At 41.7% G+C, this 60,157-nt stretch overlaps 2 protein-coding genes and 1 long non-coding RNA gene across 4 annotated transcripts; 1 reads left to right on the top strand and 2 right to left on the bottom strand.

Annotated features, from left to right (window-relative positions):
* The first annotated feature begins 16,232 nt into the window (after positions 1-16,232).
* LOC125980222 (uncharacterized) lies at positions 16,233-17,963 on the top strand. Its single transcript, XR_007485553.1, has 2 exons — positions 16,233-16,377; positions 17,201-17,963. It is a non-coding gene; the product is annotated as an uncharacterized lncRNA (long non-coding RNA).
* Positions 17,964-30,352: 12,389 nt separating this feature from the next.
* On the bottom strand, positions 30,353-38,582 carry reep2 (receptor accessory protein 2). Its single transcript, XM_049747840.2, has 8 exons — positions 38,263-38,582; positions 36,647-36,719; positions 35,329-35,405; positions 34,996-35,116; positions 34,781-34,894; positions 34,379-34,559; positions 33,705-33,868; positions 30,353-31,997 (listed from the first exon to the last, which is right to left on the bottom strand). Exons 1-8 carry the CDS (start codon positions 38,292-38,294, stop codon positions 31,929-31,931), a joined length of 831 nt encoding a protein of 276 aa, XP_049603797.1. The 5' UTR covers positions 38,295-38,582; the 3' UTR covers positions 30,353-31,928.
* Positions 38,583-42,400: 3,818 nt separating this feature from the next.
* Positions 42,401-59,287, bottom strand: kdm3b (lysine (K)-specific demethylase 3B). 2 transcript variants are annotated; one of them, XM_049736024.2, is made up of 25 exons: positions 58,788-59,287; positions 57,053-57,208; positions 56,475-56,588; positions 56,184-56,289; positions 55,831-55,955; positions 55,704-55,763; positions 54,507-55,202; positions 52,734-53,940; positions 52,441-52,657; positions 52,123-52,337; positions 49,968-50,120; positions 49,750-49,857; positions 49,527-49,654; positions 49,156-49,453; positions 48,817-49,070; positions 48,351-48,623; positions 48,052-48,223; positions 47,873-47,963; positions 47,631-47,761; positions 47,396-47,515; positions 46,510-46,533; positions 44,477-44,616; positions 44,206-44,382; positions 43,995-44,129; positions 42,401-43,325 (listed from the first exon to the last, which is right to left on the bottom strand). In XM_049736024.2, the coding sequence occupies exons 1-25, from the start codon at positions 58,992-58,994 to the stop codon at positions 43,245-43,247; spliced, it is 5,388 nt and encodes a 1,795-aa protein (XP_049591981.1). In that variant the 5' UTR covers positions 58,995-59,287; the 3' UTR covers positions 42,401-43,244. The 2 variants fall into 2 exon arrangements, with proteins under 2 accessions (XP_049591981.1, XP_049591991.1); XM_049736034.2 differs by lacking the exon at positions 46,510-46,533.
* Positions 59,288-60,157: the final 870 nt, after the last annotated feature.

Raw genomic sequence — 60,157 nt, 5'->3', positions numbered from 1 at the left:
ACTGTCACTTTCATTCACAAAAGAAATATAATTTAAAGAATATTTAGTATTTATTTTTATTCAATTATTCGACTCTCCATACATATATAGGAATAGAACTTTACGTCTTTTGTTGTAATATAACTGATTTTAATATAGAAGCTGGTGTAACACTTAATAGATTTTTGTTGGTGGTGTGCCTTGAGATTTTTTCCAATGAAAAGGTGTGCCGTGAATGAAAAAAGGTTGGGAAACACTGCTCTAAATGAACAGCACTCTACCCACCTCTCTTGGTCTGCGACTGACTGACTTCTCACATCTGCGTTGACTGTGAAATAGATTGAGTGGATGGAAATATGAGTGAATTCTTGACTTTCCCGACTAGCGTGTTGGACTTTAACGATGATGTGAGGCCACGTGAACATGGAGGCTAATTTTCCACTACTTGTTCTATCTGGGTGCAAATGGGGGTAATGGTGACAGGAGCCCTAATGGCAAAGGAAAGTGTTCTGTTAGTGCACACAAAATGAAAAGTGACAGTTTGACAGCCTCAAGTCAAAAAACACATTTGTCCCACTTGACTTTCGACTACTTTTAAGCCTTCATGATTGAAGGGAAAACAATCCAGATACACCTGAGAAGCAGTCAAATAAACAAAAACGTAGAGATTGATAGGTGACAGAGTGTTTCTCTGTTTCTCTCTCTGGCGCTCTTTGTGTGATGCCCTCAAGCAATGCCCATGGAAACACTATATCCCCCCCCCCCCCACCCATTTTTTGTTATTTAAACAATAAAGCTAGTTGACTCAAGTGAACTCTGAGATCTCGTTTTAGACTTAAAAACAAACTTTTCTCACTTGCATTCAAAGAACCTAAGGGGGAAAAAAACCCAAAAATATGTATATCCTGATGAACCACTTTTTAAACTGGCGTACTGTTAAAGTGCAGTGGAGCCTGGTGCTCATATAAATGTTGAAATATTAATTTACAGTACACATTTCCCCTTCCTTTTTTGTCCACTTTCAAAAAGAAACATTTTTCTGCACTTTAGGTTCTGCTATATTTATGAGGAAGACGGGACATCTCCCCGCGGCAACACACTTACTCATCCCGATCGTCCTACTGCAGTGATGGACCTCGGGTTGCACACTCACACCCGATGCAATACATAAATACGAGGAGGAAATAATGCATGGAAAAAAATAGGGTCTTTGTTCTTGGAAAGTAAAGAGACAGCAAAGTAATAGACTGCACGGCTAATGAGTGGCTTTGAGACTGGGCAATGGAGTCCAGTCCTGAAACAAAGCAGAGAGAATAAAACAATTCCATTGATCTATTTTCTATCTCGTTATTGAAAGCTTTGTATTTCGACACATGCAGCTGCTGCGCTATTTACAGAGATGTCTTTTGGAGCCATTTGGTCAAGCAAACCTGTTGTTTTGCTCAGATTTTTGGCCTTTTATAGAGGTCATGTGTCAAGAAACTACTCCTAGAGATTTTATCTGATCATTTTCAAACTTTGAGTGTTTCATCTCAACATGTTTAGGATGAAAAGCTATTGAAGGCTTTTTATTTTGTCGCACGCGGTTGCCATGGCAATGTGCTGTGTGCAAAGAAAAGGACGGCGTTTTTAAGGATTTGAACCTGAGCTAAAACTCATGAAACTTTGCACGCATAACCAACAATCCAAATCAACATTTTAGAGATTTCTTGTGGGAATTTCAAAATATGGCTCCACCACTCCACTCACAAACATTATTATGAAGCATTGCCGGTTCTATGTTTCATCTACACCTTCTGTGAAAGGTGGGAGACACATCTACCAGCCCAAGACCTATCAAACACTCTTACAGAGCCATTTAACAAGGGTTCACTCTGCTTTTAAGAAGCCTCTGAAGGTAACTGCAACCAGAGTGGGAGCAGTTTTTGAAGCCAAGAGACAACCAAACTCAAAATCTGAACCACCACTTTTGCCCATATTGAATATATATAATCACTTATTGTTAATGTACCAGAGTGTCATGCAAACTGCGCTCACACACATCTGTCACCATTCTGAGCAGATTTATATAGCGTTTGGGCCATCACACACTAATCAGCCCCAGTTCAGGAGCTAAACACGCCACTATTGTGCCCACTGAGTATGTATGCAGATAAAGACAAGAGGCTGATTTGATTCCATATTTTTTATCCCCGTGGTTAATCCTCACTGCTCTTTGCATGCGAGCGCGGCGACACCTCCACTGTCTGCCCACTCGTGCAGTTTTCCCGCTCAACTGTTTAACACATAACGACCGTACGGTGCGCACAAATGACATCTAATGCTTTGAGCTCCGCTAGTATGCATCCTGGCATGCAGTATTTGCCTACGCCTGCTTTGTGCATCATGAGGAACCATTATGGTAATACAGCACCTGAGGGAAGAGAGGCAGAAAAGAGAGAGTGGCCAAAGAGATGCTGGAAAGAAGAAAGTTGGGAAGAAGAAAGCGGTAGACAAGGACATAGTTATGTTCGTGCTTATGTGCTTTAATTGCAGTACATTAAAAAAAATGCTTGCAAGGAGCAAGCTTAGCTGCATATTACTCTTCAGCTGATCTAAAAAAACTATCCCCATTTTTGACAGATCTCTCATTTTCGCAGTGACTCAACTTTTGTCTCTTTTACTCGTCATTTCTCAGTTTATGTAAGGTACCAAATTGCAAAGTGAACTCAAGTGTTTTGATCAGCAGCCTCTTACCTCCTCTAAATGATTTGTGTTCAAACACTTGAGCATGACTGAGGGACATGGGAGGGGTTGAGGAGACATGCTGAGACATGACATGAGAGGAAATCCAGATTGAATTATTCAGACCTACTGTACTGCAGCAAAGAAAATGAGTGAAGGAGAAATACATAGAGATTGAAATGGATTGACCCAAATGGGCCAGTGTGTTCCCATCAGAGAGGTGCGCCCTCAGGGGGTCACCATGTGCTGCTGAAAGACCTCAGACAAGAGCAAAGGTGGGTAGTAATGAGCTACATTTACTTAAATAACTTGGGATAAATCGTACTTGTCAGAGTAGTTTCATGCAACATTCATTTTGATATCTGCGACGTATATAGAAATACTACCGGTATGTGCGAAACAGCATCAGTTTGCCTTAGGAGCCCCAAAAATGCAATGCCTAAGAGACATGCTTATGGGACACAATTCAAGGCAAATACGGTAAGCTATTTTAAGACAAACTTTAACAAAAACATAGTTACTTGCCTTTGTTTCATCATCCCTGTTTACAGACAGTGACGAAGCGACCACCCCCAACGCAACTGTCTACTATCTGGCTCATACGTCTCGACTGGTTGACTCAACGGCACATTTAAATAACGTTCTGAATTTCTAATTTGAACGTTGTTCAAAAGTTCCAGAGTGCCGGCGCACGCTGTATGTGCTCCAAATGGGGACACGGTGTGCCCAAACACATTGCGCAGATAAATGGGTGTGTGGATAGGTGAAAGTAAGACTTTGTAAAGCAAATTGAACACTATGGTGTCGATAAAAGCACTGAATCAGTATCAGAATGAATCAGTACACTCCATTTGCCGTTCCTCATTCATTGCAAGGGAGACCTGTGTCACGACTAATTCAGCAATTCTGTGTAACTACTGGATCAGTGACGTTTGGCTTCATTTCACGAAAGAACCAGGCACATGACTGCATAGAGTCTCCACAGAGGCGCGATTCCATGCAGAAGTAAATATGTCAGAAATCTAAATTTACCTGACTGACAGGCTCCGACTCACCCCCGAGCCAAGTGAGGATGAGCGCGGGTGGATGGAGAGCATAAGAAACAGCTAAAGTGAATGCCATATGCTGTCATTTGTGTCTGCCTAAAAATGTGGCGTTTCAGCCTACAAAAACACCACTTGGAATTGGAGAGGCTGTTGCAGGCTGCGGTTGCCAAATGTAATGCTTTGTGGAATATATTGTCACCAGCAGGTCAACCACAGTACATGAATTTGCAGCTATACGATTTCAAAAGGAGCAAAGAGCAACCCACATTGCATGCATTGGATTGAAGATAAAGATTTAAGGTTCTTGTTGCATAAATCCACCCTTGAAATTTAACATTCAAATTACATTTAAATTCATTAATCAGTGGTTCTCAAACATAATCCAACAAGTATCAGCTAAAAACAGAGCCTATCTCTCCATGTATCACTATAATGCCAATATTAAAATACATACATACATAGTAGGTATAAGTTTTAATTAAAAATAACAATGAGAATTATGTTTAATATTACTGTAAACCACTGTAACCTTTTGCGCTGCTGGGATAGTAACATAGTACAGTATAGGAAAATAAACAACATGTACTTAAGCAATGATTCAATTGAAAATGTTTCCACAAAAAACGTAAATGAGAATAAAAACTAAATACAAGTTTAAAAACAAGCAGTTGTTGAATATTAAATAATAATAATTTATTAAAACGTTATATAAAGACAATTGAATTGTACCTAGACACTGATGCGTTTGGCTACTTACTTGCTATTGTGCTGCTTCATGACTGTAAACCAAATTTAATTTAAGACCATTCTTATTTCATACCTTTGTCTATTTGATGCTCATGCACGATTAGAAAATAATAAATCAAATGTTACTCAGTTACCAGTTATGTACTTGGGTACTATGTAGTTCTTACTGAATATTGACTCTTTCTCAAGTATTAGGAAGACTTGTTTTTGCTCACTTGAGCGCATTGTTCTAAAGTACTTTGAGTAAGATTTTGGCTTTTTTGGAGAGGAAGAAGGGAAGGACGCAGATATTCGATAATTTCAGAAAAAATACACGTTCGTTGCTAGCAAGGTCGTTAACTTATGCTGCACTTATTTGTGAATACCGACCGCCCTGAAGTGTACCTCCACCTGTGAAAATGCACAGTGCGGAGACAACATTCTCCAGACCTTGTGTGCACCCAATGCACTTTTAACGGTGGGTGAAAGGGAAGCGGAGAACTCGCCTGTACGTCCCAGAGATGGCGTGCCGCTGCGGGGATAAGTGCTGCAGGAGTATACGGCCTCCCCGTTCATCGATGCTGGCGCTCCTCTGAGACAGACTCCCTTTCATCTCCTTGTCTCCTCGGGGTGAGCAACAACAAACCACCCATGTAGGACGAGAGGGAAACATCGAGGAGGAAAAGTTTGGGCCAAGGGAGGGAGCAAAGCATCCCAGTGAGGGGTCAACGTATTTTATTTGTGAGCTCTTCTGGGGCCATTGTCTTCTATTATTCTCCCTAGAAGATGTAAAACCAAAGCTTTTAGGGGTTTTTTTCTTACACTGTGTATGAACAATTGGCTGCATCAAAGCATCCGCTCAGATGATTGGAAACAAAGTGTGTAATTCTGATGGTGTGAGCCACAATGAGACGAGGAGCGTAAAAGAGATGTTGGGCGCCGGCCAACAGGAGGTGGAAAAGAGATATTTCAACATTACACACAAAAACAAGCAGAATTCTTTCTAACATTCACCTCAACCAACTGTTTGTTTCACTCCCTCCCTTGTTCCTTCTGTTAATTGCATCTCCAACAATTCCTCCTTCCTTTTTCTCATCCCTCTTGAGTCCTCCTCCTGGGCATCCCGTGTCCCTCTCTTACTCTCATTCAAATCTTGTCTTCTTGCAATCTCCTTCCCTTCCACATCTCCTCTCTTCCCTGCCTTCCCTCTCATCTCTTCTCGCTTTCGCTTTGACTGCATACCGATGAAACGTTAAGAAAGCAGCTGGGCATCATAGTAGCAGTGACTAAAATGACGATAAAATCAATGTTTAATTCAGATGACTTGAGGCCATTGACAGAATAAAGGCAGGCCTTTCATCTATAAAAGGACAGAGAACAAGTGAGAAAAGAGGAGTCATGGAACTGTAATCTTTAGTAAGGAGCTGAAATCATCGCTCCTCTCTTGCCTCCCTTCCATAATCTTGAGCGTGCACGTGTGAGAGCCAGTATGAAAATGGAAATGTTTTCTCCTTTTACCTTTCTTGGGTCTTCCACTATCCACCCACCCCCCTCCCTCTCATTTAGTCTTTCTTCACATAAACAGATTATACAAGAATCCTCCAATCACGTAATCCAAGTAAATGTATGCAAGTAAAAGCTGGTCCATCTTAGATGTCCAATTTTTAGCAGAGCATAAATAAATTCACTGAAGATAAAAACCTTTGATGAAGTGAACTGCATCTTTTGGGTTTCTTCAGGCTACTTTAGAAACCTATTTTTCCAATCTTTTGGTTGAACTACAAATTGTATCAGCTCAAGGGTGTTCAACTTCAGAGGTTCCAGCTCAACAAAATGTTTGGCAACTGCCAATTAAAGAAAGAAGAGGACAACTTCTAAAGCATGAATCTTGTGGGCCTGTGGGCTATGGAGCAGATGTGATGACCACAAAAAAAATTCTTATCAATTTGTTCTATAATACTGCACTATATTCGAATGATGATGGGAATTGTATGAAAGCATACATTCACATGTATACTATATTTTTCCACAAATACATGCCTGTCATGCATGTTTGTGTATGTGTGTTCACACAGACATGTACATGATGAGCATCAACCCCGCTGTCTTTGTTGTGTTCAAATGTCAGACCTTTAACCTTTTGCATTTGGCCTGAGGTAGCATCCAGTCATGCAAGTGGCCGCCTGCCACATGCAGGAGATCCAATGTGGCAAATAAGACGTAAAATATATTAAGCAACGTTGAATGCTTTGAGCTGTTGTGGAACAGCTTGAAGCGTCACGCAGAGAGAGGGGAGGGACTTGCTTCACTGTACAGGTGGTGAGCAGAAGGTGAAGGCTGAGGAGTGAGGGGGTGTGAAGAGGGTGTGAGGAGAAGGAGAGGTGAGGGGAAGGAAAACTCTATCTCAGATTACATAATTAATTGAGAGGTCATTCGAGGTATTTGCTGTGTTTTCACTTTAAATCTGACTTCTCTTACGCTCAGCCGATACGTCGTTCACAAACAAACTAATTCAAGAGCATTAGAGCGAGTCTAATTCCAAAAATTTTGGTGTATTTGATGGATGCGCAGACAGATTAATTGGCGCTCTGCCGGTTGTGAATTGGACGACGTCATTCATAAATATAATACCAGTGTGGGACAATCCTTAATCATTAGTTGAACGGATTATACTCATCATTATCTTAAAATTCTATGTTTTAAAAGTCCCCCCGTCACTCTTGCTTTGTGTGCGGATTGGGATTTGCGCTTCGACCTGATTTTGATGCAAACGAGGGACACGGCTCGGATCGCCTGGAAAAAATCAACTTCATCCCATTACGGCGCACGACGTCGACGCAAACACTTCCGTACGCCCATTCCTACCAGGGGTTCGAGAAAATACCGAAACATAGTCTAGCCTGCCCGTGTGCAGATTTACACCATATCTCACACCAGACCCTCGTTAGTCACAAAAATAAAAGCCCTTTATGTTTTCCTGTTAAGTCTGACCAATGAAGACATTAAAAATTTTGCTCAAAAAATCTGTGCAGTTTGAAAATGCATATTTCCCATTACATTTCTTGGTCTTTATATGGGGTCATTTGGTCATTACATTTCTGAGTGAAAGTGTATAAAAATTGCATGTTTATGCATAACAGGTCAGAGATTAATGGATTACTTCTTTCTACGTATAGCTCTATGATTCAATATTTAACATACCATAAAGACATGCCCTGCATTTTGAACTAAAATGCTCAGTCCCATACAGAATTATGTATTTCTCCCATATACAGTGTCTTAGGTTACAAAGTGCGGATATGATAAAACAGCAGTCGCTTATGACTGATGGAATACCGACAGAGTCAGGTCTGATTGAAAAGAAGTCGTCTATCAGTGTTGATGCGTCTGTCAATTGTTAACAGTCATCAAATCACAGGGGTACTGATCATCTGTAACTGCTAAAGTAACTCATGTTTGCCGTGTGTGTTCGCCTGTATGGCGCTCAGTTAAGAGATATTTCTGTAAAGAAGCAATAGAAAGAAACCATCGCAGGTTAAGCCAGTTGCAAGCGACGGAAAGACAAAAATAAAGATTAAGACTGAAATTAGGAAATTTTGTTGTGTTTCAAGAGGGTTTTTGTGACAAAACTAAAATCCACAACCAAAATTTTCTGCCATATATTTGGCTGTGAAAAAAATTTACCATCCCTAGAAAGGAGGTTAGTTTGATTCCGTCTTACGCATACCGTCTGCGTTCTAATACAGTTATGCCAGTACGTGTGCTGATCGCATAGGCTGCTCAAAGGATGACAAGTGACCAAAGTACAAAGACAGAAATGTCAAGCTGGGTGATTGCAGGAAGAAGGGTGTGTGTGATGGGGGGGGGGGGGGGGGGGTTCACAGAGACGCAGGAAGCCTGCAGTGATGAGAACATCGCCGCAGCCCTTGTCACTTCCTATTAGTTCCCCATACACACTGGCTGTGGTTGTAATTAATTCAGTGGCTTACTCTAAGATATGAGTGTTAAAGTTTACGTGTGTGTACCCCCGTCACTCTTGCTTATGTGCGTGCATATGTGCATGTGAGCGAATGTGCGTATCTGCATGCACGTACGTACGGTGTCACACTGGGGGTTAATCCAATAGGTTGCCTCTCTACTCACCGTGACTCCATTACCCCTCCATACGCCCTGTCATGCCCACTTACGGACCACACCTCCCTGATTGGCCATCTTCTTGGCATCTGCTGAAAGGTATCATGGGGTAAATGTTAGGTAAGATAATATACATTGGTTTGTTGTGTTGTTGCTGCTTTTGCAATGGGAAGCTTACCTAGTATATCTCATCTTCGCAAGCATACAAGCAACTACAGTTGAAAATTCATTAGCAAGCTTGCTTGAACAAAGGAACAACAATGTTTGAAGAGTTGCGACTCAATAGAAAGTCATGAAAATGCATCCAAACATTGCTAGCTAGTGCATAATTATTGGAAAGACAACGTGTATATCTCAGACTTTGTAGTCGTCAAGTTCATGTGTAATAAGTTTCTCAAATATACTATAGTAGTTTTTATTTAATTGTACATCTATATCTGCAGCTGATGACAAATGAGTATGTGGCTAAAGTTAAAATATATTTACAAGCTGGAAGACAAAAAAATCCCTTCAAAACTTTAAAGATATCTTTTTGGACCTTCTTGAGAGTTTAGTTTGAAATATTACTTCTCGAATAATAAAACACGCACCTGCCATAAGGGTGAATGAAATAATAAGCAGTCTATGAATTAAAATTCAAGTAGGAAAGGCTTACAAAACTAGCCTTGTATGGTAAGCCTGTCTTGAAATAAACATACTTTGGTAGTCTGATCTTTTTTTAATGTGCAGCAAAATGTGTACAAGCACTGCACAAAACTAATAATAAAGTTCAAAATGTCTGTTGTGCATTGTTTTTCACAATTGAAGAAATGTCACGAGTCATATAAACGTGTCTGTGACATGTTTTCATTCAAATACCTCAAGGACAAGAAATACATTTTGAGGAAGAGGTCCTATCTCAGTCACACACAATTGGGTCAATGTCAAGTAGCACTTTTGTTAACATTGTGACTTGAGGCAAAATAAGACACTGTGTGCAAGGGGGTTACATGTAGCGCCCATCAATTTTCCATGAGTGTTTGCCTGTGTGGAACACTTCGACATGTTGGTATCCATAAAGAGAATTTGAACACAAAGCGAGACGGAAAACACTGAAGGCATCATCTCCTTAATCTAAAGCCTTTTACTAATCCGCATGGTATTAACACCATATTATGAATTGCAATTCATGTATTCATATATGCGTGGCATACTAAAACGACATCCCACTTTTCAAAAGCTCAACAAAGCGAGCGCATGGTAGAAGTGAGTCTAACAAAACAAAACAAAACCTCTGTGTCAGATCCAGGTCTGCCCAGAAAGCTATGGGTGGCGCTTCACGGTAGAAGCCCACTAATCTGAGAGTGGGCCGTGGCCCAGATCTCACTGAGTGGAAAGCACCCGACCATCTGTGGGTCTGCACACCCTCCTGGCACCGTGCACTACAAATACGCTTGCACAATATCGCCCTGGATGTTCTTTGAGTGCAGCAAAGTACAAGGAAATGCACTTTTGTGGAAGATGACCGAGCCAATTGAACGGGATGAATGTGACACTCCAAAGAACAAAAAAGGACTTTAAAAATGAAAGCAAGATTTATATCTGTCTGCTCTGTTGAACAGTCGTTATTATGGCTACACTTGTCTAACGAGCAAGACGGTTTTTGGTATTGTTTCCTCTCGAAAGCGGCGCGGTCGTGTCGACCTTCTGTGTTGGGCTGGGTGGGAAGCCAGGAGGACACCCTGTGCCCCTGCCCTCACCAGCCGCGAGGCCATCTGGACAGGGGAAACACACGCAGAGCACCTGGCCAGACCTGGCCCGGTGCACAGGAACGTGCACAGTGACACGTGCATATACGCACACCTACGGAGCAGCATGGCATGATGAGAAACACTGTGGGCATATCATTCGAACCACTCCTACACATATGAATCCAAAACATTTAGGTGGCATTCATGATTCTCCTATTACATAGCCAATTCTATTTAGGAAGGCGCTTTTTTTCATAGTTTGGGTGGGGGGGCGACTTATACTCAGGAGCGACTTATATATGTTTTATTTCACAAATTTTTACTTGAGCATTAAGTCCACTTACTTACAAGTATAGTTGACCACTTCCCATGTTATTTTTAGTATAGTTGATCACTTCACATGCTTTTATATCTTTATCTTGAACATATTCAAAACATAAAAAATAGAGAAAACATCAAATAAAGCAATTAACACTTTAAAGCACCATATCCAAGTCCACTGTCTGCTGTATGTACACTTGCTCTATTTTTGCTCCTTATATTTATTATTATTATTTATTATTATTTGGCCCATTCTCAGCTCTTTGTTTGTGTTTGTCACGTTAGCATACCTATCGTTTAGCCTGTTGTTGCTATTTAATGAATTGGAGTGACACCGATGGTTTTATAAACATGTTATTCATGTAATAGTTGTCCTTAATCACTCTATATGTTACGTCAGGCCCGTTCTCAGCTCTTTGTTTGTATTTGTCACGTTAGCATACCTATCGTTTAGCCTGTTGTTGCTATTGTTTAGCCTGTTGTTGCTCGTTCATGACTGTTTTTGGTGTGGGATTTTGTCGAATAAATTGCCCCCCAAAGTGCGACTTATACTCCGGAGCGACTTATATATGTTTTTTTCACTTTTTGGGGCATTTTATGGCTGGTGCGACTTATACTCCGGAGCGACTTATAGTCCGGAAAATACGGTACTATTTTCAATTTATACAAATATCAACAAAACATTTTCTTTAAAAAAATAATTAGAGATGCAAGTAAACGTTTAAAGATGACTTTTTTGGGCTGATTCCAAATCTGCCCCTATTTTATCTTTAGCACATCAGGTTTTATTAATAATATTAATAGTAGTAGTAGTAGTATTAATAATAGAATAGTAATAGAAAAATACCATATCTAATAATATTTATGAATTAAGGGTTGGGTTCAGCAACAGGTTGATTTTTTTTTCTGAAAAGTGAGCTATGAATTACAACGCATGGTAAAATTTGTATTACACAAGCTTTTATAGGTCAAACTTAAAAAGAAATAAAACCTCAAAACCTGATGCGCGAGAAAGAAAGATGATGAGATTTTTCAGCTCAGTATCAAAAATAGGTTTGGGGCACATAAGTCATCTCTGATTAAAAGTTGTTCTTGACAAGTGTAATGGTACTATTTTATTATTATTATTTTAATTTTAGACTATTGTGCAGTGCGAGAGGCTCAACAAGTAGTTTTCATGAATGACAAAAATTTAATCGCAGCTCGCAATGTTAAAAACTGACACGAGCTGTATTTCCGGGGTTTAAAGCCTAATGTAGATGAGTGTACCCAAAGGACAATTTGAGAAAAGGCTTGGGAGACAAAGGACATAGATGTACATGTGTAGTATTTATTTAGCAAGACATTGCCTACTAATGGCATGGTATTCATATTACACCCTTTTTGTTGCTTTTGTGGCTTGATTGGGATTGACAGAAATGTTATCTGGATGCAAACATTTGCAATGCAATGACACATGAGGTTTCATTCTTAATGCAGTCCACGTGCAAAGGTTTCTGTGGACTGTAGTTGGAGTGGACGGAAACTAAACGAAATTGAAATCTAAACAGGAAAATAAAATGGTACACATATACAGTACAATCTACTGTTTGTGTACAGTGTACCTCAGATTGCTCTGGCACAGTTTTACTTTAAAAATAGATGCAATGGGTAAGACTTAAAGTGCTTACATAAATGTTCAGAAAAATGCATTACATAACCCATTTTATTCAGCCTGTGCGGTTTGCATTTTTTAAATGTTGTTTCCAAACGCCTGCATCGTGGCACACAAAGCAACTCACTGTTGTGTACATTTTCGATCAGCTGTGAACGGAAACTACGGCGCCAGCAACAAAACGGAATAGTTTGCTGTAGTTATTTTAAGTTGATAATGCATTTGAAAGTGTCGGCCGCTCCAAAAGCCCATTTCAGATTGTGATGTGTAATCTTTTCAGCTGTTAAACAGGGATGGATATCGGTGCGTGGGTGTCCGCGTATATGACTTGCAAAATGATCTTTGTGCATTATATGTACAATCAAGACTACATCAGGAGACTATATCTGAGCTGGAGACTCCCACTCAAACCCACACATGCCTTTCACGCGGCACTTGTCTGTCTGTGGTGATGTTAATGTTAAGCCCCTCTGCCTCTGCCTGCAGATGAGTGTTTTACATTTGCTTCCAACAGATTCTGCCTGCGCTGCTTTGGAGAGTGCTACATTTGGTTAAAAGCCATTATTATGGTAATGTAAGGGTGCTTGAGATAATGGCAAGATGAGAGCGACTCGACTGCTTCTGACATAACAACCCTACTTTATCTATCTCTTCAGCTTCTTCCCGCTCGCACTCGCTGGACGGGTTTTTGGCCCACTTTCTCACCCTGACTCACCTTTCTCTTTTCCCGATCACAGAGCAATTTTGCAGGAGATGCCGAGCTTGCGGCACAGCTATTTTATCATTAGCGCTCGACATTATTGCGCAAATTTCTGGTGTTTGACCGTCGCCTGTCAACAATTTTGAGGTACTTAATGAAAACCTGTATCGCATCCAGCTATTGATGGGCTGCAGTTAAATCCAGGTGATACCCGTGACCCGAGGAGCCCGTCTCCGAAGAGAAAGCAGCATCACATTGGGTGCCGCTTGAGCTCAGACAAGAGGAAGAGACCGTGTAAGTCACTGGCAACAGATTTTTCAGGTCACTAGCACTGAAAAATTGAAAGATTGTGATGCTGGCAGATAGAAAGCGGAGCAGGAAGAAATAGAGTGAGAGAGTCAAAGAGAGGAAAAGGGAGCAAAGACGAGAAAAAGAAGCAAGGGGAGGGGTGGGGGGGATTGAGAGCAATGTAATGCCATGCACATCGAATTTTCCTTAATATGATTTTGTGTTCTGTGTCTATTCAAGTCAGCCCTGATTTGGTTGTGTCTTCTAATCGCATCAGAGCTGGGATTTGCTCAAGCTTTTTCACTGCTGTTGTGTTGTCCCCCCTCGCCACCCCAACCCTTATTGGAGTTGGCATCAGCTTTCATGACACAAATCCCCTCTGATAAATTAAAAATGATTGATTCAGAGTCAAAGATGGAAAGTGCACCGTAGGGAGTGTGCAAGTGTCTCCACTTGTATGTTTTTGCGTGTGCTGACTTGCATTCGCAACAATCTTTCCGCTGCACGCGGGCGTGTTGTGTGTCTTCTGCTACAGTGTGCGGGTCTCATCTGCATGTACGCTCGCTGCGAGACAGAATGCTGGGCTTATTACACAGGAATCCTGTCAGCTGAAAAGAATGTGAGAAGATGGCAAATATCCGACGTGTGAACCTCAAAGCTATCGGTGTCTATGTAATGCTCTAAGCGGTGCGTCTTGCCAACATCAACTAAACGCGTGAAATCCTGGACCAAAAAGTGTGAAAATCCGCCAAGAACACGGAGCGAGCTGTGAATCTCTACATAAGCACAATAACTTGCAGTCATACGCCAAGTTAAAGTGCTGCAGGTTTAATTACGGGAGCACATGCACATCTAGTTTGTCTTACATTCACTTATTGCTCCTAAAACAGATATAGGCCTTCTCACTTTTTTGACGCACACGCGCGCACGTACGCACACAACCCGGTTGTGGGCTCCGGCTCTCCCAATTAAGCGGAGGAGTGTTGTGGAGTATTGGTGTCGGGGGATTCTGCTTTCTTCTCCTCTGTCAGGTCCCATCACAAAGGCTCCTCATTAGTGTCAACCTCAGCTGTGCCACCACTTTCTCCTTCCTTCCCTCTTCCTCACTCCCGTCTCTCTTTGACTTTTCCTCCTTCCGTATCTCCATCTATCCCCCTCCCCCATCTTTGACTTACTCACACAGCATTTATTACCGAATGCTTGCACAAAAGCGGACGCTGATCACCCTGTCGTCTCTCCTGCCGCGCTTGGACATCGCTCTGCCCGCTGCGCCCAACCTCCCTATACAATATGTGCCGAGAGTAGTTGGTTTCACTGGGACAGAGACAAATTAGGGCCTCATTTAAATAAGAAAATAACAAAATCACTCGAATAAAGACGTCACGTTAGGGGAGTAAAGCTGTAATTTTAAAGTTTCAAAATTCATATACTGATTCAACACACACAGTTCACTCAGAATGCCCCTTCGAAAGTAGCTGTTTATTGTAGAATGGCCACAATTTGCCGCGCAATTGGGCCGCATTTTGCCACAGTGCCGGTAAATGACAGATGTCACATGTCGCCAGGTTCTGCTGCTCTCGCCATTGAAAGTCTGACAATAAACTAGAGCAGGCTAAAACATGCGTCAGTGTGGCGGCCATGTTTCCAAGGGTGACTATCCCATCAAAGATAAAGGACATCAGTTTAGCATCGTCATAGCGTGTTGAATCTATTATGCCTATTTATATATCTATAGCTTTTTTGTACTCAAGTGCGAGTGTCTTGCTTTTTGCTTGCGTGCGTGCATGCGTGCAATTTTCCTCCCCGCAACCACCAACAAGCACAGTTTATATCAACTTTAAAAAAATTTCTTTGCAGTCATCTTCTAGAATTCTAAAATAATTTATATGAGTCTTAATAGTTTAACTTATTAGCAATGCAAGGAATTCCTCATTTTCAGAGTGGCCCTGCGTCGTACAGCGGTTCTAATGACAGCAAACAGGTGTCTTTGTTCTTCAGCAATTCGGTGACAATGACTGGAGAGATCCCGCGACAAAAGCAAAGGTTGCAAAGTTAGTGTTGATCATTAAAACCCTCGGAAGGCTCGGTCGGAAGCAATGTTGATTTGTGCCTCGACAGTGCGGTATCATAGACACATAATGATGATAATGATCAATGCCCTGCCGACACAGCAGTGCCAGTAACATGTAAACAAGGCAACAGGGGAGTTGGCGTGGAAGCGTGCAGTTCAGAGATCACTGTGTACACGTCGACAATGAGATGTGTGGAAAGAAGGCAAACAAGATAAAACAAGGCGATTGTTGTTTATTTGTTGTTGCCACGATTCCCCAGAGCAACTATCCCCCCCACCACCACCGCACCATTTCACCTCTGCAGTTACACCAACCCTTTTGTTCTTCCCCTCCTCATAGTCCATCTCTCTCTTCCATTAGTCTGTCTCCTTTTATTCTCCAATTAAGAAATCCCACTTTGATTTCAAGAAGGGGTTATGGGTGCCATACTGGGGTGGAGTGTAATTTTCACTCCCAAAGTCCCAAGTCCCAATCTGAACCTCTCTATCGGATATACTCTCTCCCTGTCTGTGCATTAGCGCTCTCGCTTTCTCACTGTCTTTTTCTGCACAATTTGCTATCAAAGACATGATAATTAGGCTGAACACAAGTTCATCTGGCTTCTATTATTTCTCTTTAATTAATAGTGTATCATAATGACATAGTTACTCCACTGCACTTTGTGACTCATTTTGTGTGTGTGTGTGTGTGTGTGTGTGTGTGTGTGTGTGTGTGTGTGTGTGTGTGTGTGTGTGTGTGCGTGCGTGCGTGTGTGCGTGCGTGCGTGCGTGTGTGTGTGTGTGCGCGCGCGCACATATACTTGAAACCAAACCCTGAATAGATAAAAGACGCAGCGTGTCAAAACCTTGCAAACTTTTCTCCCTCTCTCCTCCTCCTCTCCTTTTCCCTCCCTTTTGCTCTCCTCCCTTCTCCTCTCTGCTCCTCACTGCAGACCTAATGAGGACATTTCTGTCACGCAATCTCACACGCACAGCTGCCAGCCTCAACCAGCTACAAGTCGCAGGTACCCCCCCCCCCTTCTAACCAATGCATTAGGAAAATAAACAAATAGAAACACATTTAGTATAGTGGGCGATTGAGAGAGAAAAAAGTGGGAGGGGGTGTGAAGGAAGACTTAAAAGGAGACTGAGTGAGAACAGAGCAGGGCTGAATTCACTAATCTCCGAGGAGGCATAAAGTGAACATGCCAACCACCTTCGGCTCCAAGCAAAAGAAAAAAAATTCCGTTGGTTTGGTGATAAATAGGATTTAAGTTGGGGTGACAGCTCTTCTGTGCGAGCGCGTGCACGTTGGCTTCAATGTATGCTCACGTCTGTGTTTGTGTGCGCTTTGTGCACATAAGCACATTCGACTGATACGCCACAATGGGCATCCTTCCAGCGAGCACCCACCCCCCCCCAATGCTTTGCCGTGCGCTGCTTGTGACTTATCTCTCAAAAACAAAGATGGATGTGTCAGCGTGCTTATTAAAACATGCTTTTAGCCCTGGCCGCCACTCTTCAGGAGGAAATCGCTTTCTGCCGGAGATTGACAAAACAGAAAAGAGAAAACAACATCCTCATTTAAGCCCAACATCTTGGACATGATTGCTCACTTTAAGCCGGGTGTTCCTATTGAGGTTTTTTAATTGTTTTTGCCTTTTTTTCCTACTCCAAATTTATAAGACATGGTTGGACTCTTTAATTACCTTCAATACTTGTCCCCTTATTTCAAACAATTGCACAGATAAAGTGGCGCAGAACAGTGCTAAAGCTCTGTTTTCTTTTCCGGCATCCTCAAAAACACCCAACAAACTTCTTGTTGGTTAGCTTGTTTTTTATTTCAAGGTGCAGAGCCCCGGATTCTCTGATGCGGCGAGGCCGCTATCGCGCCATCATGCCGACACGGTGTCATCTTACAGAGGAAATGAAAGGCCTGTCGGTGACAAATCAACGCTGACAAGAGTATCTGAAGAGATCCCTCCAAGCTTCGCTCGGGATTAGCCGTGTGCCATCGTAAAGACAAACATGGCCCGTGTGTTGCTATTTACATCACAGAGGAAAACAAAGGCTGGGGGTGCACGGGAAGGCTTGTCTTAATACTTGGCAAGATGATGGACTCTGTTCATTCTGTATTAGCAGATTAGGCATAATTTATGAGCCAATCACTTTCCATGAAGTGAATGCAGAAGGGGGAGTGGGTGGTTTTCAGTTTATAGATTTATAATTGAAGAAGCAAAAACAATATGGAATGGGAAACGTCATGTGCGATGATGCATCTTCACAGTTCCACTTTCAAGAGAGTGTCATTTCAACAGAAATTTGCTGTATACGTTTGATGTGAAACGGATTCTTTATTTATGAACCATGTGGTTAAACTCTATTATCCCATGTCACGCCACAGCATGCATATGCATCTCCCATGTTGGAGAGGGAGAACAAAAAGTACGTGAACCTCATGAGAATCTGCTTATATATATAGTTTAACATCTATCATATTTTTTGTATACTTTATCTTTTCTATATACTTTATAGTTTTATTTTGCACCGTAGGGCAGCTTTAATCTCATTATACTATGTATAATGACAATAAAAGGCATTCTGATTCACAGTTGTGAGGTTGCAGGCCCATTTTTTCGTGCACAGTGCAATCTGACTGTAGGCGTGAGTGGAGTTTTCTTTTGAGGGGTATTTTGCAAGACCTACGCAGATAGAAGAGAGCGTTTGCAGCATTGCGCATCATTGTGGGAGGGAACGCGGCCGATTCCCGGCCTATCCAAGTATCTCCAAGCTCATTCCATTTAAATTCAGCCCAAAGAGAGGTGCGCAGTCTACATGGCGAAAGGACTTGCAGGACAACAGAACACGCAGTGCATTTACAGTAAAAGGAACCAACTCCAAGATGATCTGCACTTGTGGATTCCTCATTCTTTTCTGATGCCTTGCCATAGAAAATGAGGTAATCTCAGGGAGAACACGAAATGGAAGAAGTGGAGATCAGCACTGTCGAAAAGTAGGGACAGAAGGCCTGCCAGCATGAGCGCTCCAAGCTTACATAAGTGAAACTCCCAGGGTTTACTTCTTGCATGGTCCATGCCACACTATGAAGTGGTTTTCTGTCTAATTACATGCAAAGTCGCTTCTGACGTGTACTCTATGGAGGCTGGCTCCAAAACACCGACACCTACTGTATAGGCAAATCGATTATGAAAACTATGAAGTTGCAATGTTCTTGCAGGTTTGAACAGGTACATTGTCACAAAATGAAGGTTCACAAAGTAATACTATATATTTATGTTTGTCTTGGACTTAAACTGTACTGATTAATCTCAATCAAAATTGAAGGCATTTCTCTATGTCAAAGGGAAATTTCTTTTGCAATGATTGCCAATGCCAACCAGTTAAAAAAAGTGGCTGTCTGAGTTCAATTGAAGAGCATCGTAACCAAACCCAACCTGACAGGCATTATGTACAGACCTGAGCTCGGCACAGGTAATACAAACTGAAGCAATCAGTTTGTCTGACCTGTCATGCACAGAGCTGAATCACTGAATAGAGCACCGATACGAATGTGGAGAAAGCCAAATGAACAATAGAAATTGAATGGAAAAACACCCAGGTTGTCATCTGTTTGGAAAGGTTTGTATATTTTTGAACTCCCAAAAGCCAAGATTTATTCACTGTCCTCTGTGACATGAGATAGCCTCTTCGGACCATATTAGGTTCAAACTATGACCGAGCATACAGAAAAGACTGAACTTCTAACCTTAAAATCTACACCAGTCACATTTCAAAAGATTTAATTCACGATCCACAATATCAGGCATGCATATCACATTATTACTTAGCCTGTTTAAATCAAATTCTGTTTGGCATCCCCCTCTATGTATGGCGCGGCAATTTTATATGTTTGTGTTTACCATGTCATTTAATAGCGTCAATGTTTTTACTCTGAAGAAGACAAATTAGCTCAAAATGTCTAATAGATCATCCTGACATTTTTAAAGTTATCACCAAGGCTTGTTTGCTGTGTTCATTATGACTGTTTTGGTCACTCAATTATGCTGCGTGTGGTTTGTTGTGATTTTTTTTCTCACAATTATACGGTAAACCCATCAACAGGTACACGCCGCTGACGGTCTACGTGCAAGCTACGTGTGTCAATGTGTCATCTTATGAACAAAAAAAACCACAAGACACGATGGTGTGGTCCCAGATGAAGCACAACTCTGTCATTTGCTAATGTGGCTTTAAGTTTAGGAGAGGCGGAAAGTGCGCGGTAGAAAATTCCTTATCTAATTCCTGCCATGTCCTGAGGTGACAGCCCTGGCTTGCCCCGTGCCCTCCCTCATGTGCCACCCTGCCCAGTCGTGTGGACATCTGCCATTCTGACTGGTGTCAGCGCCCGTTGTGTCTCTATGGCTAATGACTGCTGACACCCTCGTAACCCCGGGCATGGCATCGCGCTGAGTGGTGGGCATCTCGTTTGTGCGCCGCATCTGAAAATCACCACACACATTGACCTATTCTTTTGGCTTTAGCATCAACGTCAGACATCCGCCCGATGCTTGTTCACGCCAAACACCTCCACATAAACCATTCAGTAGGGCAACTTCAAAGAGACATGCTGGCGAACGCACCTATCAATGGAGCCTTGAGTTAACCCCTTCAGCGAAGCACCTCAGAGACAACTTCAAACACTTAACTATGCCAGGGGCAGGAGCAGTAAGTGATTACCGCAGCAACTGCCTCCAGTGGTTGCTATAGCGACGGCTCCAAAGCAAGTCGAAGCATTCAGTCGGAGGCCTCTTATTAACCGACGCAGTTTGGGTTTTCAAACTTTGGTAGAACTGTGATCAGCAGAAGCTCTTTGTAAACTTTGAGCTAGACGCATCATCTGCAGATCAGCACATCAAGCTCCGACAGGCCCGAATTAAATGACTCTGCTGTTGACCAGCCACGCTATGGATCCGCTGTGTGCTATATATCCTAGACATATTATAATAAAATTGCTAGCGTGGGGCCAGCTCCCACTCTTCAATGTCTGCCCGCACTGATTTCATTTTGCCCCAACGCGCACATTTTGTATTGAAAGACGCAGCGTGCTTCTATTTCTGCACATGCTGCAATGAAGACAAGGGTGTTCTTAAGTGACCCTTCAGAGGAAACGCATGAGGTTGAGCGCCTTTCTACTACCAAAAAAATGAAATAAAAAAAGGGACCCAGTTAAGAGAGTAAAAAGAGCATCGGGTCACTGAAGACTCCCAACGGTTACAAGACCATCAAGTGCTGGCATGCAGGCTTTATATTAGATCATTGTATAGACCTTATAAGAGAAAAGGGCCCAGGGCGCGTTTGTACGAGTCCCTGGTATTATAAGTTATGATTACCTATGGTGAGATAATTCTCAGCTTCATAAAGACAAACATTCAGAGGCATGCAAGTGTGTGTTCATGCAGTTTTTCTTGAACACATGTATGCATTACCACGCAGAATCCATCGGGCGCACCGCTGCACCTGAAGATCCATTTAGAGGGCCTTTGCGTGGTCTCCCTTTCTCAACAGTGAGAAAGGAGAGAGGATGGAACAGTATGAGAGTGTTGTGGACTTTTCAGCCTCTAGGCCTTTAAGAGATTACTGCCTTATTGCTTTGAGACTTTCCAACTGACATCAATTGTGTAACGTCAACAGCTGACCACGCACACACAAATGTGAGCACAAAAGGAAGCAGTAATAAAGTGAGCAGAACCAAACTCGGTGGCATACAGCAACGATGCAGAGAGGAACAAGAAAAAGAACGCTCGGAGAGAGAAAAGGTCAAAGTGACATGTTTCATCGTGAGGTGGTGCGAAGGTCGATACAAAAGCAGAACAAGTAAATATAGAAGAAAGATGTCTTGCAGCAGGCGAGTCAAGCGGGTGGGTGGTGAGGTTTTTATGTCCCGCGGAAAGGTCTTTCCTGTAACAGCATGGATCTCGCAGAGACCCGAGTGTGGGGGGTCCGTCCAGCTGAGGAAAACCCAAGAAGAAACAAAAACTTGGAGTGACCTGATGTAGAGAGTAGTGTGAAAGACGGAGATGTGGTAGACAGAAAAAGAAAAAATAGACGACAAGCACAGGAAGGGGCTAGGAAGGAGGGAGGGAGAAAAAGAAAGAGCGAGAGAGAGATGAGGTAGTCCCTCGCCCCCTCAGCCTGGTGACATTGGAAGAGCGAGGAGAGCCTGGCTGCTGCTAGCCGCCCACAGATCAACAGTAGCCAGGGGAGCCCTGATGCCACCCACTCTGCATCCAGAATCATGCGGCACCTTTCCACCCACCGCTATGCGAATTGCAGGCTCTCCCTATTACCTCATCTACCCCCATATTCAAACGCACGCATACACACATGCACACACACACAAACGACAGATTTTTCAATAATGACGGAAATGAAATCAAAAGGCGTGAACTGATGTCACATGGCATGGGGGTGTCATGGATCTTCAACTAGCATTTATTAGACGTGGGTGGAACTGTTAATTCAAGTCTCATGTGTGATGCAGGCCAGATGACGGTGGACTTGTGTTTGTTCCTGCAACGCACCAGGCCAACCACAAATGAGTAACAGCGCATCTTTTTAGTGATTCAGTTCTTACTTTAAAAAAAGCCGACTCTGTATCACTCCATCGTGGTGAAGAGGGAGCCGAGCCTTTTTATGCCTTTTTTACATGGCAAAGCAAGCTTTCCAGAGTAACTCTTTGCATCTTAAAGAAGATTATTTATCAGAGTGATGTTTACCCCATAATAACAGCATGGGTTTGGCTGAATAATTAATTTTGATAACATGGAGTAAGAATATTCATTTGGGTGTTCCGTTTGAAGTTATTGTACAAAAAACGTTTCAACATGATCCTGAATTATTATTATTATTATTATTATTATTATTATTATTATTATTATTATTATTATTATTGTCCTCAATACAGTGCTGCAGATGTGGCTAATCTTTTTGAAAGAGAGAGCTACTTCTTTGTTACTGATTGGTCCAAAAGGGCACCAGGTTAATTCAAACTTCTGAAATTACTCACCTGCTCAAATTATTTCTAATCATTATATGTAATGCTTGATAATGAATGATATTCATGTCTGTAGAGAAACTGATTGTGTTAACTTTGGAAACATAAAATATCAATATGGAACGATTTATTTCTTTTAATCCCTGCCAGAGTTTAAATTTTAAATTAATCCCGTATACAGCATTCCTACAAAATTGCAATATTCCAATATTCTCGTTGACCTACTTTTAGAACAGCTTTCTAAGCTTCTCATGTGGTCTTTTGGGGCTACCTGTGACCACGGACACAATGTTGGTGACCACTGCAATTCTGCATTCTAGGAAACATAGTGCTCTGTAATACTGTAGCTTCTGGAAACAAAGTAATTGCATTTTTCAGTGAAATTTGAGAATTAAACAGTTTTTGGCACATTCTTTGTTCCATTCAATGGTCATCGTACTACTCCTTGGCCACCTGTGGGCACTATAAGATAGACAAGCTGAAGTATTAGTAGTTTTAGTAATAGTCATTCTTTGCAGAGGATAAAGAACGTATGCCTCACTGTTGTATTATCTGTCTACAACCGTTTGCTTTTACATGTCCATTGCTAAAACTGATACTTTGTTAGCCTGTCTGGATGGGAAACAGAGGTGACTCTTTACCATTAAAAACACCCATACACACACCCTCTAGAAAGGGAGGCAGACACTGAAACAGTATAATCACATCCAGAAATGCTGAGTGGGTGGAGGTTAGCCCTTGGGCATTTCCCCCCAGTAACCACCAGCCTCATTACAAAAGCAAACATACGTACACACACATGCACAAAGGGCTTCCCTTCTGCTGTAACAGGCCTCATATCAAAGCAAACAACAACACCTAGGTAGAATCGCGGGTAAAGCATGCATTATTCACAAAGTTCCCCACTCTCAGTTCTCCGTGTTTTTCTGAATGACTCAGTACAGTACACACGGCGTATAAAGTTTAGACAGTAAAGAAATCGTCTAGCGGCAGATTTGTGACAGCCCTGCAGTATCCTGCAGGTTAACCTACATGAAACATCTCCTTCAACCATCTTTAAATTACAGAGTTGCAATTGAGACCATAGTAAATGCTTAGCCATATAATTTTTATAGGTAGCCCATAAATCCTCCAAAAGTGGAAAAGCTTTTCAGGATTCTTTTTTTTGTTTGCGTGGCTGCTTCAAACAGGAGACTGCAAAGATTACGTCGAAGAAAATCTATTAAAATTGGATCGACAATGCAATATTCATGAAGCCATATCAAGAAGGTCATGTTTCATTATTCAACACAGAAGTTGCAGTGTGAGCGTGTAACTGCATTTGTGTGTGTGTTTGTGTACGACCTAACCTACTGAAACGGTGGATGTGGGTGGGAAAGGGCTTTCCCGATGACATGGAACGGTCAAAAGCTTGAAACTCTTACATAAAAACATATTCAAAGGCTCTTCTTTAATACAGCACACACACATATACACACACAATCACCAATAAGGCACCAGTGTCAATCTCAAGGCCTGTGGGCCAGTTTATGTGCGGCATTTTTTTTAAACCCAGCTGTAAAAACACTGAACAATAGCATTTTGCATTTTGGTAATATCAGGAACAACCATAACCTTGATGTGGCCCCGATGAAAAGTAGGTCACGACGCAGTAGTTCCTGTCCGATTCTTACTCAATTTTTTTAGTATAATTTTTAAATTAACGATTTAAAACAAGCTAAATGAGAGAAGTGAAAATGACACACAGAGATAAGAACCACCTTTTCCATGCGACACGTACTAAATAGTGTTTTTCTTCCTGCATGTTTCACCAGTGGCTTTATTAATGTATTTATTTATGCATTCATTCATTTCACTTTGTATACGTATTTATCAATAGTTACAGTATTATTTTGTCAAATGCACATCAATATATTGAGTTGTGTGCAAAAAAACACACTAAAAAGGTAGCACAAAAATAATGGAGTAAAAAAGGAAGGGAGTCAAAGTTCATTTTCAAAGAGATCCTTCCTACGTTTATTTCAGTAGATGTGCATTTTCATCCCGCTTGGTAACAGCAATTTCATTCTTACACCTGTTTAATGTCCATTTGTTGTGCTCGCACTCACTTCAATGTGTTAATACTACCATTTGTCTGCTGCGTTTTTATGGGACACTGTGAATCATTGTGTTCTATTATCAACCACATTCTGTTCCTGATCATCACATCCATTCTTGCCTGGTTTGTGGTGCATGCTGTTTGTGCCTGTCATGCAAATTAAAATTCCCTGTTGTATCCCTCCCTTATTAAAGCACTTATTGGAATGTTAATTAAATTCTGCTTTATGTTACATTATTATGCATTTATGCTAGAATTAAGCCAGAGTGTGTCTCATAAAGATCCAACACCTGAGCTATCATAATGCGTTTATGTTGCCCTCTTTTTCTTTGCTACCTTCTCTCTGGCCTCCATGTCAGCACATTGAAGCTCAGTGGAGTTCTTGTGACTCACCCCCTCCTGTTTAAGTGAGGGTATGCCTGGGTGTGTGTCTGTTTGTTTATTGCCCTGGCATGGGGAAACAAAGTGGCTTGCTTTCACTCCACACCCTGTAAGGTTGTCCTAGGTAGCTCAAGATGAGTGTGTGTCACTCAAACATGACTGCAGAATTTCCTTATTCACAGTCTAAGGGCTCAGGTGATGACAGGCGGGTACGGCCATATGTGTGCATGACGTGGGTGTACATACCAAAAATAGCATTTACAGTTCCTGTCACATGGATCAATAAATCTCTCACACAAAAACGTGGAATTGTGGAGGAGAGTTTTGGGGATGAGTTTGAGAGGTTTTGGAGTGAGGAGGGTTTTTTGGGTGTGTTTGAAATTTTGGGGGGTATGAGTGTGTCTTTTTTTATATGTGAGATTTTTGCTTTTTGTGCAATTATAAATGAGGGGTTCTACATGCATAAGAGTGACGGGTGTTTTAATCTGAAATATCTTTTGGTGGTCAAATTTTTGCATGTGAGTAACTGTTTTTGCTCTATTGGCGCATTGGTGAAGTTTTGTGATGGGTGTGTTTTGCCATGAGATGTTTTTTGGTGTATGTGCGAGGTCTTTTGATGTGTATGAGACATTTTTTATCACGAGTAAGAGGTTTAGTGAGCGTGAAAATTTCTTTGGATGTGTGCGAGTGGTTTTTGGTGCATGTGACAAAGGTATGCGATACGTGAATGTTTTTTGGGGTTTACCATTTTTTAAGCGATTTCTTTAGGTATGAATGAGATTTATTTGACGGTGTACATGACAGGTATATGGGTCATAGACAGGCCACTTTGGACTTTCATTTAAATTTCAATTATAAAGATGGAGATAGCAGCAATATACTCAACTCTACTGGCACTGTTATAAATTGTGGAGGGAAAAAGCATATATGTACTATAATGTCTCGTTTAGAATTTTGTCTGGATGTGCAAAGCATTTTCTTTAGATGTGACAATTGACCTCATTTTTGGAATATGCGTGCCTATTTGAACTCTAGCCCGCGAGTTAAGGCAGGTTCCACTTATTTAGCTTTGTTCATGGAAAGTCTGCATGCATACAATATCAAACGGTCTTACAGCAACATTTCTGTATTGCTCACAGCATTAGGAAGAGATGGGAACTTCGGCGCGGCCCCTTGTTAAACCTCCCCATGTGCACAGCACGCCCGGGAGAGGATATCCTCTTGTCTGAGCGTGTAATGTAAAAAATTCCCAACCTGGAATTCACCCCCTTCAACCCCACCCATGGCTGCACTGCCCACCCCCCACCACCACCTTAAATCTGTCTCGGTTATGTAAAACGCAAGGCGAGGAGGATGGGAAAGGTCCCCTGAGAGCAACGTTGTCATCATACATTAAACAGCACCCCAGGTCTGACTAAACAGCGGATCATTAATAAACTATGAGTGGTTAAATATAGACCCCCACCATTCCCCACTTAGCCTCAGAGTTCTCGTTCTGACAAGAGTCTCTCCATATGGAGAACAGCAGAGGATGTCTGCTCCGTCCTGCCTTGTGATGCGAAGCTCATTTTGGGTTCAGTACCAAGGAGAGCACCATTAACACAACAGCAACGGAGTGTGTGTGTGTGCGTGTGTGCGTGCGTGTGTGTGCGTGTGCGTGTGCGTGTGCGTGTGCGTGTGCGTGTGCGTGTGCGTGTGCGTGCGTGCGTGCGTGCGTGCGTGCGTGAGTGAGTGAGTGAGTGAGTGAGTGAGTGAGTGAGTGAGTGAGTGAGTGAGTGAGTGAGTGAGTGAGTGAGTGAGTGAGTGAGTGAGTGAGTGAGTGAGTGAGTGAGTGAGTGAGTGAATGAGTCCACTCAGAACACTTATTTCTGTAAACACAAGCCCAGCTAAAAATAATTATGTCAAAGTTACATTGCACCATTGCTGATGTTTTTCAGGCTGCCCATCCTCATCTGTCTGAGCTTTTTCTCTCTGCTGGATTCTTTTTCATTGCAACCCCTCAACATCTATCACTCCTTCCTGACCTCTCTTTTAACACTCTCTTTTTCACCACGTGTAATGTCAGCGCCTCCCCTGTCTCCATCGGCAAACATTTCAAAGCTTCCTCACCTCATTGCTCCTGTAAACACTTCCCTTTTCCACCGCCTTCCTTTTTTGCTCTTTCCTAAGGAGTTCTATCCATCCTGCTGTCTGATTAAAGCTACGAGATGACTTTTTACTCTTTCCCCTAAAGGGCAGGTGGATTTCTTTTTGTGAGCCTGAAGAACAAGAAAGATGAGTGGAATTCCAAACCCCCAAAGAGAGATTAAGAGGATGGGACAGGAGAAATGAGGGAAGCATGGAGCGTAGCGCATACCTTGACCACATTGTGCATAGCAGTGAACGAATCTGGAAAATGGTTTCATGATGTAGTACTAAATGGTAAGGCTTTCATATTTTTTACCTTCAAGGAATGCTTAGATGAGTTCAGTGAAGACCATCAAACACCCTTGGGATGAACTGGAACATATATATGGCTGAGCTATTAGTGACTTCAGCCCTCAGAGACAATAATGTATTGTAGAAAGTCTTCCCAAACAGTGTGGAAGCTGCAGGGATAACTTTTATTCTTGAAAGAGTGGAGCCTCTTTCTTTGGCCGGGAAGTAAGCCGACTGTATTCACTCGCACAAACACCCATTTCTACCTATGCCGTTCTACAAAAACGCAAAAAGAAAAAGAAAACTCCACGCTGTGCACAGTTAGACTGTGCTTTGCACTAGCCTTGTAATGGGCACAAAACGGGGCCCTGAGAGAGGGCCAACTAGATTTCACACAACAATCAAAATGCCATCTGCAAGGCACAATAATGAACAGAATTTGGGAACTGAAGACAAATAGCAAACACATTCATATAGATGACATCACCACAGTTAGTAACAGGCAAGAGGGTTTTACACACCAATAGCCTCCACGCTCTGAATGTGAAGCAAGTAAATATTAAATCTTTATATTTGCTTGTTAAGAACCTTGCTATAAATGTTTTAAGTGTCTACTTTTCAAGGAAGCAATCCACATTCTTTGGAATAAGCCTGTTTATCACTTTCACCTAAAGGCAGCTAAAAAATGGATGATTTTCCTAAGTAAATTAATTAGACAGTGTTGGAAGCTCCTGAAGGCTGTGAAGGTCAAACACTCCACCCCTGCTTAGTCGCCAATTGTCTGTCTGCCCAATCCAGTGGAGCAGGTGAGGGTTGGCCAAAGAATAGTGAAATTTATGATGCACTCAACCCAGACAACAGCAGAAGGATGTTGGATCTCAAGAAGAGAGCGGTGGCCTCCTTGCAGTCAAGTAGGCTGACAGCCAGGTATGAAAAGGAGAGCGGAGTTTTGGAGTTGTCAGTGGAGGAGAAATGGACGAAGGCTGGCTGGAGGAGATGATGCTCAAAAGGTGAGCCAATCTTCCTGCTCACTTGACCCCTCCAATTACCACAGTGCCGCTTAATTAGTGCAGAGGTAAGCTCTGGTAATTACCACATTGTGTCCCTGACAAAAGGCTACACACGCACACACAAACATGTTGCTATGGATACCTCCCCATCCTATCTATCACTGCGCTGGAGGAAAGAAGATGGAAATAGATGAAAGAGTTTCGGGGGGGAATAACACGAAGTGGAGACAGAGAGAAGGCAAACAAAAAGGCTATAAAGGCAAAGCAAGAAGTAACAACGTTTAGTTCAGAGAGGGTGGTTGGCGGCGTGTCATCCGCGTTAACAACTAAGTCTGTCGAGGAACGACAGTTGAAAAAGCAGTCATCAGGTGCATTAGTGAGGGAAACGCTTCGTGTTCACTCCGCTGCTCACAAGCATTCCAGCTGGTAAAAAACAAAGACTTGCCGGAGCAGATCAGATATGCACATGTTCGCAATAAGTTCACTCTCTTGATACAAGCAATAAACCAATTTCTCAGATTCCTGCAGTCTATGTAGTTACACCTGTAAATATATGTTGCCCAATTATTGAACATAAGCGCTGTGCCAGAAAAGAAAAAAAGAAGAAAAATAATTGACAATAGGGACTAGATATAGCCAGCAGCGTCATTTCATGAGGCGCTCGGAAGCAAATAAAGTTCTCTACATCATGTTCATTGCTTAAATGGGTTTGCTGTTTTTTTCATTTGGGCTGAAAATTGGTTCCAGCATTGCACTTTTCTTTACTTTTAATAGAAATTGCAAGGTTGGTTTTTTTTGTACCATACCAAATCCCTTCTTAACAAAATGAAGACTTTGATGGGCATGGCTGGCTGCATGTGTTTGTACAAATCAATGAAAGAGTATTAAATAAGCAATTTTTAACTAATTAAATTAGTGATCATACATGATTTTGCTGTAGTGTTGATTTTTTTTCTTTTTTTAAATACCATAATTGGAATGTTGTCCAGACAAAATTAGCTTACATCCCTGCTTCATAAACTCAATAATACAAAGTACAAATGTTATGATGCGGTCAGAGAGATATTAATTCGACACTTATATTGCTTAATGACTCCCTCTACTTCCCACATATATCTGCATTTCCAGATAGTGTCTTTTTTGCTATGCTACTGAAGTGATTCAATAACCGGAGACAAATTCCTTGTGTGGCCAATAAAGATGACGGAGTTGGATTGTGAAGTTCCATTTAACACTCACTCACTAAAGCAAGAAAAGGCTTTCTAACCAAAATCCTCTCAAATGCACCCACTTGCTGTATTGTATGATTCAAAACGACACACAAACATCTCCCTACTTTAGATGATGCGTTACATAAGCTGTCGAGAAGTGTATATCTCAGAGGCATGGGGACACAGTGGGGGCCCTCCTCACACTTCAGCAGCCTCTAAAAGGTTACATCGCGACGCATGGCAGGGTTAAAAGACATGACCTTAGGTGCCGCAAACACCGCATGGCCTGCTCCGCGTCAAAAGGTTCATAAACGGGAATGAAAGTTCCCCAATCCATGTGTTCAACATACTGGCACATTCCTGCACCTCAGATGGCAAGCACTCGGTGGGCTGCCCTCCGAAGGGAGAACGCAAACTCGCTGGGCTTTATCAGGTTGATGGCACCCCCAAGTGTTCAAAACACACATTACATGTTGTTTGCTAGTAGTGGTGGTTCTCAATTTTTTTAATCTTTAATCAAGCAGTACATTACATTAACTTACATTATATCATGTTTCTATATTTTACCCCAGGGGTATGAATTACTAATACTCTAATTTGAAACTTTAACCCTAGTTTGAAACTCTAACCATATTTTAAAACCATGCTTAACCCATTTGAACCCCAACCGGTTAAAAACAAAAAAAATCAAATTACATGAATGCAAGCATACAAATAAGTACGGTAATCTAAAATATGTCAACAGTCATGCTTACTTCAGGTTGGTTAAATTTAACAGATGTACGCATTCAATATTTTGGGGGAATGAACATAAAAACAGTCCATCAATTCTCTTTTAGTAGTACTTTTATTACTGATACATGAGTATCCATGATTCCAGTACACACACCTTTGCGTTTCACAATGAGTTTTGAGAATTTGCACAACTGTACATGAGAGAATCTTGGTGTACAATACTACTTCAAAAAGAACGTAAACAATAAATAACTTGTTCTTAATGGTTTTGTTATTCATAGTATTCCAGCAATAGGTGCAGCAAGACCTTTCAGTCAATCTGGGTCTAAAGGGAAGCAGAGTGTCAATGCCAAGATAAATAAACATCACAACTTAATTTAAAATGGAACTAAGATATTCTCTATTTGCAAAACCAGGTATGATCGAGAAGTTGAATTAAAAATGGTGGATGGATAAACAGATGAAAGCCCAGAGAATAAGATAAGGCAAACAAGCTCGCATTGTACTATTTACAGTCATCTATTTACATATTCAGTCGTAGAAACGGACTTTGTCGCCCTCTACTGCTTTCAACTGGTTTCACAGTTTTAGCATCACGCTTCAAATCCCATTTGGGGAACAGCCTAAGAAAACTAAACGCATTAGAGCCTGTGAATCCCCGGTGCACGACAAATACATCAGCCAAGGCCAGACACTCCCTCCAGATAGAAAATAGAATGGGGATGAGAAAAATAAATTGCCATTAAAGCGACAACTTGAACTGCTTTGTGCAAAAGAGTAGTCACCGCTGAGCAATAGGAATGATGTAAATGGCTCCAACTATTTTTGATAGTGGTTGTCTATATTATAGGCACGCTTTATCCTAGCTCAAAGGACTTTTGGCAAGAGGCGGGGACTGATCGCCAGCCAATTACAGGGCACATACACACAAATAACCATTCACACAGATATTACCACCTATGAGCAATTTAGAATTTTCAAATAACCTAACAGGCATGTTCATGGAATATAGCTGGAAGACAAAATAAATTGAGAACACACACACAAAAACAACGAGAGAACATGCAAACTCCACAGGAATGAACCATTGTAATAGCATTTTTATGAATCTGTCCAAGTTAAAACATGGAAAAACTGTAATAATTTATTAGCTTGCGCCACCCTTAAAGAATTTATTAAAAAAAAAAAAAAAAGGTCAATGAAAGGTGTTGTAGTGTGAACCTTAGACTCACTTATAGGAAAAAATATTCTAGGCTGGGTGAGCCACAGATTAGATCCAAAAGGTTAAAATAACTATCGGATTTTATTTATTTTTTTGTGTGTTACATGCCTAACGCATGTCACTTTACATACTGGTCACGTTACTTTGTCAACTATTACACTCAGTCACAGTGTACATCTAAACCGAGAAAGGAACACAAATATATATTTTAATTAAAAGGTTAAACGAACTATTGGGAAAGCTCACGTCACAGTGAGACAAATTCAGAGAACCACCAAGTTCCCCCCAAAAAACTAAAAGTGGCAACTATCAAAAGCTAAAACTAAATGCAGACAGCATTTGGTGCTTATGTTGCGTTTGTGTGTTCATGTGAAGACCAGACATAGGAGCGGATGCTGTCAGGCTGTGAATGTCGAGAACGTCTGCCCTGCAAACAGACAGAGGCCCTCACGGAGGGGTCTCTGCACTGGATGTGGTCTTTTTCTTTGGTACCTTCTTCACTGTCTTGCTTTGTGTCTTTCCAAGGAAGGAATGGGACATGAAAGAAGAGACCAAAGAGAGAATAAGGAACAGCCGGTGAAGTCGCGGGACAACATAGACACATATGCAGTATATCGTGGCAACACTCGACCAACGGTACCATCCGCACATTGCTACAGAATGCAAATATCATATGAGAACCCTGTTCCAAGCAAATAATAAATTGGACAAGTGAATTTGCATTGGGACTTATGTTTTCACTTGACAAAGTGAAATGAATGTGCTTGGATTGTGTTTGAACAGGCAAAACATAGCCGATATTTGACTCAAAACGATATTCAAGACGAGGGAACCTCTCTAAAATGCAGTGGTAAGCTGTCGATTTCTTTAATTTAATTGAATCAAAACCATGAATATCATGTCTATCAGATCTTACTGCAAACCTCTTTTGAAGTTATAATGACCAATTATTAATAATTATTTGCTCTCATTAGGCAGGCATGATTTACTTAAAACACCTATAGGTATTTACAGTAATGGATTATACAGTGTATAGGGAAACAGAGGAGTTTTTCAAGTAGGTGACGAAAGGAATTTGTCTTGTTTCTCACCGCTTAATTGTTGTAATGCCAGCCCCACTCTAAATGAGTTTTTTAGTCTTTATTGAATAACCTATTCAGAAGTCAGATCGGTTACTAATTTTAAAGCAGCTTCCTCTCTCAATCTGGAGCACTTGTAACTGACCTAGATAATGTGGAAAATCATTGTCATGACCTTCAGGACTTGATATTTTCTATTGTAGCCGAAACAATCCTTCAGTACTTTCTATGGCAATAAGACCAATATTATGCAGAATTTACATTTGAAGAGATAGTGGCTCATGTAGAAGGTAAAATAAATTGTTCATTTCACTATACTCTACTTTAAGAAAGTTTAAAAATAGCAAGAGCATTTAAGTGCAAAGCAATAATAAAGTGCATGAATAAAGTGACAAACAGGAGTTCATATGAAGCTTATGTAGCTTAGACCGGCACCATTGATTCTGAAAGCCCTGGGCAGATGAGATCATCATGGCAACCAGAGACTAAATTCTGATTGGTAAAAAAAATAAAAAGATCTCACATTCACAAACAGTGCTGGAAGAAATAGAGTCAAGAGAAATGGTATGAAATGAAGGGTTGGTGGGAAAAAAATTACAAATAAGCCTTGATTTTACGCGCTTTGATTCTACATGACTTTCTGTCCAATGCGGTTTGGTCATGGACCCCAATTTTTATTTTTTTTTCATCGTAAATACATTTTACTACTAACCTTAAAACATTTGGAAAACAACACGCAGCCACCACAGAGACAGCCATTGGTAAGGACTGTTATGATAATTCTGATTATGCTATCAAGATAGGACGTCCCTACATGATCACTGGTTAGAAATTCAGGTCATGGATTCCATTAAAGTGATGGGGTTAACACTATTCCCAAATTCTGGACCCCAAAACCCAGAGGCTTAGCTGTATTGTAATTTCATGCACCCAATCAGATAGTGTTTAGGACAACAGAGAAGGCCTTGCTTACTCTGACATCCCATCACTGCTCAAATGACGTTCATAATGATTTGGTTTAAGGTGCATCCGCAATTTGAATCATTTCATTGTTGGGGTGACAACTTAAAGGTTTGTTTTGCTACTTCACTGTTTATAGTCAACTTATTTTGACAGTTGCAAGACAGGCAATGTGAGTGTATACCTCCGTCTTTGTAGCAGGTTTCTTAGTTGTCTTTGTAGTGGTGATCCGTTTGGGGGCCTTTTCTCCCCCATCCTCATCAGAGTGTTCAGTTCTTGCATCTGACTGGTCTGAGCTGTGCTGGGATGATATCTCGTCGGCAAGGGACGTGGCAGTCATAGAACGAGCTGTGGATTTAGATTAAAAAAAAAAACAGGACAGATCATATTTTTTTGCTTTTACCTTCGATTCATTTTTAAAATCGATGCAACATCAACGGCTTGCAACATCAACTGCCTGAAGTTTTTGCTACTCTTAAAATCTGTGAAGTGATTTTATTAAATTCCTTCCAATCAAATGGAGCAACAGCACACATTTTACCACATTTACTGCAGTACTAGTATGGAACACCAACCACAGAAATATTTTAATCCTCATACCAAAATTGTTACATTAGTTTTATTTTTGGCGGGTTGCTCTTGTACACGTCAGTGTGCTTTTTCCTGCATTTAGTCCAGATCTTGTAAGGGCAACACAGACACTTTTCATTGTGTTTAATGCAATCCTACAGCATTTTAACGCTAACATGCACAGAAAATATCAAATTGACACCGGGCCCAGGTATCCCCATCTCAGAGCGGTTGACATCCAGCTCAATGAGAATGCATGCAGCAGCATATTTGGACATGTGGTCTTACTCTGTCGCGCAGCGGTGCTCTTGGCTCGGGGCAGTGTGCTGGCCCCTGAGCTCATGTCATCCACTGAGTCTCGCCTCATGCGGCCATCTGACGAGCGCAAAGACAGCTCATCCTCCGTGTTGATGAGTGTCAGGTCCTGCATGCTAAAACTGCGCAGCTTGTCTGACAGCACACCCTGTCCCTGCACAGCAATCAACAAAACACGCATCAGACATCACAACAAATGATAATGATTCGGATGCTGCGACTAAGACATCTGAGAAATAAATATCTATAACTAGATGCGTAAATAGCTACAAAGTAGATGTTCTTGTCACCTCCCCAATGCAAACACCCCAAAAAAAAAAATCAAGTGCAGCATGATAAGGCCTTAAAACACAATAAACGGCAGCGCACCCTCACCTTGGTGGCTGCAGTGACTGCAGCATTAGCAGCCAAGTTGAGACCCCTCTTTCCAAACCTCATCATGGTCTCATAACTCCTGTCTTTGGCCTGTGCAATGTAGTCATCTATCTCCTGCAGCATATGTGAGGGATGAATAAACAAAGGAAGAAAGAAAACAATAGGTCTAAAGAGAAACTGTTCAATTAGGATAGATTCCAAGTGACTGGCTTTACCTTCTCCTTGTTGGACAAGGTTGGGTGGACAAACTTGCGATAGAGAACACTGGAGCCCTTGGTGTATGGGGACAAAAGCCAGATCACAAAGGCGATCTTCAGCTCAAAGTAAAAAGGAAACCTGTGCAATGAAACCCAACAAAGAGAAATGAGAGTTGAAGCCTTACTCACTGTAAGCTCATTTAAAAAATGGTTAGTGACTGTGTTAAAAATATCCAGCATGCGGAGCACTGGAAACACATGAATACATCAATTGCTATTATATAAGCGCTTATTTATTTAAAGCACACAGAGAATGATGATCTGAGCAGTCATGTGCTGCTACCAACTCACCATGATAGAAACAAGTCTGTGGCTGTCTCCGCAGTGGAGAACAAGGCAAATACTATCCAGTACATCATCCACTTCACCTGAAAGCATGGAAACACAAACAGGATTAAAAATATGAAGGCCCCTGAAAGCCTTTTGGTGAATCACGTGCCAAGGCCAGTCAGTGGCGGTTAATAAGATGTGCTCATGCTAAATGCACCATTCATGCGAGTCATGTCATGCACATCAGTATGCATGGTATCATTTCCCAAAGACACAAATGAAATATATAGGTCATCACTGCACAAAATTGGGTCACTTTAGCTTCAAACCACCTTGAGACATCCATCAAGTCCATATGCATGGGAAAAAAAATGGTTGAATCCTGTGACACCAAAAATGGAGCACAGAAATCTAAACAGTTCTAAAAATGGTGTCCTCCACACACTCCCTTTCTTATGTTGCCGTCTGCTCTAGACACGGCAGAGAGAAAGGGGATGGTTGCTATGGTAACCTCTCAGGAAGGAGGAGATTGTTTTCTAGTGTGAATTCAGGCGTCAGGCCAGCATGCTGCTGCTCCTGCCCCTCCCCTCACGCTCATCCTTTGCAGTGATGAGGTAAGCAGGGAGGACCCCTGTTTAAGACTCAGCCATGCACCGACTGCTCTCGACGAGCCGCAATCAACTTTTCAAGTTTACAATTGCAGATAATGGATAACGAAAGTGACCACATTCCTGTTAAATTTAACTCATTTCTATGTAATACATCAGATACTTTGCATGTCTAATGAGATTGAATACAAAAATAGTATTTAGCCTGAGGGGCAAAATACAAAAACAGCTGTTAGTGTGATGCAACTACTGCATGAACAACAGTTAAATTACCACCGAATCTGACTGTGTTCAAGCATTACTGTTTTAGCAAACGTATATATTTGACAAAAGAGCAAGTGCAGCTACCATTATTGCCGATGAAGTACATTAAAGTCAAAGTCTTTCTAAGTCTTACTTTACTTCAACTCCAACATTGGGGACATTTCACTACACTTGGGAGAGAGTAATGATGAAGCACAAGCCTCTGTATTATCAACAGTTAGTGTAATTGAATACATTTAAAATGACTAAAATTTCAATGGTCAGCAGGCCCTGCACCAATTGAACAAAAACCTGGCCTGGGGTTTGTTCAACACTGCTGACAAAGGGACCAAACACAAGCCAGTAAGAACTCATCAGTGGAGGTAAATACAGTTGACAGCAACCTGAGGCTAAACATCTTAAAACTGGAACACTAGCGAGGGGTCAAAAATGATACACTTATTTTTGTAGCTCGCGATGAAACTTACATATTCCTTCACATTCTTCGTTTTGACAGCCTTGTATGACGCGTACGCTGGGTAGAGCGTCCCAAAGGCGAGGCTAGGAAAGAAGAAAAAAAAGCAAGAGTGAAGCTTAGAGGACACAAAATGACAACAGAGCCTCTTTGGTGGACTCTGAAACCTAAAAAAAACAAATGATGAGGCGAGCCCTATTTTATCTCGAACCATTCTTGATTATCAGGCCCTCTGTGCTCATGAGATGGGGAGTGGTTTGTCAAAATACACAAACCTGATACACAAAGTCGGGAGGTCAGATAAGAAGTTTGCCATGGGTGGGTTACTGTGTGATTGGGGGCTTTATTGCTGATGTGCATTCATTAGTGTTGATGGAACAGAAGCAGCCAGATAGCAACAAAGAATGACAACTTCTATCAGGATTCATGCATTATTCTCAGAGAACTTCGCGAAATTGTGAGGAAACGGCCTTGGTTAAATAAATTTGGGTTTTTTTCCTTCATCTTGCCTGCATTGCTTACAAGATCATCGAGGTTTTGTGTAAAACTTGAAAAATCTCCCTCACTTTGTGTTACTGTCCAGACATTTTAGACAATTCTATTCCTCAAAGACCAGAACCAATGATTCCAAGGCAAGCTCTCTCTTGTTAGGTGTCACAAATGTTGAGTAAATGGACTGAAACCAAAGACTTCAAAGATTTTCAACAAGTCAGAAAAAAATTATTCTATCTTAACTTCCAGTGAGTCCTGATTATTTTTTATATTGGCGCTTATAGTACATAAACTTGCTAGTCGCAAGTTGCTAGCCAGCTGTTGGTATTCACAGCGCATCCATTGCTCGGAAGTTGGTCTTCATGATCAGATGCAGCAATGTAGAAAAGACAGATGGATGCTATCAGAAGATAACCATTTGCAAACTCTGCTTATGCAATCTGAGGAAGATAATCTCAGGCAAAATGAAACCCACTGATATTCAAACATCTTGCGAGTTTAGAGGATTAAACTGGCACCTTATCTGGCACTGTGAGAAGCAATGCAGCAGCATGACTTTAGTCGAGTCATTCCCCGTCGATATGGGGGCCTAAACACTTGACTCACCCTGGAACTTCCTGTCATCCATCCCTTCATCACAATGCTGTTTAATATCTGCTTTTATCAGCTGAGGGGCTGCAGTCAGGGGGGCATCCGTTTACTGCCTTGTCATCATATTTGATCAACAAATGTTAGACATATTGAAGCTGAGAATTTCTTTGAAACAAAATACACCCTTGGTAAGTTTCCAATGTGTTTATTGCAGCGAATGGGGCTATCTGGAGCTGCTTTAGTTAGGGAAAGCGCGAACAACTCCTGCCAATAATGCTGTCAGGTCAGATGGTGGCTAGCGGTTAGCTACCAAGCGAATGCTAGCTCGCAACGCGTCACAATAATTAATTAGCGGTTGAAATAAGATAAAATTGAAATGGCAGAATTGTTTATTTCTGCGTTGGCTGAGTAGGCTCATTGCATTACAGTTGTCAGGCGAGACTGCCTTATGATTTGGCGTCCAGCATCAGGCGGATGAATGGAGCCGCCGCTCAGCTCTGCTAACACTGGACCACCACAACAACAAAAAACAGCACCACTACTCACACAACCATCCTCGAAATCATCCACGACACCATCTTGCTAGACCTCCGGCCGCTTGCCTTCTCCGCCTCGGGGTTGAAAAGGAGACGAGCTAGTGGGCTATGGGCGCCCCCATACCGCTCGTGGACGCGGCTTGTGGTGAAGAAGCTGGGGGACAGGGGAGCCTACTGTAGACCGTCAGGTGTAGGGAGACAGCAGCCCAGGATGTGCTGCAGTCTTTGGCTGAAAACTGCTTTGCGTCGTGGAGTGAGGTTGCTGTCAGTGCAGTGAGTGTGCTCCTTAAAGGGGCACCAATCTGAAATGGACTCAACTTTTTGCTGCCCCTCCCATTCAGTCACACAAGGAGGGCGGGCCAGAGCTTCCATGGGGTCGTAATTAGTGTTGGCTCGTGAGTGAACGATTTGATCAAAAGAACGATTTTGAGAGTGAACGAATCACTTCCTAAAGTGATTCATATGATTTCAACCAGTCGGTGTCGGTAATGCACATTGAAGCTGGTGCCACCTCACCGTAAAACAAAACGAAGAAGAAAATGACGTAACTTCCCGTTCACGAACGAGTCGTGAATTGCATTTCCCGTTCACCAACTGAACGGATCTGTGAGTGAACGCGTCAGTGAGTGAGTGATTTGCATTTCCAGTTCATCGCGTGAACGGATCAGTGAGGGAACGGAATCCTGACTTTCCCGTTCGCGAACGAGTTAATGTGTGAACTGCCTTCCCGTGCATCAACGGATCAGTCAGTGAATGTGTTGCGTGTGTATTTAACGAGGGTAACTTGGAAAACATATTGGAACGCGGCCCCGAGGACTAGAGCTTGACACCTGTGACCTTTGACCGTGCTATTTCCCTAATAAAGTGGCCTGTTATTAGGTACACCTGAAAATGGCGGTGTACCTAATGGAGTGTCCGTATGATTCCCTCGTTAAGTGCACCTGCGTGAAAAGTTTTAGCTCCTGCAGAACGTGAAAATGACCAAAATCTTTTCACGCAGGTGTGTTTAACGAGGGTAACTTGGAAAACATATTGGAACGTGGTCCCGAGGACTAGAGCTTGACACCTGTGACCTTTGACCATGATATTTCCCTAATAAAGTTGCCTGTTATTAGGTACACTTGAAAATGACGGTGTACCTAATGGAGTGTCCAAGGGACGTCACAGCTCAAACAGCCAATCGGGAGGTGGGGGTGAGGGCGGGTGTGGCACTTTTCACTTTCACTTAAGCTTTTTCCCGTGGCCTGCGATGCATATCACTAGTACAAAACAGTGCATTCGACCATAGCCCATCATGTTGAAATAGCCGACTGGTTAGTGACATGGGCTTGTTCTCTGTAAGAGCTTGGTTCAATCCCATGTGTGAGAAGATGCTTGTGCTTTTATTGTGCAATTAACCCTTTATTTATTTATCCTTTTTTTTTTACCTCGTGTAGTGTACCTATTGAAGTGTCCATGAGGTGTACCTACACATGTAGTCATATAAAGCAGTTAACCAAATGTCTGATTTTTATGTTTTAATTGGCAAATATAAAAACAAGGAATAAAACACCAGACAAGTTTTAACATACATATTTATTAAAATAATATTAGTAATAATGATAATAATAAAAATAAATTTCAAACGAGCAACCCAATGTGAAATTGCAGTAAATATATTGGATAACAATATTTATAGGCGTATATATGCATACACGTTATTTAAAAACTACTACAAGTGTTATAAAATCAAGATTACCCAAAAGAAGCATAATCTCCCCGTTGTTGCATAACGGCGCATCCCTTCATGCAATAAAGTTAGCCGTTAGCTTGGAGAAAACGTGCATAAAAGAAGTGGTGTTTCAGTGAGTGGTTCTTTCTTTCCTTGGCAAATCGTAAATGGACATTCTGGCTTACATAGTTCACGCCAGGAGACGCAACACATTCACTGACTGATCCGTTGATGCACGGGAAGGCAGTTCACCCGTTAACTCGTTCGCGAACGGGAAAGTCAGGATTCGTTCCCTCACTGATCCGTTCACGCGATGAACTGGAAATGCAAATCACTCACTCACTGACTCGTTCACTCACAGATCCGTTCAGTTGGTGAACGGGAAATGAAATTCACGACTCGTTCGTGAACGGGAAGTTACGTCATTTTCTTCTTCGTTTTGTTTTACGGCGTGGTGGCACCAGCTTCAATGCGCATTACCGACACCTACTGGTTGAAGTCATATGAACTGAAAAACTAACCCTAACACTTGTATTTATATTCGCCAATCAAAACATAAAAATCAGACATTTGGTTAACTGCTCTATATGACAATATGTATGTGTGTGTATAAATAAATAAATATATATATATATATATATATATATATATATATATATATATATATATATATATATATATATATATATATATTTATATATATATATATATTTATATTTATATTTATATATATATGTGTGTAAAACCTTTTTTCAAAAACTGTCACTTTCATTTACAAAAGAAATACAATTTAAAGAATATTAAGTATTTATTTTTGTTCAGTTATTCGACTCTCCATACATATATAGGAATAGAACTTTACGTCTTTTGTTGTAATATAACTGATATTAAAATAGAAGCTGGTGTAACACTTAACAGATTTTTGTTGGTGGTGTGCCTCGAGATTTTTTCCAATGAAAAGGTGTGCCGTGAATGAAAAAAGGTTGGGAAACACTGCTTTAGGAAGTGATTCGTTCACTGAGAAAAAAAAATCGTTCTTATGAACGAATGATTCACAAAAACAAAAAAAACGATCAGTGTGTGTTTGGGGGGGACGATTCGTTGAACGATTCGTTTGAACGAATGTTTTGAGTAAACCGATTCTAAAGATTCACTTCACTTAAAAGAACTGGCCCTATTGTTTACTTAAGAAATTATAGTAAATCAGTATTATTTACTTTATTTAATTATAGTAAATCAGTAAGTAAACTGCAAGAGTTGATTTTTTTTTTGCAGAGGGTAAAAAAGATGACTGTGTGGCAGAAGGGAGGAACATGTCTTAATTCCATGACTGTCTGCCAACAACTGTGGCTACAGAAAATTCAACAAAGATGCAAAGAGAGCATGACCTCACGAAAGGACAAACACATCACCCCACCACTAACTGTAGGCCTGCTGGATGAGCGGTCTCGCACTGAGGTCCGCCACAACTGGGGCTATGTTGGTTGAGTATTTACATATTGACGCCTTCTTATTTTTTCTGATTTTAATACCAAAACACCAAAAACCAAACTATTTTGGTGACTATATGATAGGCCTAATGAAATTCTTGACATCAGGTAGAGGAAAAGGACTATGATGAATTCCGTCTGGATCACCCAGCAACCTTTTGTTTTGCTTATATTAACCTTGCGGACTTCATGATGTGGTTTTGTCTGCTTGGAATCTTTAACATCTATAAGAGTCACCAGTTGCATCGCTGTCTGGGGTGGTAACTGCACTGAACAGAACTTGAAGGCCCTGCAGCGCATAGTGAATACGGCTGGTAAGATTATTGGTGCTTCGCTCCCCTCCCTGAAGGACATTTACACCTCCCATCTCGCCCGCAAGGCAACCTCGATTGCCAGAGATGTGAGTCACCCGGCTCACTCTTTGTTTGACCTTCTGCCCTCTGGGAAGAGGTACAGGAGCCTGCGCTCCCGCACCACCAGACTCGCCAACAGCTTCTTTCTCCAGGCTGTTAGGGCCCTGAACTCGCTACCCCCTTCTGCGTAGCGTGCGGCACTGTTGCGCTATTTTCGGGAATGTCTGCTGTACGCGCACTTGCTCCTTTTTTTTCTGCTCCTCTTATTTATTTATTGTTGTGTTATTTATTCATTATTTATTCAGCACGCTTTTGTTATACTTGTTTACTTGTTTGTCTGTTGTGAGCCATGTCTTGTCACCGTGGGATAGGGGGGAACGAAATTTCGGTTTCTTTGTGTGTCTTTGTCATGTGGAGAAATTGACAATAAAGCTGACTTTGACTTTGAAAAAAAAAAAAAAAAAAAAAGCTGATGCTCTTCCATATTATGTTTTAACTCAAAATTTCATTAGTTAAAAGAAAAAAAGTGAAGAGGGTCCCTCAGTGACTTTTTATGAATGGTAACTTACATGCGTACACACACCCACACACAGCCATTTTTCTTAACTTTATTGTGAAAAATCAAACAGACTGCTAAGATCAATATATATTGATACAATGTTAATGGCCAGTAGTTCTGTTCAGCTGCAAATGTGATTTTAGAACAATGTTTTTGAAAATCTGCAGTTATTCAGCCTGTGAAACATAGTAACCAAAAAAAAGCCTCTTCTATGAAATCCTCCTGATCATTACTTGTGCAATGACAAAGGGGGTGTACAAAAGAAAAGACTTCTTAAAGTGAAAACTAAAAATACAAAACTTTGGTCTGCTTCCTTCATTGGCTGCTTCACAAATACACTTTCAGCCACTGAGGGTAAAAGCACCCAGTTTGAAAACTGCAAGAACAACAACAAAAATCTACAAATCCTTGCATCTATTGAAATACACTGATGTCATTAAAATAGAAACATGAGTCTGGAACGCACATAGCAGTTTCTTATATGGTTGCTGAACATCTGCTTCGAAGGCACGTCAGCTTTTACCTCCCTTACTTGCACATCGTACATATACAATGGAAACGACAAAACAAACACAATGACTTTAAATACAGAGTTAATCAAAACAAATTGAAAAGAAAAAAAAAAAGCTAGACAAGTTTGTCTGTGCGACAGCGATAAAGGACTTCCTTCATTGGCGCCCTGAAAAGCACAAAACCAGGTTGAACCCTTCTCCCAAATTTGACGTTATAGACTTGATGCCTCACGCTGCAGTGTGTGTGTGTGTGTGTTAGTGTGCGTGTGTGCGTGTTTGTGTGTAATGTAGATGCGTATGAAAAGATCTTATGAGATGGTGTGAAGTGGTCTTGGGAGGCTAGTCATCACGGCACACCAGTCAATGACTACGGGCGGGCTAATTTCGGGTCATGGGACTTCAGCGTGCCGACGGCGTCCTTCACTGCGTGATAAATGATGTTTTTCACCTATAAAAAAAAATATATTTTTTTCAATTTGTTAAACAGATGGCAACAACCACAGAAATGCTTAACATCATTAGTGACCTGCCTACAAAGATACCATACGTATACACAAACATAATACAGATTATATACACGGTGGTTTGAGTTTGACAAATTCCACGATACTTATAAAAAAAAAATTTAAAAAGACCACTAGCGGACACTAATGTGCTGAAAACACCCTCCAGTTATCTTCTGTCATGTATTCAAACCAAAAGTAGTTTTTAGTTAATTTTTGTTGCATATAATTCAGTGTTTTGTCTTTGTAACAGTTGTGAAAGTTGTAATTACACACAACTGCTATTAGGCACTGGCACGGTGCAAAGTAACTCACTATGGCATCGCAACATAATTTGCTTTTTGAATGTTTTTTTCTTTCAAAGTAAAAAAATAACACCATTATTACCATTAGTATCATATTTGGACAGAGAAGACCTAAACTAGTGTTAAAATGTTGGTGCATAATTGTGTTTGTGCTAATGTGTTTGAGCTAGCAGAATTACACAAATGGTAACAAACCAAGTGCTAAAACAAATGAAAGATCCGAATCCACAGCAAAATGTCATTATTGCATAATACTGCAAAAGCACAAATCCCTTGCATGAAAAAGGGGGCTGCATTTGCCGCACATACCTGTAGCTTGTCTTCATGGTTCGTATGAGTGGTAGAAAGATGTCTGAACTCCTGTGTCAATCTGAAACAGTGTCTCACGTGCTCTGGAGACACAAAGTCCTCAGCTGCCTTGATACAACTGTACAAGTTGTGCACCTGAGAGAAGAACAAGCAATGTTACCTTCATTGAAAGGTAAACAGACTACAGTCTTTTCATATGCAAAGTCTTTACCTGGTGTGGCGCTCCAGCAGGGATAAAAACAGCATCGCCCAAGAACTGCACAATGGCCCAGCCCTGCACACCATATTCTTCATAGAGTCGGCGGCGGAGGACCTGATCCAAGTACCAGCTCTGGTCGTGAATGGGATCATGGTCGAGAGGGTTCTCCTGACCTTGCTCCTCTCCGACCTTAAAAGAGAAACACTCAAGCGTCAACATAGAAACTGCTGCAAGTGATTTGTCCCAGGAGGAGCATTTGGGACAGTATCCACTGGCTGCTCACCTTGCGGAGCAGTTCCCTGATCTTCTCTGCGTCCTTGGCCGCATAGATGTGCCAGAGAGCTCCGGGCTTCTCATTTCCATTGTACACCCTCCTCTTTGTCATTTCATCCACATCTCCCTCCTCAATCGTTGTCATGACCTCTGGGTGTTCAAACAAAACATCAACATAATGACATCAACAGAGTTTCTTCCATCAGTGCTCTTTGGAGTTTTCCGTTGCCTATTTGCCCTTCACTTTTGCAAAATTACCTAGTCACGATTTTCAGCAGTACCAATGTAGTCTCAAAGTTTTTATGCCATATACGTATGATGTTTATTCACTTATTTTCCACTAATAACATAACATGAATGCATCAAAATTTTAATGTGGCCGTACTGTTTTTGTAATTATGAGCTTTTCTTGGTTAAAACTGCTCCTTCTCACGCTTCTGGCAAAAAGTTACAAGGCTTCTAGAAGGTAAACCTGTAAAACGCTGAGCCGCCATTAGCGCCAACCAAACTTCTGCACAGCTTTCTACGATACCACTGACACGACTACCCAGATGTATAAAAGCCTTTTCATCATCATGAAGGAGTAGGTGCCTCACTATTTTCTTCAAGCCGTTCCGAGAAAACTTTGTGAGATGCAATTCCTCTGCGCTGTCATCGCTTTATCATCATCATCATCAGCCTGTACCGCTAATTCTTCATCATCAATTTAATCATAACATAAATGTAAACTTCTCACTACAATTCTGCAATTAAGTTGTAAGAATTGTTGATCTGTTCATGTGCGATATTGTGTGTGCTTAAGAGTACAACATTGACGTCAGTTTGAAATGACTGCAATTATAGTACATATGATTAGAGCTGAATTAGGGATTCTGAAAGAAAGGCAGAGAATTGTATTTTTAAAGGGTTTGCTTTGGTCTACTATCTCTATGTGACAACTGTAAATGTGTACAACCAGATCTCTCGTACATATGATTTACTCACGTTATCTATCCAAATGACAAATGAAGTGTGCATTTGCTTTCTTGTGACTGTAATGTATGTTGTAACATGTCTTGGTTCAGAGCAAAACAGGAAAGGGGAAAGCAGAATTTTCCTGCGCACGCATCAGTTAAAGAGAGGGAAAGGAGAGAGATGTCTGCCAGAAGAAATGGAAGCCAAGTCTAGATGCCCTTCAAACTTTTTTTCCCACAGTGATTACACCATCAAGTTCACTGAAGCTGGACATACTGCTAGTTGCAAAGATGTGTAAGCAACATTTTGCTGGTGGATGGGGTTTAGGAGGCTCTGCGATTGATACAGGAAAAACATGACATCCATAGGGAGTAACCTTGATCATTATTATACTTGGAGTATTAAGATTATGTTCCTATAAATACAGAATGGCACTGTATAAATAAATGTAAATTAGACGGGGTTTTTTTTAAATTAACATTTGTTTGGCAGCTTTTGCAGTTCACAGCACTGACTGACATGAACTGATTCCACTTACAACATGGTTGGGAACACAATGAAGCTTTAAAGTCGGTGTCAAATTGGAGACTTTTCTAATTTCACTCGTGGCTATTTCTTGTGATTCACATCTTATTCTTGCTACAAAGTAGATAAAGTAAGCTGAATTATTTTCAATTTATGTTTCATATGACAAGTAATGACGGAGTCAATCGCACTGAACATTACTGGAGAATTTATCCCAATTATCTGTTGCAAAGGCAGGATTATTTGAAACGCTGTACATTTTAGATGACAAATATGAATAGTATTTGTTTTATTTTTGTTGAAGTTGATGCAAATTAACACGGGGGAAAACTTGCTAGGAAATCTATAGAAATAAATGTAAAGCAAATCCCAGAGGGTAATCCTTTTTTTTTTTTTTTTTAAATAACATTATAATTCACTTTTTCAATAAGCAAGGTGGGGGTATATTTATTTTAAGGCCATTATCGCCCAGTCCTATTGTGGAGTGAAGAGTGGAACAGTCAAGGGGAGTTAGTCAGGAAGGAATGCATGCCACTCAAGGGATAAAATTGAAGATCTACACACCTTTGCGTCCATTGATATCTGCTTCTGTGAATGAGAAATGTTGCCGTAATGAAAAGGACAGATACCCACTTAATTGTCTTTTACGGGTGCCAACAAAAAGCAGGCGTGGCAATGGACAACAGTATAAAGAAATAATGGATGCTTTGGCTGAGAGTCAACCTGAGTACATTATTTATTAGTGTCTACCACCAGCTACAATTCACTCCCAGCTGAACTGACATGGCTCTTACTACTATTATCCATCTCAAGCAATGCATTTAATCATTTTGAATTAGCAAATAGTGGGATCTCATTTAAACCTTGAACTGGAAAAAAAAGTCAAACGGGAAGATTGCACAAGAATTTCTATGGGATTTTTTTTATTTTTACTTTGTCTCTTGGTAACCATTCATTTAAAGGCCATACATTTTAATGGACAACCAACAAACTGTTTTTTCTGTGTCTTATCAACTGTTGTAATGTTTATTTGGGGAGTGTTTTCAATCTATGTTAACTGTTCCATGTTCAGGTTTCATCTTAGTTGTCAAGTTTTTTTAAATGTACAGATTCACATCCACAGAACAAACCGAATCATTAACTGAAGTTTTCAAAAAGAAAAAGTCCCTCCTCACGCTGATTCCACAGAGTTAGAAGCATAGGGTCATCCACAATGTTTGGCAAGACAAAGAATTAAGATTCAGGGGAGGGCAGCCTCTCTAATGACTGAGTCACAATGCAGCTCAAAATGTTTGTTGACACATTATATATATATATCTCACAGTGGGAAAAATGAAAAATGCTAGGAAAATGATGCCCGTATATAATAGCTTATAGCGTGAGCAGAGCTCTCGTTTTCCAAATATAAAATCTACCAGGTATTAATGTTTGAGTGTGAGAGTCCACTGACCTTTCTCCATGTCTCCTTCTCCTTGAGGTATTCCAACATAAACCATGACATTAACAGCATCCGACACGTCAAGATGAAGGTTGGTGGTGCCCACCTTCCTGTCTTCTGTCGAGATCAGTCCTGATAAAAATAACAGCAAATGTGAAAGTGAGAGGATTAGATATGAAACCAAAAATGCAATAATGGAGCAAAAACTGAGAGCAAAGATGGATTAAACTAGGCCATGTTTTCCCACCATAAGCATTGTACATCTTGGGTCCAAGATCTGGTCGTACAAAAAAGTTGGGTAGACGTGCAGCAAGGTTTAGCCGGCCATCCCTTTTAGTGTACTCAGGTAAGGGGAGGTTTTCCATCAAATCGTCAAACCTGTCACATACGCACACAAAATAAGAAACACAGACACAAAACATTTCTAAATTTAGATGCTAATTTGTTTGAAATGTAGTGTAAACAAAACAAGTCAGTCTTTTTACTCACCGTGTGGGCATCATATCCCTGAAGTCTTCTCCTGGAGGCCAGTCCTTTAATTTCAATACCATTGGGTTACCGTCACTGTCTTTCAGTCGCTCTGCAGTTGATAAAAACATATGACTGTTGAATGTAGCAATGCAAAGAAAAAAGATGCTGAATTTACAAGGAAGGATTAGGGAACTCACTGGAGAGGATCTGGAAGCCATCCCAAAAGTCTCGCACTTTCACATCAGAAATGATGGCACAGTTCCTGCAGTTGACCAAGTCTACATCCTGGTCCCCAAACTCCTCACTAAAGGCCTCAGGACGCCACAACTCAGGCTTCAATCGTTTATGTATGCCTGACACCAAGACAGGCTAGGCACAAAAGAATTTGCCATTATAAGAAAGCCACCCCAAAAGCTTGCGCCTTTTAAATGAAAAATGTAACTTGCCCCACACTATTTGGCGGGGGTGCATATGGAATATAAATAGTGGATCTTACTTGTCCCTGCTTCCAACATTCTCTAAAGATCTTCCAGTTGTTGCTATTGCTGGGATCTTGGAGGCAAAGGAGTCTGCCATCACAGAGCCAGGAGTGCGAGGTATGTGGCTCCAAAACACTGAGACCCATTATTCCATCTTTACGGGCTCCCAACACACCAAGCTCACTTCCCTCAGAGATCCCCGTACGGCGGCCTTCTGCTTTCTTGGTCTCCACAACTGAGGCAATGATGTGGTCCAAGAAGTTGGGAAGGCTGCTCTTCAGCTTATCACTCTGAGTAAAGACAATTACCCAATGGTTCACAAGCTAAGCAAGTACTGAGAATACTTGAACTTTTTTTTAAGTGATGTATTTTCAAAATCTAACCTTCAACAATTTCAACGTACTAAAACTTTCAGGCTCATTACTGAGCAAATTATTATGGTTCTGCCATACACATAGAAAAACAAAAATAGTTTCTACATACGCCTCCAGAGGTAAAGACGGATGGGAATGGTACTGCACTCTCTCCATGGCCTTGGGAAAGTTTGCCGGGTCCAGAGTTGAGCAGGTCCCGAAGACTCGACCCTTCAGGTTTGGACTGCGTCACGTTAGAGCCCAGTAAAAGGCTGTTAAAGAGCTTGGGGCTGGAAGCTGAAGGCCTTGACAGGGAACTGAGTGAGTCCAGGCCAAAAGGAGGTCGACTTTCCCGATTCATTATGGCGCGAAGTGAACCAGAATCTGATTGGTAAAAAAAAACTGTGATGTAACACTTGAAAATTGAAAGGTAACTTAAAAATGTTTTCAGTGATTTGTATTATCTCACCTTTTGTGTCATCCTTGGATTTTTGTGTGGCTAAATCTGCGAGCCAGTGCAGAGCAGAGCTGTTGCCCTCTCCTGATGGGCGCGACTCCTTAACGGAGGACTGTGCGAGGTTACTGAGGGATAACGTACCACCAGTGGAATTGCTAGTACTGCCCACACTTTCGCCCATCCCGCCACCGGATGATACTGCTGTTTGCGTAATTTCAGTTTTGATCGTTGATGTTTCGCTTTCTGACTTTGGAGGTGTGCCAACAGCGATGGCCGTAGCTCCAGGGATACCACCGCTGTTTGGCGGTGTCTGTTGAGATAAGCAAAGCAACGGTAAGAACGTATTCAACACTTTAAGTGACAAAAGTGCGATAAGGATTCACCTGTGAAATCCCATTGGGGGCACTATGGCGAACTAACGACTTTGTATGCCGACTTGCACACGGGCAGTTGGCTTTAATACCCCACTTGCCTCTTGCTAAGTGCACCATGTCACCTATGTTGTAAAGAGCTAAGAGAAACAATGAGCATTAACAACCAAACCGAACCAAAACACAGACAACAAAGTAAAAGTTCAATTTTACTGAATAAATGCCAGTTTGTTACCTGTCCCGGGGATAATCTGTGTCGGCATGAGGTTCTCTGGCTCGTGAGGTTGGCCCTTTGCACACTTCAACCAAGAGAAAACATCATCCACTGGACCATCTTCTGAATCTAAAACATGTTTATCACACACATCCAAATATTTTGGTTAAACTTGTACAATAGGAAAGCTAAACTGACGAGGAACTTGTAATTGAAGCCCGCCATCTATAAAGACTTGCCTTCTCTTGGTCTGTTCTTGCGAAGCCGATAGCAGTCCAGACACACGCCAAAGCCACATTTGCGACACACCCAGTGGATGTTGAACAAAGTGGTCTCACAAACGTCACACATTTCCCTCACGCCTCGCACGGCACGTTTCCAGGCTACTTTCTCTGTAGAGGCAGCAAGACAAGTGACGTAAACACGAGATAGTCGATCGACATTGGAGTCATTTGAATACTGTGGGCAGAGATGCCGAACCCTGTCATTACGTCTCGGTGACATTCTGGATATTTTGTTGGAAACATTTTGGAATTTGTCAAGGCCATTTTCAAGTCAGCCTAAACAAACAAGCCACCAGAAAAACTCCCACCAACGCTGCATTTCCATTATATTTTGATTTCATTGGCTTTGACAGACAGAATATTGATGAGCTAACTTATTTTGTTTCAAATTTGATTGATTCAAATAAGTACAATCCGATGTGGTGCGATTTAGAGAACATGTATTTTATTATAGTCTACTGCAGGGGTCACCAACCTTTCGGAAACTGAGAGCTACTTCCTGGGTACTGATTAAGGCAAAGGGCTACCAGTTTGACATACACTTCTGAAATAGCCAATTTGCTCAATTTGGCTTTCACCATGTGTTATTATTGTCATTTGCAGTTCACATGTGTGATTTTAACAAGAATAGCAAAAATACAGTCAAACCTTGGTTTTTGACCACAATCCGTTTCAGAAGGCGCTTTGAGAAGCGAATCGGTCGAATTCCGAATCTAATTTTCCCATTACAAATAATGGAAAAATTTTTAATCCGTTTCAAGACAAAAGAACCCGCCTTATTTTAAGCATTTTTTTCATTTGCGCATATTTGTCCGATCGCGCAACTGCAGCGCACCGCCGAACGCGCAACCGGAGCGCGTCGCCCACCGCGCAACTGCACAGCGATGGTCGCATTATTGTGACAGAGCCGTCGCTAGAATTTAGAAAACATTTTTAAAGTCCTGATGTACTTTCCAAAATTTAAGTGGACCTCAGTGCGCAGGGAGCTTAATTTGGTCCGATCGCGCAACCGTAGCGCGCCGGGCGCTCACTGTCGCATTGCTTTAAGAGCGTCTTTGTGTTTTAGGATGGCTTTACTGCTCCCACTTGCTTTCTTTGGAGGCATGATTAGGGGTTAATAAAACCCTCAAAGTAACGAAAATACAATAACAACGGAGTCAGTCGGCATCCGGGCCGTGCGGTCGGGTTTTCTCGGTTCCTCCCGGCTCATCTCGCGAGGTTCGACCTCCGAATTTTGTTGGACAACCGAAGCAAAAAAATCTCTAATTTTTTGTTAGAATTCCGATTTGTTCATGAACCAGGACGTTCGAAAACCGAGGTTTGACTGTAAAATAAATAGATGCAGCTCACTGACAAGTGCCGCTATTTGAGCTAATTTTGGAACAGTCCTGCGGGCGACTCATGTGGTCATCACGGGCGACCTGGTGCCCGCGGGCACCGTGTTGGTGACCCCTGGTCTACTGCATTGTACAATACGTTTAACCTTAGAAGCGCCTCCTCTTGGCTAACGTATGCCATAAATGTATTCATTCCAGATTCATTTTTCAGACAATCCTTTGTGTGGCTGTGGTGTTATATTTTCCCCCAATTTGCCGTTCATGGATGATTACTATCCACTGTAGCACAGTTCCAGCCAGCATTCTATTAAACATGAACCAGTGTTTTATGACTATGTTTAATTATATCTTAGCAATTCAGTATGACTACTTTCTCATGTTAATTATTCCTCCTCGTCCTTTTGTGACCAAGGTGCTTGTCAGAATTGTAGCCAATTGGCAGCCATGGAGGCGATGATTAGTCATTTTTACACAGAGCTGCCCACTCTGTGTAGTTGGACATGAGGAGGATGCCATGACATCATCAATAAATGTTATCGCCATTGGTTGGTAGAATCAAAATCTTGCATCAGCCGGATACTGGCCATGGTACTTACAAGTCAAGTGCATAATACACACTTGCCTGCTCACTTGATGGCAAACATCAAATTAACCCAGCGCACAGAACATTTTCGACTTATCCATACCAGAGAAACACACGGCAACTGGCCATAAGAAAATACAGGCCAGTCAGAACACTGTCCAAAGAATAAATAGGAGATCTCAGTACATACGATGAGGTTCCACCATCATCATGGCCTCCTTCTCAGACATGACCAGCTGGCAGAACTGGTCACCCACATTGGCCAGGATATACTTGGATGTATCAAGGTCGAGCCCCTCTTGTACAGTGGGAGCAGGTAGCCACAGTCCCATTGCCATTGAGTCGCTCTGCTGGGGGCTTAGAAAACCTTCAACACGCAATATACCCTTGCGAGTGAAAGCCAACCTGGTAAGAGTCAAAAGAAGGATGAGACATGATCACCAAATATCGATCTTATCGTGGAAACATCATCACGTGTATAAAGCAAATGCTTGCTATAAAAGTGTACCTTCGGAAATGGAAGAAACGACAAGCCACATTTGGATCGTCGTCATCTTCGCTATCGTCATCTGCGATGCGAGATTTCCGGTAGCGCTCCAAGCGACACTCGCGACACTTGTGCAAGTGAGGGGCCACGTTGATACACGAGCCATCTTGGAGAAAGGACTCGCCAGACTGCTTAAGACGCCGCACTTTGCTCTGGTCTTTCAGTACAGACTGGCCCACTGGAAAATAAAAAGCAATATTAAATCCAAACTCCTATCAACTTTTATGCGTCTGACTTTTTGTAACCAAGGTTACCTTTGAAAGGCTTATTTCGAGGACGGCTTTTAGAGGCGCCTTGGATTTTAGTTTTTTGCAGCATGGCTCCATCCTTCCCAGACTGTGATGATTCTCCATGAACTTGGCCTTTGTCTGGACCCTCCTCATTCTCACTCAGGTCTGACAGGTCGCTGTTACTACTGAGGTCAGAGTCACGTTTTGTTGATTGTGCTCTTTCCTCCAAGGCAAACTTCTGCGTCAGGTTTGGGTCAAAAGACACAGGCAGTTGATCAATTCTGACGGGACCAGTCGATCCAAAAACAGAGCTTCCAGCTCTGGCAGGGCCAGCAGTGCCAAAAATAGAGCTGCCCGAAGTGGAGGACTGCATCTCCCCGACTACCTGTTCGTCTTTTACCAGAGTGGTTTCATTCTGGGCCCTCTGGGTCGTGGTTGGTGCTGGAGAGATTGAAGTGCTGGGTGAAGTGGCAGAGGAGAGTGCCACGAAAGGGGAGGATAGAATACCCTTGGGTGGCTCTGCCATGGAGAAAAGATTGGGCTTGTTGTCTGTGACACACTCAACCCGGGAGAGTCCAGCAAATGGCGTGTGTACGTTTTGGTCCCCATAGGCCAAAAATGGATTAGCTGGCTCTTTAGGGCCCTGCAGAAAGAGGTTCTGATGGTTCTCTGGAGGATTAACATTAGAGGGCATCACCACAGCCCCTGTCAATGTACCATTATTAGAACTCTTTAAGAGGTTTTGTAGTCCAGATGCGGTTGCAGAACTACCAATGGCAGAGGCCCGGCCAGCAGAAGAGCTTCCCATGACTGGAAAGGCTGGTGAAGAGTTGCTCAGCACACCATTTCCTGTTGGATGAATGTCAAGTGTTTTGGTCTGCTCCGGCTTTTTCAACCCTTCTGTAGCAGACTTGAAAAGGCTTGGGGGTTCCTTATTATGAGTTTCTGACACCGCAGCAAAGTAGTTAGTGTCCTTGGACTGGCTTGGAGCGCCTGATAGGCCTGGGCTGGAGTCTGGACTTTTTGTCATGCATTGGAAAAAGAGGTTTTGGTCTTGCTTGGATTGAGTCTCACTTTTATCTCTACCAAACCCAAATCCAAAGGGTCGAGAAGTGTCCAGTGAGGTTGCAGAAGCAGTCGCAGCTCCATTTGTCTGTGAGGTAACCTCTCCAAAAACAGGAGCAGCGGCCACAGCTGATGGGAGGCGATAACCCGATGCAGTCTTCGATGCCTGCAACATAGAAAAAGCCATTATAAATGTCTCAGTCTAATGTTTTTCCATCCTACATCCAATGTAGTAAAAATAATAGCAACAATATAGAGTCCTGGCTTATAATTAGTCTTAAGGAAAATAAGAATCTAACAGGGTCCATGCTGATAGCAAGATTTGGTTTGAAGAAGAAAAAAAAAATCAACATCAACAAATCATTTTAGCAATCCTAAAATACCTTGCAAACATGCCCCTGGTGGTAGTGAGGAAATCATAATGACATTACAGACATCCCCCTGAGGCTCTACAGTCCCAGCAGCATACTCGGTTAACTGGTGTGTCTGAATGTGTGAGCGTGTGTGTGTGTGTGTGTGTGTGTGTGTGTGTGTGTGTGTGTGTGTGTGTGTGTGTGTGTGTGAGCGTGTGTGTGTGTGTGTGTGTGTGCGTGTGTGTGTGTGTGTGTGTGTGTGTGTTGCCACATTTATTGAACACAAGAATAAAGAGACAATGATGTCCCTATACAGGGCTCAGCAAAACATTCACACAAACAATATACAAGATTTGCACAAAGATTTGTTGTTTCTTACCTCCGTCTGGCTTCCCCAAGTAGGAGCCTTGGAAGTAAAGCCTCCAGAGGCAGACAGCACCACACTTGGGCTGCTGTCGGGCGAAGACCAAGAAATGGTGACAGGCCCAGGGGAAACAAGAGCTGCGGTTTTGGAAAAGGATTTGGAAGAATCTTCTCTGACTGGTTGTTGCGATGGAGAAGCCTTATGGACTGGGGCTCCGGGGACTAGGCTTGGCATCTGGCCCAAAGAGGGGAAAGATGTGGCAGAGAAGGGAGAGGGTGCCGGTTTGAGCGGAGGCGGCGTAGGGGTATGAGAAACTGAGGTGGTTGAGTCCGCTGCCCCTTGTGTGGCGAGCATCCGACCATTTTCTTTCACATGGGTGTAATAACGTGTCGGGTTGACGTTTGACTGATCCATCTGGACAGAGGAATTAGCAGGGGATGACACTTTGCTCTGAAGAAAGTTTGCCTCGGAGGTGCCGCCATTTTTGGTTGTGCTGCTGACTCTTTCACCAGAGTCTCCTCTCCACACGTCTGTCCCTTCAGTCACGTTTTTGTTAGAATCATCACATCTGGGCTCCTCGGCTCCCAACTCTACTGCTCCTTTAAAACGCTTCAAGTTCATGTCCTCCTCCTCAGAGGCGGTTCTGCGTCTGCGACTGTTGTCACCCTTCAATGTTTCACTGTCCATCTTTCGCCGGCCATTCTTACCAAGCTAAAACACAATGATTGGGAGTTACCTTAATGCAAGTATAACAGTATACAAATGTAAACTGTGACAAAAAAAGGGTGGGGACAAAATATCGATATTATGATATACTGTGTCGTTTTCTATTGAAACTGTGCCCGCAGATGTGCAGTTTCATCATGAAAAGACATCCTCTCCCTTCAAAGTGTGTAGCTAGAGGAGTTTGCAAATCCTGATTAGCCGATAAAACATTCATTAAATAGGGTATTTTCACATTTTAAATTTGCTTTGTCTTTTCACAACTTTAAATGACATTGACAAGTAGAGGAAAAATACACATTACTGAACACATCACACCTCTTTGGCTTCTCTATATTTATTCCTATCATACATGCAGTGGGTGTGAGAAAAATATGGATGGGAGACTGCATAGATAGCAAGCCCTGGCGCATAAAACAAAAATTACAAATAAGAGAATATGGCCCTATGACTATCGAAAATACATGCATTGATTTTAAAAAGCCTTACCTCTTCATCCCCCAGCATGACATGTATAACGCGGGGGTCCACCAGCTGCTTTTCTTTATTCTACAGCAAAAATGTGTCGTGTTAGTGGCACCATGGTCTCAATTATTTTCAAGTCCATTGTTATCACCTTATCCAACATAATCTCCATTATGTGTGAGATCAGGTCATGTTGTGAGACAAGTCCCAGGGCCCAGCATTCTTCAAGCTCTGGCTGGTACACACAAACCCTTCGTCCTTGAATAGTGTACGAACCTGTGCAAAGAAAAGTGAGTGTTCGCACACCTTTGCAGATCTTTCAAAAGAAAAATGAATCTGGATGATAAATGCCATATTAAGGATGGGATTTATATGATAAAATACAATACAATGCATCCATCCATTTTCAACACCTGTTCAAAGTCAATGAAAAAACAAAAACTCCAACCAAGCCTTCAACGCTTTGTTCATAGAAGGGACAGGACACAAAGAGATCGTTCTTACCCTTCCTGAGAATCTCCTGCAATTCAAAATCGCTTCGCCAGCTGGAAATGGCAGTCTGTACAGAGGGCTGCTCCAACATCAGTGGATGCCTTATGTCTTTTTCAAGCTGCATAAGAACACAACACAAAATGTCCCCAATATTGTCACGGTCCAGAAATACAATATTAATTCACATGTCCATTTAGTTGAAATAGCCGTATTGATTATTGTTAGTAGGTTTTCATGGCTTATGTTGTTGTCATTTAAAATTAGGAGAAAGGCAAATATTACAAGAAAAACAAAGAAACACACCTCAAACCTGTGGATAGATTTTTTATCAGGAAGGAACTCAAGACTGTTGCTTCCAAAATACTGAACTGGAAGCACAGTTCCCAAACCCACTCTATCCACTATCGAGTGGAAAGCCTAGGGAAGAAGAAAAGCACACACCATTAAATTTAGCCTTAGAAGTGGGAAAACACTTTTCAATTCAAATCAATCAATAACACGATTGCTCTAAGGAGACAGCACAAGACAACAACAATAAAGCAAATCATAATATAAAAAGTCAAAATGTTACAAGCCAAAGCTTGGGATGCACCGATACCAATATTTAGGGCCGCAATTTATTGGCTAGTTCGCAATAGGGCTCGATCAACTAACAGGTCAACCAATTACATCGGCTAATTATGGCCGTTCAAAAGTCGGCCAAAATGATGAACCAAATGGACAATATTTGTGAAATATTTTTGTTTTTATGTACTCTAACCATTTGCAACACTTGTACGCAAGTAACTGTATGTGTATCATGTATTATTTTGTTATGTTTGTTTTTTCAACTTTGGCCTGAAACATTGTATCAAACATACTAAGTGTGAACACAGCCTCACCAGAGCAGGCCAGGCTGTGGTTGACCCGGAAGACGCAGTAGCGGCGCTCCGACTGGCCCAAACAATGGAATCTTCCACCAACAGAGCCTTCACGGCATCGTCGTACACCTGCACCCACGAACACCGCTGCGACGCATTCTCAAACTCCACAAACACCTGCAGTTGAAAAAAAATGAATCGGTGACCCACATTTCAAAGCAAAGATCAAGCTAGTTTAAGTGTATACGCGCTTACGGCACCAGAATTGAGTGGAATTTTATACTTTAGCGTGATGCTGTGGGTGTTTCCAAATACGTTGTCACACGACTCAAAAAGACACTACAGTTGCTGCCATACTAACTGTTCTTTGTTTGTTTTATACAAATGACCTAAAAGTGTTAATCATACATAGTAATGACTTTAATACTGCCTTATTGTGGGTTAGTGGTTAGTGAGTGACTATGGCAGATTCTAACGTCCATAGAAATTATGATTACTTTGTCGTTGTGGGAATTAGGGCTAAAGAATCTAATTGCAACCCCCCCCCCCCCCATCAATATTGCGATTTCCATTTAATTGGATTAGAACAATAATGCAAATGTATGGCTTTATCTCTGTTGTGAAAAATCAATTCATTAACACTATTACCAATTTATTATACATATTTTTTTGGTCGCACGAGTTAGGCTTAAGCTAATATAGAGCCAAATGAACCATGAATGAATATGAGTTGTCACTTTACAATACACGTCTTGCAGTCTTAAGCGTTCACTATAACAAATTCACAAACTTTGAATTCGTTCAGCCCGAGCCGAACTTCAGTTAATTGCATTCAGTCTGAATCCTTGAATTATTAAACTCGTTCTTTCTCCATTTTGACCCCATTTGAAGGAGAATATTGCACATTAATTAATGTCTGTCTGTGGTGTCAATTATAAATTTAAATTTGAATGCAACGAAAGGAAATTAATAATGAAGTTAAATAATAATTGATTGCTACTTTTGCAATTCCTATGACAGGTGCCTAGATTTTATTATAATTTATACTATGACGTAAAATCAGCGTATTTAAAAAAAATTAAAACATCATGGGAGATCCATCAATAGATTTTTAAAAGTACGATTTTTTTCCCCAAGTATCTAATTGGTTTTCTTTTATATAGGTCACCCACCTTCATCCACCTCAACGCCTTTCTTAAGCAGCCTTACACCGTGTAGAATGTCCATCTTTGCTAAAACCTCCCATTGTTAAAAATGATCATTTAAAACTCCTCGTTCATAAACATTGCCGACGTAAATGCTTCGGTAAAGTGATTTGTTTCACAACTTATTAGTCCGCTAAGTAGACTTGGAGAGCTTGCAAGCACGAAGCTAATGCTACATGTCAATGCAAAAGGGGAGCAAAAACGATCTCATGGTCTTTGGTCATAAATTAATCCGTTCTATGATATTTCTTTATGTATGGTGCCGATCTGCCAACATTATAGAAGGTGTTTGACACTCGTTATTATGGTAAAATGCGAACAATCCGGGGGCCATAGGATCCTCGGTCTCGAGTTTAGCTTTAGTCGGCTGCCTGTGACGTTAGCAAGCGCGTCGCTTATACATGGCAAAGCTAGTACTAGGTGTCAACAAACGTAGCCACAATAACGCAAACGTTAATCGGGTGAGACGGGGGAAAAAATTCCGTGCGTTATTCATCCCGACTTGTTCTTCGGTTGCATTTCACGAGACAACACCATGTGTAAACACCAACCGTAAGTCCCGCAGCAGGAGTTGTTGTTGTCGCCTCTACTCCGCTAGCCTCCGGGGCGGCCAGGCCGATGACGCTCACCGCCCGCACCGTCCCCCGCAGCCAGTCCCGTGCTCGCGGCGTCTGCTCCGACTCGGATCCGTTGGCAGTCCCGCCTTCGCCGAGCAGCAAGAGTAGCCGCTTCCCGATCAATTCAAGAGACTCCCCCATGTTTTGCCCGCAAACCAGCTGCCTCTATCGAGCCAGCATGAACTTCCTCGCTCGGATGCGAACTCGAAAGTGCGAAAAGACGAGCAAGGGAGGGGGGAAATAGCCGATGGCGGCCACTAAATGTACCGCTAAATACACCGCAAACTGCAAATCGAGCCGTGCACACCACGGCACGGGACGTCGACACGGAATTAACACGGCGGAGATGTTATTGTCCTCGGTGATGTCCGCGACTACCCTGCTACGTCCGCCATTGAGCCCTGCAACAATCAAACGCACTCCTCGTAGGCACTGCGGAGACACGGGATCTTGTATTGGCGAGTGGCGACCTCTCGCGAAGAAAGTCTGAGTTGCAATCTGAACCACTGCGTAATCGTGGTTGCTGGCTTGTTGCAGGGAAAACGAAATCACCCCCTCCTCACAAGTGCGTTTTTATGTATATGATGAATTAAATGCGCGTCATACACACTATATGAAGTTAAAGGGATGTTGAATGCATTCCATTCTCTGCTCTTCGTATAAACCCATTTCACCAAGTAAATTGTTTAAAACAGAAATCCGATCATGCAGTGCACATTGCAACCAGCAATTAATTACCCGGTGATACCCGGGCGGTATAGGGTATTCCCCCTCCAAAATCTGTGTAGCCCCTCCAGCATTTTAGTTATTTTATAAAATGTATTTTCAAAATGTTTTCTCAGTCCCCCTATGTATTGGTCAAGTCCCCATTTATCCACGGGAGAAAAACAAAACCTGGAGGCTGCCTTTTCCGAACAAACCACATTCTTTTCATTTTGTAGCGTTTCTATTAGCGGCACCGCTTCGGATCATTTTTGGGTGGATAGGTTTTAGCTTTCCTGTGTTCAGATAAATATTTTAATTTAAAGAGAAGTTTTCCTACCTGAGTTGAAAGCTAGGTAGCGCTCATGTACGAAGTTGTACTTGCCTTATCTTAGGCGTCCACTATATGGCGCTAAACAACCAAAAACGTCATTGCGGCAGCGGGATGATAAACAAGTTCACTGTAAATAGGGCAAAATAATCACTTTAAGCCAGGTCGGTAATTGATTGATTGATTGATTGATTGATTGATTGATTGATTGATTGATTGATTGATTGATTCATTCATTCATTCATTCATTCATTCATTCATTCATTCATTC

Source organism: Syngnathus scovelli, chromosome 1, assembly GCF_024217435.2.
Source record: "Syngnathus scovelli strain Florida chromosome 1, RoL_Ssco_1.2, whole genome shotgun sequence".
Classification (NCBI taxonomy): Eukaryota; Metazoa; Chordata; class Actinopteri; order Syngnathiformes; family Syngnathidae; genus Syngnathus; species Syngnathus scovelli.
This window is presented reverse-complemented; position numbering and strand designations above follow the sequence as displayed.

Coding starts and splice junctions, on each gene's coding strand:
- kdm3b (XM_049736024.2), bottom strand. CDS start 58,994: ATGGGGGAGTCTCTTGAATTGATCGGGAAGCGGCTACTCTTGCTGCTC. Junction 47,762..47,872: donor AGGGATATGATGCCCACACG/GTGAGTAAAAAG, acceptor CGTATGTGACAG/GTTTGACGATTTGATGGAAA. Junction 44,617..46,509: donor AGATATCAATGGACGCAAAG/GTGTGTAGATCT, acceptor TTGAACACCCAG/AGGTCATGACAACGATTGAG.
- reep2 (XM_049747840.2), bottom strand. CDS start 38,294: ATGGTGTCGTGGATGATTTCGAGGATGGTTGT. Junction 35,117..35,328: donor ACAGACTTGTTTCTATCATG/GTGAGTTGGTAG, acceptor TTCATTGCACAG/GTTTCCTTTTTACTTTGAGC. Junction 34,560..34,780: donor CAGTCACTGCAGCCACCAAG/GTGAGGGTGCGC, acceptor ATTGCTGTGCAG/GGACAGGGTGTGCTGTCAGA.